Raw genomic sequence first — 67,423 nt, forward strand, 5'->3', positions numbered from 1 at the left:
GGAGGGGAAAAGAAAATACAGGAAGACAATACTTGTTTCATATTCATGTTGTAATTAGGGTTTTTGTGCAGTTACCACGGCTGTGCCTCTTGGCCTGACCTGACCTTACTTGCTGTATATTTCCACCTGGATATCCTACACACATCTCAAAGTTCAACATGCAAATCAAAATTACCTTCCTTTACAATTCAGCCCCTTCCAGAGTTCCTTAATTGCTGGCTTTATCTTCCTAATGGCTCAATTTTAAATTAAATCTTTTTCTTATGCTTCATTCAGTTTCTCAATTCTGAATTCTACGTCCAGAACATCTCCCAAATAAGTCCATGCTTCTGTATAACCTCCAATAATGTCCTTTAGGCTTTTTTTTAAAGTACTGAATCCTCAAGCGGCTTTGGTGTCTCAAGATCTCCGTTTCCAAACTATACTCCATCTTTTCACGTTTTGTTTTAGAATCTTACTACCTTGTTCATAAACCTCTGATGACTATCATGCTTATAAAGTTGAAACTCTTATTAAACATGGACTTTAAAGCCCTTCATGTTATTACCCCAATACACCATTCAAGACTGAATCTTCTGACTCTAGTCCACATCTTTTCATGTAACACTGCTAAAACTTTTACCTGTGACAGTTATTTAGCTTTTCTTTGCATGTCATACTATTTTAAGGCCCCATGCAATACTCCTTCCAGAGGGTCTGGTTACCAAGGAGATGATCCCTACTCTTTCACTAGAGTTAGTAACCACCTGTTGGAAAACATTGACTTGTTTTTACCTCCTAAAGACATTCGGTAGGGTGTAGGGTGAAGGGAAGGCAGCTTGTATTTTAGTTATGGTGGCCATTTCTTTCTCACCCACCTATGTTGTTAACTTTTCGTTTTGCCAGTTATCCTTGTACAGTTGACCCCTGAGCAATTCATAGGTTAGGTGCACCTTGCAGTTGAAAGAAGCATGCATATAAATTATAGTCTGACTCTGTTATCTGTGACTCCTCCATATCCAAGGTTCCACATCCTGGGATTCAGCCAACTGCAGATTATGTAGTAGTTAATATTTTAAAAATACATGTGTATAAAGTGGACCTGCTCAGTTTGAACCTGTGATGTCCAAGGGTTAGCTATCTCCTGAACATAACTTCACACTTAATCTCCCACATTCTGTAGACATGCTGCTCAAAATGACACAAAAGAACAGGTTATTTCAAACAAAGGAGAGTAGTGGTTGAAGTTTTTATCCAAGACAAGGACTCTATATTAGTTTGTTAGGAATTTTATTATATGAAGAAATGTGCATATGCACATAAATGAGCCATTTGATGGAATCATAGACAAGATTTGGGAGACTTCAGAACTCATGTAGGCCAATTAGTGGTAATATTTACAACATACTATTTTTAAAAGCTAAACTTGGTGACTTAACAATTGAGGGAATTTTTAACTATGGGCTTAACTCTTAAAATCAATTTCCCATCTGTAAGGAAGACCTCTGCATTTGTGTAAGCAGCAATGAAGACTCATACAAAAATGCCAGTATCAAGTAGAAGTTCTTTGCAGCTTCCTTTCTAGAACTGATTGCTTAATGGAGAAAGTGTCTGTTGCTGTCGTGTTCGACTCTTTGCAACCCCATGGACTGTAGCCCATCAGACTACAGCTCCATGGGATTTCCCAGGCAAGAATACTGGATAGGTTGCCATTATCTTCTCCAGGGGATCCTCCCAACTCAGGGATTGAACCCTGGTCTCTTGCACTGCAGGCAGATTCTTTACCATCTGAGCTACCACAGGAGCTCAGTGAAACGGTTAGTCGCTCAGTTGTATCCAGTTCCGACCCTGTGGACTCAACTCAAAATTAATCCACCGCCTCAATCACAAAACCAGCTTCCCCCACAAAACACTTGCCTTGCATTTTTTTGGTAATCTCAAACCAATGAATATTCATGTTTCTCCCCAGCACTGCTTCTGGAGGAACCAGGAATAAATAGGGTAGAGGTTGGTGGTTTTGAGCTATGACAGCCCTGTTCCTCCCCAGACATTGAACTGCTTTTGAGAACATGCTGGGAGCTGAGGCATCAGAGGGGTCTAGTTTATCCACTACATTCATAGTTCCTCATAATCCTCATTTCCCTGTCTTGGGTGGATATCCACTGTGCCCTCCTTACCAGGTCCATGCTGGGCCCTGGTGCTGAGGGGCAGAAGCACTGGGATGGGCCTGGGTTTTGTTCCTTCTCAACACCAAAATTGAGTCAGGGCTTTTAATGAAGGCAGGTGAAGACAGAACAAATACTAGGGGTTTTTAGCTAGTTTAAAAACCACGTACTAGGCAAAAGAAATACAAGTGGTTTTAAGTACAGCATAACTGGATCCCATTCATTTCCCACAATTGTACTAGTTTTATAATTTGTGAAGGAACGGGGTATAGAAACCTGAAAGCTGGTTAAGAGTAAAATGTAAACTACTTGATAATACATTCAGATCTTCAAATTTGTAAACTACACTAAAGTTTGTATTTTAACTTAAAAACCACCTTTAAGTTTGAAAAGAATGGCTCCCATCAATCTTTTAATATTGTAATTTGGTCTTTTATTGTTTTTCCCTTTCTCATTCTGCAGGGACACAAATTACTTAGCACCAAGATTAATGCAAATAAAAGCAGCTTTCTATGTTGTCACCACATCAGTGGTATGAGCTGAATAAACTCAGTATCAAATTGTACAAATTTACCTAAAGACATTTCAGTATGAGATTCTAAACTGCATATATGTTTTATAGGGGAAGTGCCACTGAATAGAACAATTTTTTTCCACTCACATACACATTTTACCCCTTTGCAATTTTAAACTAGGCCATTAGTTAAAATTAGTAGTTTACTTTATACCCCCACAAAACAAATTACAGGAACATTGGGAGGAAATGTTTCAAGCTCCAATAGGGGAAACATAGTACTAGGAGGTAGAGACTTGGCAAGTGATTAGGATAGGAGGGCAGGAACCCTCATGAATAGGATTCATGTCCTTATAAAAGGGAGCCCAGAAAGCACCCCCACCCCTGTGCCATGTGCGTACACAGCTAAAGGTCGCCTGCTACAAACTTTATGAGGGCTCTTGGGCATGCTTAACGTGCTCACTCCAGTCCTGTCCCGATTCTTTGCAACCCTATGGACTGTAGCTCACCAGGCTCCTCTATCCATGTGATTATCCAGGGAAGAATACTGGAGTGGGTTGCCATGCCCTCCTCTAGGGGATCTTCCTGACCCTGGGATTGGAATCTCCATCTCCTGCATTGGCAGGCACACTCTTTACCACTACCGTCCCCTGGGAAGCCCTAGACACCAAATCTGCTGACGCCTTGATCTTAAGACCTCCCAGCCTACAGAACTGAGAAATTTTGTTTATAAGCTACCCAATCTCTAGAATTTTGTTATAGTAGTCTGAAGGGGCTAAGACTGCTAAATAACTTTTACTGCAAAACCAAAACTATTCGACTTAAACTTGTTAACACCTTCTCACTAAATATATCTGTAGTCTGTTTCAACCACTTTTCAAACTATAAAATTTATTTATAATTTCCTTATATCACCCCTTAAAAAATTTAGCCATCTTCTTTACCAGTGTATTAACACTCCTCTTGGCTAAAAGAAAAAAAGTCTTCACAAGTTGAAAGTGCACCTGTATCTTAGTTTCTCTAAATGCTTTTTAAAAATCTAGCTATATATACCTGTATGTAAATTAAGTGTAACTTTCTCTAAATTCATAAGAACAAGGCATCAGTGCCAAAGAAAAATGGCTGGACGGGTTTACAAGTTGTACATTCTTAAGAGATTTTGTGGTGGCAGTAAGAAGTCATCATGCCACTGCTTATTGAGTCAATAGGATTCTAAAGTTAGGTCCTCCCTTGTGTGAACCAAAGGATCCAAGAAATTGAGAACATGCCTCATTTTCTCCCCTTAGGATGGTAGCACCTTTCTCATCTATACTGTTTTATAAAATCATATATAACCTTTTAACAACTTTACATTTTCACACGTCTAAATACTGACCAGTTACTCATTACCACTTTTTCTTTTGTACTGTATGAGATAACCTTGGCTTTGTATAATGAAAAGGGAAAATCATGTTCTAGAATTTCTTATTGGAATAGACCTTATACACTATTGAGTAGAAGTTTGAATTTTAAAGTAAAAAACACATATGCTACAATAACTTCAAGCAAGCTTCAGATTCCAAAATCTCCATCTATTATTTTAACGTTATATTTGCTTTGATTCAAGTATCCCATTTAGTATCAATATACTGATTTTGAAAACCAGTATACTGAAAATTTGAAAACCAAACAAGTGCCATTTTCCTTCATTGTAAATGTGGTAAGTCAAATGGTACTTTACAAAAACAGTTGGGAAATAAAAACATTCTAAGCTATAAACTAAATCAGCTACACTTTTGCCCACAACCATTTCCATTCATAAGATGGGGAATTCCTCCCCTTAGAGGTAGTAGTGTTTTAGACTCTGCAAATTTCAAGAGGACATACAATTAGTATAAACATTTAGCCAGTGAAATGGAAAGTTAAAATCCATCTCCTAGTTACACATTCAAACATGAAAAACAATCACACACAAAGAGTCAAGACTTAAAAGGGGGGGGCCAAATTATTATTATTGTTTTAAAATTTGATTACAACCGATTTTGTTGGCATTAAAAATTTAAATTTGAATGGATATAAACCAAAAAACCAGAAATTAAGTTTGGTAAAAATGGGGATAGAAGTTTTCCAGTAATTACAGATTAGAAGGCAGAAATCAATTTAGAGAAACATAGACAAACCCTATGTTTACAATGATTGTGCCACAGATTTAACTTCAGTAGTGCATTAGTAAACTGTTCACATTGAGATCTTCACCTTGAGATTCAACAGCTGTTTCTTGAAAAAAAAACCTCAGTACCTTGTGCAAATAAATCGGTCTTATATGTGCCTTAGCACACTTAAAATTTCTCCACTGTATATATACAAAACACCTACCATTTGGGCAGGGCAAAATACATACTTTCATAACAAAACTATAATGTACCTCTCAAATATGAACAATATACACATAATACATGGTATACAGTATTTACAAAATATAAAATATAATACAAGCTGTTTGTAATTTTTTAAACTCATCTTCTGCCCTTGTATGTTACAAGGCAATTTTCCGTTTCTGTACCACTTCTTTTCAAGGAGTCCAGGGATTTTGGAAAAACTATGTTTTACATACATACTGAGATCTAAGTCTGAACTTTTAGGAGAGTTTTTAAGTGTACTGCCATCAACTCCCTATTTTGGTTGGAATTCTCGATGGTGGTTCCCATCCAGTGACTAGGAGGCTTTGGAAGAACACTAGGAGATGGTGGATCACTAAACTTTGCCCCAGCATAATTCTCCTTTTGGCTCACTTCAGTTAGAAATGATGATTTCTTCAAATGCTTATTTTTAATATTCTCAGTATTTTTAAAAGGCTTTTTTTCCTGCTTCTGAATTATATCAGATGAAACAGAATCCTGCCAAAAGTTATTTTCATTTCGTTTTGCAGAGGTGATCTTGGTTAGTGGTAAGTTATATTTGTTTTTCTGTCTGTTTATCTTTGGTTGTTCACACAAGGGTATACCATGAACAAGCTGGCCGTGGGGAATGGCAATTTTCTCCGATTTTCCCATCTTTGATTTTAAAACCTACAAAGACAAGGAACATAATAAAAGTGAATACAGTCTCATGATAAAAAAAGCAGTCATGAACCTCACCATATATCTAATATTTATTTTTTTTAAAAGTTCTGGACTTTCATTCACTGCCTTGATTAAATGTGCTTGCTGCACTTAAGCACTGATGTCCAAATATGCACACATCTAATTTTACCAGGAAAATAGTTAAATCACTGTTATCAGTGCAGTGTATGACCTGATTCTAAAACGTAAGGTAAAAGGCCCAAGGTAACCAAGTTCATCTTTCCGGGAAGAAGATAATGAGCTCTCTTCCAAACAAGTATGCCAACCTCTTCCTAACAAAAGTCAGTGTTTTTACAGTAGGAGTTTTCCAAGAGAAATTTTCAAATGCTTTGGCAGATTAGAAAGAAAAACTATGTTAACAGATACACTATCTACACCTCCTAAGACCGGTACTTTATAAAATATTTAAGAATAAAAATGTGAGGAGTGAGGAAATGTTTTGACAGTGGTTACTAAGTATATACATTAAAAATGATCTCCCAGCTTCTGAAAATAAAATTTCAGAAATTTAAATACTAAAAAAACTCTATCATCCTTTCCACTTTTATACATAATGGTAAAGGCGATTTCTGCCTGCCCCCTACTTTCTGTTTTAACAATTGCTTCAAGAACTTTATTGCCTTAATTCTAATCACTTTACTAACTCAAGTGATCCTTACTGGAAGGGATGAGAGGATGGAAAGGACAAGATAATCTATTAGATCACTGTCCTTTCAACCCTTGTAATGCCGTAGTGAAGGACACAAATAGAAAGCCAGAGCACAGGGTAACATAACCAAGTCAAACGTGGTAACTGCAACAGAGAGCGCCCAGGTTTGAATATAGTTCTAGAAAAGGTAATCTTACTAAGAAACAAGTATAAAAACTCGTTTTTACATTATCACTAATGCTTCAGAAGAGCCATGGAAATGTAAGACGCTCAGTCGTGTCCCACTCTTTGTGACCCCACGGCCTGTAGCCGGACAGGCTCCTCTGTCCATGAGATTTCCCAGGCAAGAATACTGGAGTGAGTTGCCAGTCCCTTCTCCAGGGGGATCTTCCCGACCCAAGGACTGAACCCGAGTCTCTTGCACTACAGGCAGATTCTTTACCGTCTGAGCCACCAGGGAAGCCCATGAAATTGAAACAAGAACCTATACAAAATTTTGAGGACTCATGGCGGACAAATTTAATTTTTGCAAGGGCACAGCTAGATAAGCTGCAAGTCTCTTAAACATTCTTTCAACAAATGGCAGTAGCTTATTTTCATTATTATGAAAATCTTTGAAATTAAAGGGAAAATGTCTTATTGCGATGTAAACGTTACCTTAGCGACTTAATACCATCTAAGTTTTAATCAGTTTTATCCTAGTCCTTTAACAGCAACTGGGCATCATAACGTCAACTGATAACTTTTCTTTCGAAAATTTCATCCTTCTGGGCACAACACCACGTTCCATTAAGGAAGCCTGGCACAGGATACATAGTGGGGATGGTTAAACCGTAAATTCCGTTCACCTGATAAACAAAATTATCGCTTCAAAGAGACAACCCAACTCTACCGTCGCTCCTGCCAACTTCCAAAGTTTAAAAGTACAGCTAAGTAGGTCGGCCCGGCAAGGAGCTGCGCCCCAGTTGGACCGGCGCCCCACACCAGGCACCTCACAACTCAACAAAAGGCCAACGTAAGCGAGCGGCTGGCAGCCCACTGAGAACCCCACATAGGGAGGCGAGAGGCCGTAAGCGCGTCCCGACCGGTTTTGGCGCTACCAGCGGTAGGGAAGCCGCCGGCTGGCCCGCAACCCGGCCCTCCATCGCCGGCCGCTCGCCTCCTTCATGGGCGCCCGAGCGCTCTGCACGTAGCGCGCGCTGACGTCAGCTTCCCGCGGGCTGCTTCCCTCCCCCGCCCCCCGCGCGCCCGGAACGCCGAAACCCCCTGGAACGCCGCCAGCCTTCTAAATCCGGGCTGTTGCTGGGGCGCAGCGGCTTCTCTCATTGGCCGGCTCCCCGGAGCCAATCAGCGGTGCCAGCGCAGGCCTTCCCCCCTCCCCCCAGCAAGAAGGGAGCCGGCGTCACGGAAACTTCCCTCCCGAGTAAACAGCCGCCCCTCGCCCCGGCCCCCGCCCCCCTCCCCGACCCCTCGACGCAGGGCCCCAAACCTCGGGGCCCGGCTGTGGCCGTATAGAGGCTGGAACGCCAACGGTTCCCCCTCCATCCCCCTCGCGGCCCTTACCTCTCTTCTGAACGAGGGTTGGCCGGGCGCCGCAGGCGGCAGCGGGCCAAGTAAAGGGCTCGCTTCCTCAGTTCGGGTGGCGGTCGTAGGAGCTGGGACCCAGGCGGCGGCCTGGGCCTGGTCCGGGACTTGCTGCGCTCCGCCAAGGCCCGTCGCGGGACTCCGCCCGCCCTCCAGGCTCGGCCGGTGCTGCTGGTACTGGTGGAAGCGGCTGGGGAGCTGCCCCGACGGGCTGGTCCGCACCTTCTTCTTTCGTCGCTTCTTTGGTGCCGCCCGAGGGGTGCCCCCCGCCGCGGCGAGGCTGCAGTTGGGAAGAGGTGCCGGGGCGCGAGGCTGGGGGGTCAGACAGGGACCGTCTCCCCCTAAGAAGTGAGGGAGGAAGAGAGTGGGAGGTAGCGCCCGGGGGTCCGGGATCCGGGGTAAAGGCGGCGGAGCAGTGGTAACCATCGGGAGGGCGCCGAAGTAACCGCGGGTGGAAAAGCCCATGGACGCAAGGCGGCCGCCTAGAACAAGCGGCTCCCGCTGTGGGACAGAAACGACGGTCATAGCGCTAAGCGGAAAAGTGGCTCTGCAGGAGTAGAAGGAGCTAGTGAGGCCACAGATCACAGGGCGGCGGCGGTGGCGGCTGCTGCTGCTAAGAGAGCCGGAGTGAATCGCGGACCATGGCTCGGGCGGTGGCGGCGCAGCAACAAATATCTTCAGCCTCCGCTCTGAGTGTTGTTATCCGAAGCTCCGCCCTGTGCCCGCCCACCTTCCTGAGAAAGCCCAATAAGAATGCGACAGAGCAGGTCACGCCCATCAGGCTCCGCCTCCACCGCCTGGAAGAGACACACACAAACAACCCGCTGCTGCAGCCAGGCACAAAGAGCGCGCACTGCGCAGGCGCTGCCAACGGGTTCTTTCGGGAAGAGTCGGTCCCGCGAACAATGAAGTTCCGTTTCAGCCCCACCTGCCCCACCCCCCCATCCTGACTCCTCCTTACTTATCCTTGCACTTTGCCCTGAAGGCATTGATCAGATAGCCAGATCTAGGCTGATTTGGGCGTTGGGGTTAGGGGCGGGAGCCAGGGGAAAGAATCGGAAAGCTTCAAGACCACTGACGCCTACTCCCCAGCCACTGACCTTGGGGAAGTATTTATTTCAAGCCCAACATAATAGCATTATTATTGTGTGTGTTTTTTTTTTTTTAATTATTTTAAGATTTCAGAGTACGTTGTAAGAGTTTCATTCTTCACAGTCGGAAAACCAGCCCACATTTATATTACATTTGATGAAGTGTGGCTCACGTTTTTTCATTAACCTGAGTGAGAAACGCTGCTCATTAGCCATGGTAATCGGAATAAAAATTAAGAGAGTGACTCCATGAAACTGACTTCTTAATATATAAAAAGTTCTCCATAATCCGTAATTGCGCATTGGAAATGTTACCGCTTTCCATACGGTGGGACTTTGGATCGCTAAACAGTGCTTGGTACTGAGAAGGAAGCAGAGGAGGAGAGCTGTGTCTCAAAGGGAGAAAGTGAAACATTTCTGCAACACACTGCATTTTACTTGCTCTGTGTTGATAGAAATTCGTCATCTCCCCGTACTGCGCTCACACACACAAAGAATTGTGGCTATTTATCTAGTACTTTTGTACCATGACCTGTTTTTTACATAAATTATCTCGTTTGAACCTCGAAAGAACTCTAAGGAATAGGTACTATATTTTATCGCTAGTTTACAGGAGAGAACATAGGCTTGAAAGTGAAAGTGAAGTCGCTCAGCGTCCGACTCTTTGCGACCCTAGGGACTGTAGCCCACCAGTCTTCTCCATCCAGGCAAGAATACTAGAAAGCGTTTCCCTTTTTTTCGCCAAGGGATCTTCCCGACCCAGGGATCGAACACAGGTCTCTTGCCTTGCAGGCAGACTCTTTACCCTCTGAGCCATCAGGGAATCCTAAAAACAGGCTTAGAGAGACAAAAAGTACTTGTCAAATGCCATACAATAAGCAAGTTAACAGAATTTGAACTCCAGGTCAGGCAAGACTAAAATTTTAACACCATCGTACTGCTTGCAACACTAGATTATAGGTTATTAGAATACCGCAATAATCTTTTAACTTCTTTGTATCTTACCACCCTTTAACCAGTATTCTTCAGCTTTGTGTGCTTGAGAAGTATTTTGTGATTGATAGCAGAGTTGAACAGAGGCAATAGCCAGAATGATGCTTCCCAAAAACTTTATATAAACTTTGTGAATGCTACATTTCATCATTTTTCATTGCTGGATTTCACGGGGTTTTTTTTGCTGGATTTTACTCATTTTTGTGCTTCCAACACTTACTACGTAGTAAGTGTTCATGATCATGGGATGAATAGGAATCATATACTTCCAGTCCTGTAAAAGATCTTGTTGTTTAGTCACTAAATTGTGTCCAACTCTTTTAGCGACCTCATGGACTGTAGCCTATCAGGCTTCTCTGTCCATGGGATTTTCTAGGCAAGAATACTGGAGTGGGTTGCCACTTCCTTCTCCAAGGGATCTTTTCCATCCACGGGTGGAACCCATGTCTCTTGCATTGGCAGGCGGATTCTTTACCACTGAGCCATCTGGGAATCCCTGTAAAAGATTTTGTTGTCAAAGATCTTAGAGAGCCTTTAATTGAAGTTCTCAGGTCTCTAAACTGAAGTTGGGTTTAAGATCCAAGTAAAAAATATAGCCTAGCAAGAGCTGGTGGAAAAGAGCCGGCAAAGATTGTAGAATGAGCTAATTGTTCTTTTGTTTTTGTAAGAGTTTCTACTTTTTCAAAGCACTTTTTCATCTATTATCATTTATTTCTTCACTCCTTTAAAGAAGATATTCTACTTGTAATGTAGATGTAAGTGATACATAAAGTCTCTAAAGATGAAGTGAGTGCTGAAGAGTTGATGCTTTTGAACTGTGGTTTTGGAGATCAAGGAGATCAAACCAGTCAATACTAAAGGAGATCAGTCCTGAATATTCATTGCAAGGACTGATGCTGAAGCTGAAGCTCCAGTAGTTTGGCCACCTGATGCAAAGATGCTGACTCATTGAAAGAGACCCTGATGCTGGGAAAGATTGAAGGCAGGAGGAAAAGGAGATGACGACAGAGGATGAGATAGTTGGAGGGCATCAAGGACTCGATGGACACGAGTGTGAGCAAGCTCCAGGAGTTGTTGATGAACAGGGAAGCCTGGCATGCTGCAGTTCATGGGGCTGAAAAGAGTCGAACAAGACTGAGCAACTGAACTGAAAGATAAAGTAACTTGCCTCAGGGCCACATGTCCTGAGGTGTGTTGTTGTTCTGTCTTGTCTGACTCTTTTCGACACAATGGACTGCAGCACCCAAGCCTTCCTGTGCACTCTAGAATATTGGCACATTTTTTAGACTTTTAGACTCGCACATTAATTCAGTTCAGTTCAATTCAGTCGCTCAGTCGTGTCCGACTCCTTGCGACCCCATGAATCACAGCACGCCAGGCCTCCCTGTCCATCACCAACTCCCGGAGTTCACTCAGACTCACGTCCCTCAAGTCAGTGGTGCCATCCAGCCATCTCATCCTACGTCGTCCCCTTCTCCTCCTGCCCCCAATCCCTCCCAGCATCAGAGTCTTTTCCAATGAGTCAACTCTTCGCATGAGGTGGCCAAAGTACTGGAGTTTCAGCTTTAGCATCATTCCTTCCAAAGAAATCCCAGGGCTGATCTCCTTCAGAATGGACTGGTTGGATCTCCTTGCAGTCCAAGGGACTCTCAAGAGTCTTCTCCAATACCACAGTTCAAAAGCATAAACCCTTCGGCGCTCAGCCCTCTTCACAGTCCAACTCTCGCATCCATACATGACCACTGGAAAAACCATAGCCTTGACTAGATGGACCTTTGTTGGCAAAGTAGTGTCTCTGCTTTTGAATATGCTATCTAGGTTGGTCATAACTTTCCTTCCAAGGAGTAAGCGTCTTTTAATTTCATGGCTGCAGTCACCATGTGCAGTGATTTTGGAGCCCCAAAAAATAAAGTCTGACACTGTTTCCACTGTTTCCCCATCTATTTCCCATGAAGTGATGTCATGATCTTTGTTTTCTGAATGTTGAGCTTTAAGCCAACTTTTTCACTCTCCACTTTCACTTTCATCAAGAGGCTTTTTAGTTCCTCTTCACTTTCTGCCATAAGGGGGGTGTCATCTGCATATCTGAGGTTATTGATATTTCTCCTGGCAATCTTGATTCCAGCTTGTGCTTCTTCCAGCCCAGTGTTTCTCATAATGTACTCTGCATATAAGTTAAATAAGCGGGGTGACAATATATAGCCTTGACGTACTCCTTTTCCTATTTGGAACCAGTCTGTTGTTCCATGTCCAGTTCTAACTGTTGCTTCCTGATCTGCATATAGGTTTCTCAAGAGGCAGGTCAGGTGGTCTGGTATTCCCATCTCTTAAAAGAATTTTCCACAGTTTTTTGTGATCCACACAGTCAAAGGCTTTGGCATAGTCAATAAAGCAGAAATAGATGTTTTTCTGGAACTCTCTTGCTTTTTCGATGATCCAGCAGATGTTGGCAATTTGATCTCTGGTTCCTGTGCCTTTTCTAAAACCAGCTTGAACATCTGGAAGTTCACGGTTCACGTATTGCTAAAGCCTGGCTTGGAGAATTTTGAGCATTACTTTACTAGCATGTGAGATGAGTGCAATTGTGTGGTAGTTTGAGCATTCTTTGGCATTGCCTTTCTTTGGGATTGGAATGAAAACTGACCTTTTCCAGTCCTGTGGCCACTGCTGAGTTTTCCAAATTTGCTGGCATATTGAGTGCAACACTTTCACAGCATCATCTTCCAGGATTTGAAAGAGCTCAACTGGAATTCCATCACCTCCACTAGCTTTGTTCATAGTGATGCTTTCTAAGGCCCACTTGACTTCATATTCCAGGATGTCTGGCTCTAGGTGAATGATCACACCATCGTGATTATCTTGGTTGTGAAGATCTTTTTTGTACAGTTCTTCTATGTATTCCTGCCACCTCTTCTTAATATCTTCTGCTTCTGTTAGGTCCATACCATTTCGGTCCTTTATCAAGCCCATCTTTGCATGAAATGTTCCCTTGGTATCTCTAATTTTCTTGAAGAGATCTCTAGTCTTTCCCGTTCTGTTGTTTTCCTATATTTCTTTGCATTGATCTCTGAGGAAGGCGTTCTTATCTCTCCTTGCTATTCTTTGGAACTCTGCATTCAGATGCTTATATTTTTCCTTTTCTCCTTTGCTTTTCGCTTCTCTTCTTTTCACAGCTATTTGTAAGGCCTCCTCAGACAGCCATTTTGCTTGTTTGCATTTCTTTTCCTTGGGGATGGTCTTGATCCCTGTCTCCTGTACAATGTCACGAACCTCCGTCCATAGTTCATCAGGCACTCTATCAGATCTAGTCCGTTAAATCTATTTCTCACTTCCACTGTATAATCATAAGGGATTTGATTTAGGTCATACCTGAATGGTCTAGTGGTTTTTCCTACTTTCTACATTAATTAGACTTACTGATGTATTTTTCTGTTAGTAAACAGTGTTCTTGAGTATTACAGAACAGTTTTAAACATCAAAACAATTTGAAGAGAAAGGTAGAGGATCACAGAAAAGCAGCAGTTAGGACAAGCATTTTGTAGTTTTTCAAGGTTTGAGAAAATTACCTCTTAAAAAAAAAGAACACTGAATTCATTGTTGTGTTTCTTCATTGCAAGAATTCACTCAGATTACCTAAAGTAATGAATTATCTGTTGTAATGATATGAACACAGTCATAAGAGAGATAAGAAAGTGTGAAGTCACTCAGTCGTGGTCCAACTCTGAGGCCCCATGGACTGTAGCCCACCAGGCTCCTCCATCCATGGAATTTTCCAGGCAAGAGTACTGGAGTGAGTTGCCATTTCCTTCTCCAGGGGATCTTCCTGACTGACCACATATCAGGCCTCATAGGATCCTAGGAAACCTTTATACCCAGAACTCATGGGAAGAAGAGGAATTACGGTATAGTGCCTAAAAGATCTGGAATGAAGAAACTCAAAATTTCTTCAGCATCCAGTGCAACCCTAGATAACTGGGTTTATTTTGTGACTCCTAAACAGAAGATGTTTGCTTGGTCTAATGTTCTGTCATCTTCATGATTTAACTACTCTGTGCTTTTGCATATTTCTTCCTCTACTATCACTGCCAGTTAACACACCATTTATCTGAAGTTCAAATTCCAGAGGGAAGCTGATTGGTCCAGTTCGGATTGGTTCTTACTGGACGATTGGATGATTCATCACCATCATCCTGGTTCAACAGAACTTTCTTACTAGATCAGATCTCCTCTGGGCCACTGCTGCCAAGAATGATGAGCCAGGATGGCGAGGCACTTTCTAAGGAACCATTTAGGACCAGTTTAGGAACTATGGGCATGACAAGCATTGATAGGCTCGGCCAACCCAGTATATTGCATAACCTATTTTCCAGGCACTACACATCCCTCTGTTTGGATGTATAATTTCCAGAAATTCAAGGGAAGTGAGAGAACTTATGGAAACTCTGGAAATCTCTGAGTTTTCTGAGAAAGTTGGATTTCTAGCAACATTGTCCCATCATGCTTGCTGAAGCGACAATTGGCTAGAGCCGAATAGAGGCTGCCCTTTAAAAAGGCTGCCTGACTTTGATACTGGGAGAAAATAATAGCAATGAAACAACTGACTAAGAATTAATCTCCAAATTATACAAGCAGCTCATGCAGCTCAATACCAGAAAAACAAACTACCCAATCAAAAAGTGGGCCAAAGAACTAAACAGACATTTCTTCAAAGAAGACATACATATGGCTAATAAACACATGAAAAGATGCTCAACATCAATCATTATTAGAGAAATGCAAATCAAAACCATAATGTGGTATCATCTCATGCTGGTCAGAATGGCCACCATCAAAAAGTCTACGAACAATAAATGCTAGAGAGGATGTGGAGAAAAGGGAACCCTCTTACACTGTTGATGGGAATACAAATCGATACAGCCACTATGGAGAACAGTGTGGAGATTCCTTAAAAAACTGCAAATAGAACTGCCATATGACCCAGCAATCCCACTGCTGGGCATACACACCGAAGGAAACCAGAATTGAAAGAGACACATGTACCCCAATGTTTATTGCAGCATTGTTTATGATAGCTAGGACATGGAAGCAACTTAGATGTCCATTGGCAGATAAGAAAGTGTGGTACATATACACAATGGAATATTACTCAGCTATAAAAAGGAATGAGTTTGACTCCATTCTAATGAGGCAGATTAAACTGGAGCCTATTATACAGAGTGAAGTAAGTCAGAAAGAGAAACACCATTACAGTATATTAATGCACATATATGGAATTTAGAAAGACATTAACAACAATCCTATATGCAAGGCAGCAAAAGAGACACAGATGTAAAGAACAGACTTTTGGACTATGTGGGAGAAGGCGAGGGTGGGAGGATTTGAGAGAATAGCATTGAAACAAGTATATTACCATATGTAAAGTAGATGACCAGTACAAGTTCGATGCATGAAGCAGGGCACTCAAAGCCAATGCTCTGGGACAGCCCAGGGGGATAAGGTGTGGAGGGAGGTTGGGGGGAGTTCAGGATCGGGGGACACGTGTGCACCCATGGCTGATTCATGTCAATGTATGGCAGAAGCCATCACAATATTGTAAAGTAATTATCCTCCAATTAAAACAAATAAATTTAGCAAAAAAAAAAAAAAAAAAAACCCAGAGGCTCTATAACAACCTAGAGGGGTGGGTTAGGGAGGGAGATGAGAGGAAGGCTCAAGAGGGAGGGGACATACGTACTCCTATGTCTGATTCATGTTGATGTTTGGCAGAAACCAACGAAGTTCTGTAAAGCGATTATCCTTCAATTAAAAAAATAAAAGCCTGCTTGTTCTCATCCTGAGCATTTCACTCCTTTACTTCCCTGACTCTTTAGGCAAAAAAGCTTGATGTTCCTCTAAAAACAGATTGGAGGCAGTGAGGCAAATGGCAATGACTTACCTGTGAGGCACCTGAGGACTTGGACTAAGATAGTTCAAAGGAAATGGAAAGGTAGACATGGAAATAAAAGCCTGAGACCTGGTGACTGAGTGCGGAGACCAGACATGGTGGAGAGGATGAGGAAGAGGAGAGGTAAGGAGAAGGGAGAGTGGACAGGATGCTCCCTGACTTTCTAATCTGGTTGATTTGGAGAGAAATAGTAGCTTGACAGGACTGTGAAAATCCAGAGGAGCAATTTGAGGAGAAAATATGATCGTTTGGGTTTAGTAAGGTTTTATTTTTTATGTTCTTCCTTTTAAAGCCAAATGAAATAAAATTTTTGTTTTGTTTCTCATAAACAAAAGAACCCAAAATAATTAAGGTGGTTTTTTTTTTTTTTAATTTGCCTATGAACCCCTTATAGAAAAAGTGTTCTTACTTTTGTTCGTAAAAACATGAAAATCCACTTTTCAAATCAAGCTGGTGATCTTTGCTTATTTCATTTGACATTTCCAGAAAATACTTAAGCTACTTCCAGAAAACTTAAAATAAATTAAGGAAAATGAATAGAAATACACCCTGTCAAATTGCCTTTATTTTTCAGGTCCCCGAACAGTCAATTCAATCTTATCCTAGTCAGCTAAAATTCCATGAAAAAAATTGCATATCTCATTTCTATGAAATAGTGCAATGCCTCAATTTTTACTGTATTTGAACTTAGGGTGAGATCAGTTCAGTTAGTTCAGCCACTCAGTCGTGTCCGACTCTTTGTGACCCCATGAACCACAGCACGCCAGGCCTCTCTGTCCATCACCAACTCCCAGAGTCCACCCAAACTCATGTCCATTGAGTTGGTGATGCCATCCAACCATCTCATCCTCTGTCGTCCCCTTCTCCTCCTGCCCTCAATCTTTCCTAGTATCAGGGTCTTTTCCAATGAATGAGTTCTTCGCATCAGGTGGCCAAAGTATTGGAGTTTCAGCTTCAAAATCAGTCCTACCAATGAACACCCAGGACTGATCTCCTTTAGGATGGACTGGTTGGATCTCCTTGCAGGCCAAGGGACTCTCAAGAGTCTTCTCCAACACCACAGTTCAAAAGCATCAATTCTTTGGTGCTCAGCTTTCTTTATAGTCCAACTCTCACATCCATACATGACCACTGGAAAAACCATAGCCTTGACTAGACAGACCTTGTTGGCAAAGTAATGTCTCTGCTTTTCAATATGCTGTCTAGGTTGGTCATAACTTTCCTTCTAAGGAGTAAGCGTCTTTTAATTTTATGGCTGCAATCACCATCTGCAGTGATTTTGGAGCCCCAAAAAATAAAGTCTGACACTGTTTCCACTGTTTCCCCATCTATTTGCCATGAAGTGATGGGACCGGATGCCATGATCTTAGTTTTCTGAATGTTGAGCTTTAAGCCAACTTTTTCACTCTCCACTTTCACTTTCATCAAGAGGCTCTTTAGTTCTTCTTCACTTTCTGCCATAAGGGTGGTGTCATCTGCATATCTGAGGTTATTGATATTTCTCCCAGCAATCTTGATTCCCTTAGGGTGAGATAATAAAATAGAATTTCAGACTCAAAGCCTCTTTCAACTATGTGATGGTAAAAGGTTCCAAAATGAATCTTTGTTTTAGAGAAATGCTCTTGATTTTCAGGTCTAAGTTGGATCGTGTAGAGTTTTTTTTTTTTTTTTTTGTAGTTTGTAACCCTAGAGCACAGAAAAGAAAAATGAAGTTTGGCCAATTATTTTTCTATTAATTTTTCCTAAGAAAGAAGATTTTCCATGTCCTTACCATATCCAAAAAGATTTAAGATTTGTCCAAAGCAACCAAACCAGAATTGCCTGAGTTATCTTTACTGTGTCCTTATTCCATGCTTGGAAATTTAAGATTTGTATAAGAAAATGAAACTGACCATCCCTGAGTTATATCTTTTTTTTTTTCTTTTTACATTGATGAACACAGAGAGGAAGACCAAAACAATGTTTGAATTGCAGAGCCAAAGAAAAGCACAGAGAAACTCAGAATGAAGCTGTGATATTGATATTTTACCAAGTTTTCTCTGAGATATTGATTATGACTTGCAGCCAAGTATGACTCATTGCTATAATCTAAAATGATGTCATCAGCCTTTTGAATTTCAGGAGAGAGATGAGAGTGATCTTTCGGCAAAATTAGTAAGTTAAGCATATTACAGTTATTCTGCATGTATACAAGTGCATATGTGATTAGCTTAAATACTGACAGCAAAGATTCTTTAAGAGATATCCCAGCCAGATCATCTCATAAAGATGTTCACTAGCCAGTAATTCATGCCATGTACACTGAGTTTACCGTCCGCTTCTTTTGCTATACCCTGTGCGAAGAGTTGACTCATTGGAAAAGACTCTGATGCTGGGAGGGATTGGGGGCAGGAGGAGAAGGGGACGACAGAGGATGAGATGGCTGGATGGCATCACTGACTCGATGGACATGAGTCTGAGTGAACTCCGGGAGTTGGTGATGGACAGGGAGGCCTGGCGTGCTGCGATTCATGGGGTCGCAAAGAGTCGGACACAACTGAGCGACTGACCTGACCTGATCCGAAAGTGCAAGCAGTCAGGCAAGGATCACCAGAGAAACAAACGAGCGGGAATAAAAGGAACTTGCAGGACATAGAAAACTTAGAAGAAATTTTAAAAATTATTTTTGGTTGTGCTGGGTCTTTGTTATTGTGCATGGGCTTCTCTAGTTGAGATATTCAGTTGCTTTGTGCAGGCTTCTCATCATGGTGGCACCTCTTGTTGCAGAGCATGGATTCTAGAGCGTGGGCTTCGGTAGTTGTGGCTGCTCCTTGGCATGCGGAATCTGCCAGGACCAGGGATGGAAGTCATCATTCCATTGTCTTCTGGCTTCAAGCTGATATTTCAGATACTATTCTGATCTCAATATTTTGTATAGGACCTGTTTTTCCCTGCCTGATGATATTAAGAGGTGGGGCTTTTGGGGGTGGGGGGTGATACAGTCATGTACTTGGAGCTCTCATGAATGGGATTAGTGCCCTTGTAACAGTTTGCTTCCTTCTCTCTGCTCTCTACCAGGTAAGGATACGAAATGGCAACCCACTACAGTACTCTTGCCTTGAAAATCCCATGGATGGAGGAGCCATGGACGGATGCTACAGTCCATGAGGTCGCAAAGAGTCGGACACGACTGAGCCACTTCACTTTCATAACTCAGAAGAGGGCTTTCCCTAGAACCCATGGAGGCCGGCACCCTGATATGAAACTTCCTGCCTCCAGAACTGTTAGAAAGAAACTTCCGTTATTTATAACCACCTGTTAGTCAGTCCTGTCCAGCTTTTTGCAACCCCATGGACTGTAGCTTACCAGGCTCCTCTGTCCGTGGGATTCTCCAGACAAGAATACTGGAGCGGATTGCCATTCCTTTCTCCAGAGGATCTTCCTAACCCAGGGATCGAACCCAGGCCTCCTGCATTGCAGGCAGATTTTTTACCATTTGAGCTACAGGGAAGTCCTTGTCTACAGTACTTTGTTACCGCAGCCTGAACTAAGATACCTCCCAAACTATCATTCAAGCATAAAGGCACAATAAAAGATCTTCAAATACAGAATGACTTGTGAAATTTCTCCCATGCATTTTTTTCTTCAGGAAGCTACTAGAAGAGGTGCTCATTGAAGAGAATAAACCAACAAAGAGGAAGTCATGGAAACTAGGAAACATGAGAGCCCACACCAGAGAGGAGTAGAAGGAATTTTCAGGATCAGGGTGAGAGGTGAGCTCAGGGCAAATACTGTGGCCTGGAAGGCAAGACACTCAGCCTGCAGCAGGAAGGTGGATGGCGCTGGGGGGAGGGGAGGAGTTCTAAGAAAAAGGTGCAATTGATAGAGTCCTCAGTATGTTTGAAGGAATTGAGAAGAGAGGTACACTTTTGGCAGAGAGCTTGGGGACTAATAAATGCTAGGTAAATGGGCTTCCCTGGTGGGTCAGTGGTAAAGAATCCGCCGCCAGTGCAGTAGACTCAGGTTCGATCCCCAGGTTGGGAAGATCCCCTGGAGAAGCAAATGGCAATGCACTCCAGTATTCTTGCCTGGAGAATTCCATAGACAGAGGAGCCTGGTGGGCTACAGTCCATGGGGTCCCAGAAAGCGTCAGACATGACTTAGTGCCCGAATAGCAACAACAAATGGAAAATGAAACAAGGAAAATAAAGTCAAGGGAGGAGCAAGGCAATGATTAAGAGAAAAAGCCCAAGCAAGAGACTATATTCATAGTAAAACTGGTTACATATAAATACCTGTTAAAAAGAAACAACAAGCCCTGAAGTCACTGTGGTAAATCACACCAAGACTTAATACCTAACCTAATGCAGTTTTAACCTCTCCCAGAAGCTTTAAAAACCATTGAGTGTGAAATTTCCTGGTAGGACTAGTGAGGTAATCCGCCTAAGATCTCCACCACCCCCACCCTGTCCCCGCCTTCCTCTCAGGGAGGGTGATGTTCTTGAAATAATCCACTCTTGTAATTTTCTTGTCCCACCCTCTTTCTGCTATAGAAACCTTCCATTTTACACAAACTCCTCTGGAGCACCTCAGGAGTCATTTAATAAAGCCAGTCAGGGACTTCGCTGGCAGTCCAGCTGAAACTCCCTTCCAATGCAGGGGTTGCAGATTCCATCCCTGGTTGGGGAGCTAAGATTCCACATGCCTCCAGGCCAAAACACCAAAACGTAAAACAGAAGCAACACTATAACAAATTCAATCGAGACTTTAAAAATTAGCATCATCAAAAAATCTTTTAAAAATAATAATAAAGCCAATTAGAACTTTAGATTTACTCAATCTACTTTTGTTTTATAACATGACAAATATTAATAGAATTCCAACTTAAGATTTAACCATATTAAGATGGGGAAGGAGAGTATATGTACACATGTATTTGTTGTTGTTCATTCGACAGGTCATGTCCGACTCTTCACACACTAGGCTTCCCTGTCCTTCACTATCTCCCAGAGTTTGCTCAAATTCATGTCCATTGAGTCCATGATGCTATCTATCTCATGCTCTGCCACCCTCTTCTCCATTTGCCTTCAATTTTTCCCAGCATCAGGATCTTTTCCAATGAGTTGACTCTTTTCAGCAGGTGGCCAAAGTATTGGAGCTTCAGCTTCAGCATCATTCCTTCCAATGAATATTCAGGGTTTTTTTCTTTTTCTTTTTTAACGCATAAGTGTAAGTATATGTGTATTGATGGGATCTAGGTGATAACAGAGTGAAAACCTCATCATAGTAGAAAGTCATCAGTTTATATTCAGCCAAAAAATAAATATATTATTGTTGTTGTTTAGTCACTAAGTTATGTCCAACTCTTTTGTGACCCCATGAACTGTAGCCTGCCAGGTTCCTCTGTCCATGAGATTTCCTCGGCAAAAATACTGGAAAGGATTGCCATTTCCTTCTCTAGGGGATCTCCCTGACCCAGGGATCAAACTCGAGTGTCCTGCATTGGCAGGCAGATTTTTTGCAACTGAGCCACCAGAAAAGCCCCCCAAATATATCATTATTGGCGTTTTACTTTAAAATATGAAGGTTGACACTAAAAGAACCATAAGAAGATTAGAAGTTTGCCAGAAAGGAGAAGGCGTGGACAGGAAGCAAGGGTGGGTAGAGGGAGTTTGATTTATGACACCACACTTATTTTTCTTTTTAAAGAAAGAGCATGATTTTTTTTAAAGTAGACCTACAGGACTTCATCTTTCTGTGTCATATCTTTTTGCCTTTTCATACTGTTCATGGGGTTCCAGATGTTCAAGCTAGATTTAGAAAAGGCAGAGGAACCAGAGATCAAATTGCCAACATCCGTTGGCTCATAGAAAAAGCAACAGAATCCCAGAAAAACATCTACTTCTGCTTTATTTATTACGCCAAAGCCTTTGACTGTCTAGATCACAACAAACTGTGAAAATTTCTTCAAGAGATGGGAATACCAGACCACCTTACCTGCCTCCTGAGAAATTTGTATGTAGGTCAAGAAGCAACAGTTAGAACTGGACATGGAACAACAGACTGGTTCCAAATTAGGAAAGGAGTATGTCAAGGCTGTATATTGTCACTCTGCTTATTATATGCAGAGTACATCATGTGAAATGCCAGGCTGGATGAAGCATAAGCTAGAATCAAGATTGCCAGGAGAAATATCAATAACTTCAGATATGCAGATGACACACCATTATGGCAGAAAGTGAAGAGGAACTAAAAAGCCTCTTAATGAAAGTGAAAGAGGAGAGTGAAAAAGCTAGCTTAAAACTCAACATTCAAAAAGTGAAGATCATGGCATCTGGTCCCCATCACTTCATGGCAAATAGATGGGGAAAAAATGGAAACCATGATGGACTTTATTTTCTTGGGCTCCAAAATCACTGCAGATGTGCCTGCAGCCATGAAATTAAAAGACGCTTATTCCTTGGAAGAAAAGCTATGACTAACCTAGAGAGCATATTAAAAAGCAGAGACATTACTTTGCCGGCAAAGATCTGTCTAGTCAAAGCTATGGTTTTCCCAGTAATCATCTATGGATAAGAGAGTTGTACTATAAAGAAAGCTGAGTGCCGAAGAATTGATGCTTTTGAACTGTGGTGTTGGAGAAGACTCCTGAGAATCCCTTGGACTGCAAGGAGATCAAACTGGTCAATCCTAAAGGATATCAACCCTGAGTATTCATTGGATGGACTGATGCTAAAGCTGAAGCTCCAATACTTTGGCTACCTGATGCTAAGAACTGACTCATTGGAAAAGACCCAGATGCTGGGAAAGATTGAAGGCAGGAGTAGAAGGGACAGAGAGTGAGATGGTTGGATGGCATCACCGATTCGATGGACATTAGTTTGAGCAAGCTCCGGGAGTTGTTGATGAACAGGGAAGCCTGGTGTGGTGCAGTCCATGGGGTTGCAAAGAATCAGACACGACTGAGTGACTGATTTGAACTGAACAGGACTTCAACCTTAAAGCAAAGGCAGAGAGATGATAGTACACAGGGCAAGCATGGGTGGGGAAGAAAATAATCCAGAGAAACTGGGAATTTCGATGGAGGTCATACTGAGAGGGGCACTCAGGGCCCTGCTGAAGAGCTCTGGTGTTGTGGGTACCTCAAGAATGTGGGAAAGTATTTATGTCATGTGCTGGGGAGTGTATTTTGGCAGAGTCAGAGAATGCCAAGACATCCAAAGTTGAAAGGCAAGGAGGCTAATTAGAAGCTATCGTTGCTGCCAAAATCTTGGCTTCCTCTGCCCACCGGAAAGAAAATATGGAGACAGAGTTTGGAGAAAATCTAAAGTTGGCTTTAATCCTCAAGCCAGCAGAGGAGAAAAGTAGGCTCATGCCTCAAGAATTGTGTCTCCCCTCCATGGGGAATCAAGGGGATCCTATAGTTGGGGCTTGCTTGCAGTCAGGGGTTGGAAATAAAGAGGAAAGATGTAAGGATACTGTATTCTTCTTTCTTTTTGCATTGTTTCAAAACACTCAATAGGCTGGCATCAGGTAGCGCAGTCATTTGGGTCTAACAGTTGGTCTCAATAGTAGGGCCCATTGTTTTTTGTGGATTGCACTGCGATTTGTAGAACAAGGGAAAAACAAACTATAATGGGTGGTTTGTAGAGAAAGTGCTGTAAAGTTAAGCATCAGGATGTGACTAGCATAAAATTAAAAGATAATGGATACATAATGTGGTTCATGCAGAGTTAGAGGGCAATAGGTCTGTGATGTAGTTTTAGTTATCAATGCAGACTGTAGATCAGGAACAGTTAAATCAAAGAAGGACCAAAAGGCAAAGAGAAAAAGAAAACTTTTTCATGTTTCACTGCAACACTACTTTTAATTTATTTTTAATTTTTTATTTTTAGATTTCCAAATGCGATGATTAATTGTATGTGTTAATGTGGCTGGACCACAGTTCTCCAGTATGTGGTCAAACACTGTTCTGGATGTTTCCATGAGGATATTTTTGGATGAGATTGACTTTAAAAAAAAAAAATTTATTTATGTTTGGCTGCGTCCGGTCTAAGTTGCGGCTCTTGGGGTCTTCATTGTGTCGAGCGGGATCTTTCACTGTGGCGCACAGGCTCTCTAGGGTCTCGTGGCTCAGTAGCTGTGGCATAAATATGCATAGTAGCCTTATTTATAATAGTCACAACAACCCAAATGCTTGCCAATTAATGGGTATCTGTTGAATAATAAACAGATCACTAAGATGTGGTATATTCAAACCATAGAGTATTATTTGGCCATAAAAAGGAAAGAAATACTGGTACATGCTGTAGCATGGATGAACCTTGAAAACATGTTCAGTGAAGGAAGCCAGACACAAGAACTGTATGATTTGATTCCATTTATATGAAATGTCCAGTAAAAGAAAATGTATAGAAAACAGAAGTAAGGTTAGTAGCTGACAAGAGCTGGAGGGGATGAGAAATGGGGAGTGACTGCTAATGAGTATGGGGTTTCTTTTTGGAAAAGAAACAGTTTTTATTTTTATAAAAATGTTTTAAAATTAGATATTGATGATGGTTGCATAATTCTGTAAATATTCTAAAATTCACTGAATTGTAAACTTTTAAACTGTAAATTTTATGGCATTCAAATTTATCTCAGTAAAGTTGTTATATTAAAAAACAAAAAACTCAATCCTTGCTTATACTTATTCACTGAGCTAATAGGTTAAGAAGTTCTTAGACACAAACATCTTCTATTTCCATGTGGGTGTGGCTCTTGCCTCTAGTTGCATCCGCACACAACCACTCACACACGTGCGCATGTGCATACACACATAAGGAGACAGCCTTCCAAGCAGAGCTGGACCACATGCGGCAGGCGGTCCCAGGGAGCTGGCTAGGACCACTGGCAGCTGCTGCCTGTGCCTGCCCTCTGTAAAGCAGACAAGCAAGATACACAGTGAAGGTGTAGGTGGTGGTGCTGGCCCAAGGCGGATGGTTTATAAACCGTCGTTACCTAAAGCCTTCCCACCCGTGGTAGCAAGGCCACGCCAATGTGCTGAGAATTCACTGGTCTCAGAGCTCAACTTGGTTGTCAGCTATCTTTCTATCAGTTCCCCCAATAAATAGGAACCAGGCTGTAAAAATGTAATTACGTTATTGTTAATTTATAACACCAACTCCTCCCCCTCTGAGAACCAGTTCTTTCCACACACACCCAGCAGGTTGGGCTTTATTGTTTGTTTCCTTCTTTCAGCCCAGGCACTGAGTCATCTTTGTTCATAAATGTGCTTGCACTTCCTAACCTCGTCTCGCTAAGATGGGTAGTGTGTTTTCTTTCCCTCACCCACTTCCTAGGATGGCTAGTCCACTCCCCTCTTCCCTCAGCACCTTCCCTCAGAAACGTATGTTTTATCTATCTTTCCTGTTCCAGACTGCCAGCTGTCATATATGATTAAAGAACTGGGCAATCGTTAAGTGGAGAAATGGGAGGCAGCGAAGGTGAGAAATGGGAGTTCTGTTCTTCTAGCAGGATCTGGAGTTTCTGGAGGGCTGGAACTCTGTGGGGCTTCCCAGGTGGCTCAGTGGTAAAGAATCCGCCTGTCCATACAGGAGACGCAGATTCGATCTCAGGTCTGGGAGGATCCCTTGGAGAAGGAAATGGCAACCCACTCCAGTATTCTTGCCAGGAGAATCCCATGGACAGATCTGTCTGGTGAGCTACAGTCCACAGGGTCACAAAGAGTCGTACACGACTTAGCGACTGACCACCAACAACAAGGAGCTTTGTGACAGAGAGGGTCATTATTGCTGCAGCAACTGTCTATTTATTAAGTTTAAATAGCTACTTTACTATCACTATTATTATTATTTTGCCCATGCCCCGAGGCATGCAGGATCTTAGTTCTCTGTCCTGGGACTGAACCCATGTGCCATGCAGTGGAAGTTGAGTCTTAACCACTGAACCACCAAGAATGTCCCACAAGTGTCTCTTTAGGACAGCAGTTTTCAGAATGAGGTCAGAAACCACCAGAGTCCCCAAGAACTGACTGAACAGAGGAGCAGATATAAGAATTCAGCTGCCTTTATCAAACCAGACACAAGAGACTTGGAAAAAAGTAAATGTCACTCCTCTTGGTAACTTTTGTTTTGGAAAATACAGCTATGCTTTATACACATTACTATATACAAAATAGATAACCAACAAGGACCTATTGAATAGGACAAGGAAACATAGTCAATATTTTGTAGTAATTTATAAGAGAAAAGAATCTGAAAAAGAATATATATATTAATATATAAATAAATCACTTGTCCTGTATACCTGATACTAACATGATATTGTAAATCAACTATGCTTCAATTAAAAAAAGAAAATATCATTGTTTTAAAAATATTTATGCTAACGTAATATTTTGTTCATTTTCAATAAACTAATAAATATCAAAATTTTTGTTTTAATTTTAATAGAAGAAATATTGATATAGCCCATGTAAAGAGAGTTCCTTAGAGTCCTCAACAATTTTTTGAAGTGTAAACAGGTTCTGAGATTCAAAAGTTTGAGAACTGCTGCTCTAGGACCACTCTTGGCCCCCACGTGCGCTCCTTCTTGCTCTTCCTGAGGGACCTCACTAAGACCGACCACTATCAACTACCACCTCCAAGCTGGTGACTGCTCTGGCCAGCATGCAAGCGGCTGTGTACCACTCTGCAAGGACCTGGAGAGAAGGGAAGGAGGATTGCCCCGAGAGTGGAAATGGATAAATCCAAACACAGAGGATGTGACTGACCACTCAATCATTCAACAAATACTTATTGAGCACCTACCCGGGGCCATGTGCTATTTTAGATGTTGCAGTTACAGTAGCAAGCAAAACGGAAAATCCCTGTATGTTCTGTAATAGGGAGAACATGAAAGAATATAATGGGAAATGAAGTGATACGTAGTGATGAAAGTGAAGTCACTCAGTCGTGGCCAACTCTTTGCGACCCTGTGGACTGTAGCCTACCAAGCTCCTCCGTTCATGGGATTCTCCAGGCAAGAATACTGGAGTGGGTTGCCATTTCCTTCTCCAAGGGATCTTCCTGACCCAGGGATCGAACATGTCTCCCGCATTGGAGGCAGACGCTTTAACCTCTGAGCCACCAGGGAAACCCCTGGTATACATAACGATAATACTAGAAATTATTTGTAAGAGCTTGACCTTATGAATTTTGGGAATAATCCCAAATTCCAGGTTTCTTTCCCTATACGATTTCCAAAGGTGATATTCAGACAACAGACAGTGATAAGTGACAAAGATTGTGTGTGTGGGGTGTATGTGTTTTTTTTTTATTCCATAAATAATGTTTCCCCAGGAGCCATTCTGCTACTATGGTTCTGGGAAGTAGGTGTTTACAGATTTCACCTTGGTAAGGAGGCAGATGTGATGCAAGAGAAGTTCCTGCCAGTCACAGGAATGGGGGGGAAGGAGGAGAGCGAAAAGAGGAGACTTTAGGATTGACAGCTCAAGGACAAGGCCAGACAAGCATTCTTGCAACACACGGTAACAATCCAGAGAAGCGTCACCATGAGGTCACCTAAGCACCACCCTCTAGACACTGTCTCCAGGAGGAACAGAAAAAAAGTGAGAGAAACAGCTTTGGCAGAGAGTTGTCACCTTGGGATAACACTGTCTCACATTAGAAAACTGAGATACTTTCATTGAAAATTTGAAGCCCCATCTTCAACATTTTCTTTGCATGTCTGAGATGACCTGTCATCAAATTTCAATCTGAATGCATTAACCATTTATTGTTGCTGGGCTTGTATGTGAAACCCTGGGGCAGGGTACTCCAGTGATAATGACTCAATCAGACCCCTCCTTTTTTTAATCCTAAACCCAAGTGTTATGACCAGTTGGTCACATGGGAGACAGGAGATTGAAGCGAAGAGATGCCAGAAGAAAAGACAACAGGATGGATAGGTCTTTTCTTCAGAAGGAAATGCTTTCCGTCTTCTCTGCCACTTCGGCCACCTGGAAAGAAACAGCTGAGATCGATCTGACCTCCTACTACTGAAACATACACCCAGAAAGAGAAGAGAGGGTTAAGAGAAAAACAAGGTGTGTGTGTGTTGGGGGTGGAGGGGGGTAGGGTGAAGGGTGTCTCCTTCTATGCTGACCCTCAGAAAAGATAAAGAAGAAAGAAAGAGAGCCCCATTCACTTGTGGCCCAATTCATAACCCATCAACTTGGGGTCTCCTCTATGGAGTCAGAATAAAAGCAAGGCCCAAGGAAGAGCCTGAGTAGACACTTCTCATGCCCAAAATATAGCATCCCTGAAACTTAGGCATTTTCCTTTTTTAAGGCTGAGCTGTGTGGCATGTGGGATCTTAGTTCCCAGACTAGGAATCAAACCTGTTCTCCCTGCGCTGAGAGCACAGTCTTAACCACTGGACCTCCAAGGATGTCCTGAGTTGTGTGTGTTGGCTCAGTCCTGCCCAACTCTTTTGCGATCCCTTGGACTACAGCCTGCCAGGCTCCTCTGTCTATGGGATTTCCCAGGCAAGAATACTGGAGTGAGTTGCCATTTCCTTCTCTAGGGGATCTTGCTGACCCAGGGATAAAACCCATGGCTCCTGCATCTCCTGAATTGGCAGGTGGGTTCTTTACCACTGTGCTACCTGGGTCCTGAGCTAGGCATTTTAAATAGGCCTATTGACTGAGGCTCAAGGACAAAAATCAAAGTTGCAAGCTATGGAAGGAGTAAAGTCAGAGTCTGAACTTGACTTGCAGGTTCCAGTGAACCATGCTGCTGCCCTTCTAAGCTCCCCCATCCCCTACAATTAGAACCTAATTGGTTAGCATAGGTAGTCTTTATTATATCTTGCAGTCCTGTGTCCTTCCCCACCCTGGGATATTAGGTGAAATGACCAGACCTATAGTCATTACTCATTCATCCGGCTAATGTTTACTGAGACTGAGGCTTTCTTCAGTTCTGAGCCCTGAAATCGCTTCTGTTATCTGGTGTCCTGAAATGTGGTATGAAGCTTCCCAGGTGATTAGTGGTAAGGAATCTGCCTGCCAATGCAGGAGACGCAGGAGACAAGGGTTTAATCCCTGGATTGAGTAGATACCCTGGAGTAGGAAATGGGTGCCCACTCCAGTATTACTGCCTGGAAAATTCCATGGACAGAGGAACCTGGTGGGCCACAGTCCATGGACTGGCAAAGAGTCAGATACAACTGAGCACTCACATGAGTGCGTGCGCACACACACACACACACAAAGTGGAATGAATCCAGCCATAGGAACAGAGCAGATTGAAAAATCAGGAAGTGGAGGATGAGAGGAGAAAGAAGACTGACAGTTAGCAGCCCTAAGGAGTAGCCAGTCCTGGCTGTGAGCAGAACAGGGACCACACTGTGGACATGAAATGAGATCATGGTGATGAGGGCCCCCTTTGCTGTGTGGTTTCTCCTTGACCATTTGCTATGCGGATAGAATCTCGACCTATGGATCAGTTCAGTTGCTCAGTCGTGTCCGACTCTTTGTGACCCCATGGACTGCAGCACACCAGGCCTCCCTGTCCATCACCAACTCCTGGAGCTTGCTCAGACTCATGTACATTGAGTCGGTGATTCCATCCAACCATCTCATCCTCTGACCTATGGATAGATAGTACTTTAAAAAAAATTTTATTTGGGGGGAGTTCCCCTATGGCCTAGTGGTTAAGATTTGGGGCTTTCCCTGCCATGGCCTGGGTTCACTCACTGGTAGGGAAACTCTGCCTGGCAGGGCCAAAAAATACACACACACACATAAAAGAATTTGTTATTTTTTTAATAATTTGTGGTATGTGGGATCTTTTTTTAAAAAAAAATTTCATATAATTTTATTTATTTTTGGCTGTGCTGGGTCTTTGTTGCTCCTTGGACTTTTCTGTAGTTGCAGTGTGTGGGCTTCTCATTGCAGTGGTTTCTCTTGTTGCAGCTCCCGGGTTCTACAGCACAGGCTCAACATACTCCTTGGCATGTGGGGTCTTCCCAGATCAGGGATCAAACCGGTGTCTCCGGCATTGGCATTGGTAGGCAGATTCTTTACCATTGAACTACCAGGGAAGCCCAGTGTGTGGCATCTTTAGGTACTGCATATGAACTCTTAGCTGTGGCATGTGGGGTCTAGTTCCCTGACCAGGGACCGAACCTGGGTCCCTTGCATTGGGAGTGTGGAGTCTTAGCCACTGGACCACCAGGGAAGTCCCTGTACAAAAATTTTTTGAAAGCTGATTGGCAGCTCCTAATGTTTCCCAAACGTCCAAACCATTCGAGTCATCTTCCAAATCTCTTTGAGGTACCTACACAAAATGATCCAGATACCAGCTGTTAAAAGACAAACTGAGACGTGTTAAAGATTTTAAGAGTTTATTGGAGCAGAAATCAATTGGAATCAGGCAGCAACAAAATAGAAGTATTTAGTAGTGCTTTCCACCAATAAGAGCTAGGGGAAAGACTTATAGAGAAAAGGTAGATTCAAAGCAAGGAAATTATTTGATTGGCTACAGCTTACACTCCTGCCTTATATGGGAAAGCTTGCTTGGCTGTTTGTGACTGGTAGTCCTGAGGTTTGGCTTTCTTAACCTTGAGGTATTTATAGGTTCCAGTCTGGGTTTGCTTAGGCCTCTAAGGCTGGTGGCCCAGTGGTAAAGAATTGGCCTGCTAACGTAGGAGACACAAGAGACGCGGGTTAGATCCCTGAGTCGGGGAGATCCCCTGGAGTAGGAAATGACAACCCACTCCAGTATTCTTGTGTGGAGAATTCCATGGACAGAGGAGCCTGGTGGGCTACAGTCCATGGGGTGGAAAAGTGTCAGACACGACTGAGCACAGCATATCACTAAGGCATTTGGCCGCACCAGGTCTTAGCTGCAGCACACGGGGTTGTCTTTCTTCCTTGTGGCATATTTAGTTTGTAGCCTGTGAACTCTTAACTGTGGCATCTAGTTCCCTGACCAGGGATCGATCCCTGGCTCTGCATTGGGAGGGTGGAGTCTCAGCTACTTGACCACCAGTGAAGTCCCTTATTTATTTACCATTCTTTTTAAAAATTTATCTTATTGAAGTATAATTGACTTGGGGCTTCCCAGGTGGCTCAGTGGGTAAAGGATCTGCCTGAAATGCAGGAGACATAGGAGACACGGGTTCAATTCCTTGGTCGGGAAGATGCCCTGGAGGAGGGCATGGTTCCCCACTCCAGTATTCTTGCCTGGAGAATCCGCATGGACAGAGGAGCCTGGTGGGCTACAGTCCACAGGGTCACAAAGAGCTGGACACGACTGAAGCATACATGCATTTAGTTGACATACAGTGCTGTGTTAATTTCTGCTGATTCAGATATATATATATATATATTCTTTTCCACTATGGTTTATTAGAGGATATTTAATACAGTTCCTGTGCTACACAGTAGGACCATGTTGTTTATCTTCTCTATGTAAGTTTGTATCTGCTAGCCCCAAACTCTCAATCCCTCCTTCCCCCATCCATGGCAAACTTTAAATCCCAGACCATTTTTAAACCATTTAACTTTTGTTAATGTGTGTTCAGGAAATATTAACCTAAATAAAATGTAGTTTGTATAAAAAGAAGCAAAAAACCTGTCCTAAAAAAAAAAGAAAAAAACAGCAACAAAAAACCCTGTCCTTTAAAGTTAAACAATGTTATGCCTAATTTTTAGACCATTTAGAAGGCTGCAGAGCATGGTGATAAAACAGCAGAGGCCCTTATGTTAGACCATGTTGGTGAAGCCCCAGTGACTGCATTTACCAGCTCCGTGACTTTAGAAGAGTTATTTGACTCCTCTCTGCCTTGTTTTTCTTATATGTAAAGTGGGAATTTTACATATTCAGAATTGAGAAGTAAGTGAGCTCGTTACTATCCAGTAGATAACAAATGATATTCAGTAGACGTCAGTTTCATCATTATTAGTTTTTCAGTTTCTTTCTCTCTTCTGTCCTCCATTTGCACAGTTAAAGCCATTTACTTCTTTCTTTTAAAAAATACCTATCTTGATTATAGAATTAATATATATTAGTAAAAGATTCAGAGGATATATAAAAAGATAAAAAAGAGGAAATAGAAATTACCCACTAATCCCAAACCTAAAAGATATAACTGCTTTGAAAATGACCCTCAAGAAATCTATTACTAGCATTTCTGAGAAGTGTTTGAAACTTCCATTCTTTGGTTTTACGGAAAGAAAAATCTCCTTTCTAAGGTACTATCTCTCTTCCCTAGACTGCCTCAGTACAACTCGGTACACTAGTAGATGAACTTTTATTCACCATTTACAGCTTTCTTTGCCAAAAGAAATCAATGCATGATCCTTAATATCCACTCAGTTTCCCTCTGACAGGCTCAGAGGAATCCATCATTGTATTTTCCCATCTCCATGTCATCTGAGGAATAGGGACAGTGAGAGCTTGACAGGGCTCCTGGCCCCTGTGTTTAACTTGGGGACACTAAAGCCCTGGATGAACATGTGACATGCTGGAGGGCCTCGGTGGGGCTGGAATCAGAAGCTGGAGCACCTGATATGCCCTCCCTCCCCCCACACGGTGCAGCTGTGCAAGGCTGGACTCAGGAAGTCTGCCCTCATTGTGGGTGGTTTCCCACGACTGAAACCACCAGGTCTGTGTGGGAGAAGCTGTTTTTAAAAAATAATGCGCAATCTCTGAACCCGGAAGAAGAGAGCTTGGGAGGAGAGATCTGATAGAGGCTGGTGGGCCCTCCTTCTCAGAAAAGGCAGGAAGAGGCCCTGAGGCTGAGGCAGGACATTTGCTAGAAAACACAGCGTTACTAAGTAACAGGGTAAAACCCACAGAACCACAGAGAGGAGTACACATGTTGAAACTGGGTGGCGTGTTCAAAGCTAGATTGGGTAATGCATCTTTGAAGGAAACTCTAGTTTTATTTTATTTTTTTTTAATTTTTAGGAAGAAAACGTACAAGGTCATCGTATTTGAAAATCTTATTAAGTAGGTGCTTCTTCCTCTAAAGTGAATATTGAAGGTCTAGATTTCCATCAGGCATAAATCCTTTTAGAAAGATTTTCAGCACTGATTATTTCAATATGAATAAAAGTGAAATATTCAGGATCGTGTACAGAAAATTAAACGAGACATTTCCTCTGTGATTTCTATTCAGTCTTTTTAAAGAAAAGGCCACAACACTTTAGTAGTGTGTTTATATTTAGGTAGTCAAAATTAACTAAGAGCATGCAAAGTGTTTGTCTTCCAGTAAACCTTCTGTATCTATTTATTTATTAACTTAAAATTTCTTTATTTATTTGGCTGTGTTGAGTCTTAGTTGTGGCATTCAGGATCTTTGCTGCATCATGCAGATCTTTCATTGTGCTGTGGGTTGAAAGATGTGACATAAACTAGTTAGAACCTACTAGACCCAAGATGGTGAAAGATTTATTTCCAGTGGAACTTGGGCCTTCTTATTATATGCTCATTGCAGTACATCAGCTAAATGACTCAGCAACAAGGGCCATGACAGTTTTGAAGCCAATCATAAAAGGCCAAAAAGGGGGCGGTGGCCCAATTCCTGGAAATCCTCTCCCCTTCCCCAGATAACTGGAATAATCCTCCCACTCATTAGCCTATGAAATTACACAGCCCATAAAAACTAACCATGCCATATTTTGGGATCTCTCACCTTCCAAGATGGCTCACACTCTGTTTATGGAGTGTGACTCTCTCTCAATACATCAATTTCTCGCCTATCACTTTGCCTTTTGCTGAATTCCTTCTGCACTGAAACATAAAGAACATTAGTTTCATTAAGTCCTGAGACCAGGTGTGCAATTTCTGCTGGGAGATTGTGGGCTCAAGTCTCCTCCTAAGCCAGAAGTTGTGAGTTCAAGTCCCAATCTTAAGTGTGCAGTCTTAGCATGAGAGAAAGGGAGAGATCAAGGTGAATCCAAATGTTTGGACTCAGCAACTGATAAGCCAATCACTGCAATGGAGAAAACTACAAGAGGCACACGTCTGGGGGGTTGGGAATTGGGTATTCTGTTTTGGATATATACATTTAATAGGCCTGAGAAACATACACTGGCAATTTTCAAGCAGGCAATTGAATATGAATCTGGAGGTCAAAGGAGAGATCTGGCTGGAGATGTATATTTAGGAGTCACCAGCATGCAATGGCACCCCACTCCAGTACTCTTGCCTGGAAAATCCTATGGACAGAGGAGCCTGGTAGGCTACAGTCCGTGGGGTCACTAAGAGTCGGGCATGACTGAGTGACTTCCCTTTCACTTTTCACTTTCATGCATTGGAGAAGGAAATGGCAACCCACCCTAGTGTTCTTGCCTGGAGAATCCCAGGGACAGAGGAGCCTAGTGGGCTGCCGTCTATGGGGTCTCACAGAGTCGGACACAACTGAAGCAATTTAACAGCAGCAGCAGCAGCATACTAATAGTATTTAAAGTTACAAGCTGCTTAAGATCATCTGGGGGTACAGAAAGAGAACAGGAGTGTCTGAGTACTCAGCCCTGAGACACTACATCCACAGAGGAGGAATTAGCAGAGAAGACAGGCCAGCCAGTGAGACAGAGTGGCAGTAAGAGCGAGTGCTATCTTGGAAGCCAAGGGAAGAAAGTGTTTTGGGGAACAGAGGAAGACCAGCTGTGGAAACACTGGTTTGACTGTCGAAATTAACAACATGGACCTCACAGGGGATCATGACAAAAACAATGAAAAGATGATTAGAGGAGATTCCAAAGAGAATGGGAAGAGACAGATTGGAGACAGCATGCACTGACAATGTACATTTTCAAGTTTTGTTAAAAGGGAAGCAGATAGATAGGGTAGCAGCCAGTAAAGTGAAAGTGTTAGTTGCTCAGTTGTGTCTGACCCTTTGCGACCCCATGGACCATAGCCTGTCAAGCTCCTCTGTCCATGGAATTCTCCAGGCAAGAATACTGGAGTGGGTTGCTATTCCCTTCTCCAGGGAATCTTCCCGATTCAGGGATCAAACCCTGGTCTCCTGCACTGCAGGTGGATTCTTTACCATCTGAGCAACCAGAAGGGGGATTAAAGTGAAACTGAGAGGTAAATACTGTTGTGTGCTAAGATGAGGATATTTTAAGACATATTCATAGACTGAGGAGAATGATCTAGTACAGAGGAAAATTTGAGTATGCAAGGGAGAGAGGAATAATTTCTGAAGCCATATCTTTGAGTAGGTTAGAGAATAGTGGGTCTAGCACCCAAGTGGAGGCAATGATATTGAACAGGGAGCTTGGATAGTTTATCTATGACTACATGTGATAGAGTAGAGGATAAGGCAGATGTGATAATCGGAGCTCCTAGAAGGCTTTTTTCTGGTTGCTTCTCTTTTCTTAAGGAAATGGGAGGTAAGGTCATCCATGTGAGGTTTAGGAGAGAAAGGAAGGTGTGAAACAGCTGCCTTGGAGAGTGGAAGAGTGAACGATGGGGGACAATGGGATAGGGCTGCCAGGTAGCACTAAGGGGACACCTGAGGTTAGTGGTCATAATTTAACGTGAACCACTCCACACGGTTGGTTGTTCTCCTCCAGCCACATTCAGCTGCATTGGTGCAAAGGTTGAGCTGATGGACAGTTGGTTTTGCCATGGGTTAGACTTTTACCAGGCAAGTTTGCTGAAGGGAGAGGTGTAGGGAGTAATGAATCATGGATGGAAGATAGTTCAGAACAGACATGATAGTGTTATGGACAGTGGAATAGTTTGAGGATTAATGGATTATGGATCCCAGACAAAAAAAGAATTACTGAAGTCAGAGCTGCAAAGACTGGAGGCAGTGGTCAGAGAGTGGTTTGCTTAAGATGATTTTGAAGGCAGCTCCTGGAAGAGCTGACTATAGAACCTTAGAATTCAGAAGCTCCACAGACCAAGTGTTCAGTTTCAGAGTACAAGGTGTTCATAACTAAAATTTTGGTATGTGCTGTAGGAATAGTTTGTGAAGAGAGGGGAAAAGGAGACAGTAATGAAGATGCCTTTGACAGAAGGAAATGGATTATCATTTTAAGCATAAAGGAAATAAAGCCAGAATCAAGGTCACAGAGGTCCATGCGGGAAAGGGGAAAACTGGAAAGAGATTTGTCCCACACTTCAAGGTCATAGTGATTGATGTAGGCAGGTGAAGGGAATTGAAATCAATGTTAAAGCAAAAATAGAAATATGTGACACTGTTGATCCACGAGGGCACTTCGCACAGTTGTTGTCAAGAATTGTTGAGATGCTTGATTTCAAAGCACTTACTGATGACGTCAAGAGCTGTTTGGTCACTGGTTGCCATGCGTGATAATGAGGCCAACTGGAAGGCCTCATTAGTCCCCTCCCTTCTCAGTGGTCATTTACTTCAGGGAAGATCAAGTAACAGTGAAACCACAGGATGAGTCGGAACAATAAACCACGTTATCTGGACACACTGTCTTCAAACACAGGCATCTGAGAGGATGGGCAGGAGACCTCTGGCCACTCAAAGAAAACTCGATAAAAGTTTAGTCAGTAACTTAGGTGGCAGACCTTTCTGTGGCTTATCATTTACTCTTGAAAATTATCATCTATTGAAAGATTCAAATAAAAATAAGCTCAAAAACAAATTCTTGGGCGTTACCTGGGAGGTCCAGTGGTTAGGACATAGCGTTTCCACTGCTCTGGTCAGGGATCTTACCCACAAGCCATCTGGTGGCCAAAAAACCCAAAGAATTCTTAATGTGGTGATGATCACACAACTCTGTAAAAATATTAAAAGTTATTGAATTGTATACTTAAAATGGGTAAATTTCATGAAATATAAAATTACACCTAAAAAACCTTAAAAATCTGAATTCATATTTATTAAATATTATAACAACGTATTTGAAAATTTAATTCAGGGTTGAGCTCAAAGTCATACTGACTGTTGATTTATTATTAAATAAAGCAGCCAACCAGGGTATAGCCCTAAAAAAAGGAAAATCCACTGGAAAAGAATTAGGTCACTTACTATGTGTTTCTAGTACTAGTTAATACAAACCAGCAGTGAAACTGTAACATCGCCCAGGATAATAACCAAAGTTTGTGTGAGGCTCCAGAAAATTCCTTCCTTGCAACACTTCTTGGCTAGCTTGCTCTTGCTCTTCCTGGTAACGTCCAGACCATGCTGTCCCTGGGCTGGACTTCTCCTTAACCTTTCTTTGCTTGTCCCTTGGATGTATTTTGCTGCCTGGACTATAATTATTTTTTATACTGAAGCTCGTAGTTAACTAGAAGACACTAGTAGATTTTGCTGACAGGAAAAAGGCCAAGTAGGAACTTGCATGTAAATCAGCCTGCTAGCTAGTCATCATTCTCACCAATAAAACGACGTATCTGGAACGTGACCAATGAAACTCCATAACTGGAATGAGTGTCTGGCCTGGTTCCCGTGGACTTGGAAAGCCCGTAGTTCATACCCAAGTGTACAGAGGAGGGGCCGCTGCCTCATGATCTCTTCACAGCTGTTATTTTGAAATAATTATTCATGGCAGTGAGCTGTCACTGAATATTCCAGGCGTATGCCTGTGTTACGAAACAACATTTGATGTTTACCGCCACGGTGAAATGCTTAGAACACCAAGCAGTGGTAGGCGAACTGAAAGTCTCCAGTCAGGAGGGCTCCTTTTGGGAATAATTAAAATGAGCCGAGTCCTGCCTCTTTGCTTTTCCTCTCATGATTCTCCCTGATCTGCTGCCCAGTTCATCTGCCCACACTTGTTCCCCAAGCCTTCCTGGAGTGCCAGCTCGAAGACAGTCTTTCCTAAGTTCTCACCCAGGTTCTTCCCCTTTAAGCATCTGTATGATTTAGGGAAGTTCTTTTACCTTCTTCGGAAAATGGGACAATATTTCGCAAGGTAGTGGTTTGGCACTAGATGCTCAATAAAAATTAATACCTTTCCTGACTGTTTTAGGAGAGTAAAAATTATATCACATTCCTCTGAATGGAATGTACTTCACAAGTCAGTGCTTTATTTTAAGCTCCCTTGTACTTTTGCTCACTATTTCATGGACACTATATATCTTATACCCACAGTAAGCCTCAACCCTCCCAGGGAGATAGAAAACCTTTTACTCTTTTCTGAAGTCCTCTTGGAATGTCTACTTAGTCACAGAGCAAGAACATGCAGGTTTGGACTAGGCTGTGGTTGGTGGGCAGTTTACTTTGGTGACGTCACTGTTTTCAGTTCAGTTAGGTGGTGGTAGTAAGATCAGACCAGGTGGCTAGGATGTAGGGACCCTGTGATTGGGCTGTTGGACATGAGTCACTGGCAGACCACCGAGGAGGGTAATCTCTTGGCAGCATAGGAGTACAGTTTCTCAGAAAGTAGAAAGCTCTCAATGACTTTTACTAATCAAAATAGAAGGCTTTTCATACCATCTGATATGTGAAACTTCTACTGTTCTCAGTTTGTGCTCAGTTGCTCAGTCCTGTCCAACTCTTTGTGACCCCAAGGACTATAGCACGCCAGGCTCCTCTGTCCATGGGATTCTCCAGGCAAGAATACTGGAGAGGGTTGCCACTTCCTCCTCCAACGGATCTTCCCAACCCAGGGATGGAACCCCAGTCTCTTGTGTCTCCTGAACTGGCAGGTGGATTCTTTACCACTGCACCACCTGGGAAGCTCCTTCTTAATTTAATGACAACCAGTAGCCATGCCAGAATCTTGAGACATGCTTAAATCTGCCCTCTTTACCTCCCTCACACCCATACGGATATTGTCAGCAAAATCCAGTTGATTCTACCTCTTCCATGACTCTTCTGATCGGTCTTCCTATCCTCCCAGGCTTCAGTGTAGGCTCCCATCAGCTCTTACCTGGATCTTTAGAATAACTTTGTTACTAAATTCACCCCTCTGTAATTTTCTTCCAAAATGCTGCCACCAGTGATCTTTCTCAAACAGGCATCAAATCAGGTTACCTTCCTTTGTAAAATCTTTTAAGGATTTGCCACTATTGACAGAGAAAATATTCCACACTCGCTCTCCCATCACCTTGACTCTCTGTCTCCCTTATAATCTTTATTCTCCATCATTCTTCCCTTCACATCCTCACCCCAGTTACAACTTGCAGGTGCTGTGCTCTTTCAGGCTTCTTGGCCTTTAATGTTTTCTTGTCCTGAAATGCCCTCTCTTTCATTTCTTTGACAGCATCATGCTTTGGAGCAGAGGCTCTGGGCAGACACCTTCATTTGATCCTGACTCCTCTGCTTGCCAGCTGAGATGTTGGGCAAGTTATTTTAAAATACTTTATATTATTTTATACAGTAAAGGGACTTCACAGATGTTAAGGATCTTGAGCTGGGTAAGTATCCTGGTTTATCCAGATGGGTCTGAAGTAATCACAAGGGGCCTTATAAGAGGAAGACAGGATGGTCAGAGAGATGAGAAGGCAGTGTGATGATGGGAGCAGAGACTGCAGTGAGGCAGCCGTAAGCCAAAGGTTGCTGGCAGCCTTGAAAAGCTGGGAGAAATGAGGAACAGATTTTCCTCCAGAGCCTCCAGAAAGAACCAGCCCTGTCACACACATTGATTTTTAACCTTTAGGACTCATTTCTGATTTCTGATCTCCAGAACTGTAAGAGAATACAGTGGTGTTGAATTAAGCCACTAAGAGTGTGTTAAATTGCTACAGCATTAACAGGAGATGGAGTGAATTCCATAACATTTACATATCTATAGCTATATATAATTTTAAATTCATATGTTTCCCCATTAGGCTGATTAGGTGTGTTTATTAGGGTCTGATGATTTTTTTTTTCTTCTTTGTGATGAATGTGAACAAATCCTTACTTCGAATTGTGTTTATTTCAGGAGGGTGAAGCCTTGGGTACCAAACTCTACAGTTTGGTACTTACCCAGCTCAAGATCCTTAACTTAACATCTGTGAAGTCCCTTTACTATATAAAATAATACAAAGTATTTTAAAATAATTTGCCCATCATCTCAGCTGGCAAGCAGAGGAGTCAGGATTCAAATGAAGGTACCAAATGAAGAACAGACAGAGACAAAACCCAGTTCAATAAGGGCTTGTCTGCCAAGGAAAAGTCAAGGTGCTCTTGCTTCTTATTAATATTTTAAAAACACCCCCTAGTACCCTGTCTGCATGCCTAGCACTGTGCTTGGCACATTCTTAAACTCATATAAATATCTGATGAAGGAAAGGTTATGGTATCAAGTGTGTTTTTGTTTTGACTGGATTCAGTTCACGCCAGAATGGAGGCACAAGTTGTGAACTCTCCAATAAGGTTCTATCTCTGGCAAGCACAGGTCTGTGAGACATGTCAGAGAAATGACTGAAAACAGGTCTGGGGATTGTTGTAGAAAAAGAGAGGTGACTATAATCAAAGGCGTGCCTGGTCCTGGAATATTTTACATGATAAATATTTCATAAGATTTTGGTCTCTCTAGTATAAGATAGAGCTAGGAAAAAACCCAGAGAAGGATGTTAAAGATGATCAAAGTAGAAGGAATTAGGTAGGTATAGTAGTAAAAATAAAAAAGATTCTATTTGAAAAAAAAATTAAAAGTCTTAAATTCACAAAGAATAATCAGATTACTTTCTCAAATCTGAAAAAAAAAAAGAAATAGGAAACATTTCATAAGCTTGAAAATCCTTCCACTAAAAATAAAAGGGAAATACCTCTCTATATAACACGCATGAAAATATAGAATTCATTACTCCGAAAGGCTGTGCCTACCAGAAATGTAAATACTGCAGACAGAGCTGAATTAGGGGTCAAGCCAGACAGCAGTGGCCTGAACTACCTCTAAGAGGCACAAATCATTGCTGAATACATTAGATTGTGGTGTCTGTGTTAATTCAGGTTTTCCAAATACAGCTTTTTACAATTTTACACTTGTAAATCGCCTGTCTCTGTTAAAATAAACAATGCCCTTGAGTGGAATTTAAAAAGTAAAACAAGAAAAATCTTACCATTTGGATTCATGTCTTTTGAAATGCTTTTGAATTACACCTATAAGTAGCCTCATCAACTAAACTTTTGGATTGAATAGAATGAATGGCCTTAGTGCTATTTACCGTAAGGGAATGATTTATATTCTCATACACATTTTAATCTTTTTAATATAACTTACACAAAGTTATCTGGTGCAAAAAGTCACAAAAGGAAACTATAGAGAGAATAAGGACCACAGAAAAGGGAGAATCATTGTACAGATTGTTGTGAGGTCATTTAACATATGATTTTAGTATAAGGTAGGGATCTGATTTTATTTTCCAAATGACTAGACAATTGTCTCAATACTATTTATTAAATACTTTATCTTTTCTCTTCCCTGGTGGCTCAGATGGTAAAGAATTTGCCTGCAATGCCGGAGACCCATTCGATCAGGTCAGGAAGATTCCCTGGAGAAGGGAACGGCAACCCACTGCAGTATTCTTGCCTGGAGAATCCCATGGACACAGGAGCCTGGCGGGCTACAGTTCATGGGGTCACAGAGAGTCGGACATGACTGATCGACTAACACTTTCACTTTATCTTCTCTCTAATGTTTTAAACACCATTTTGTTGTATACTAAATTCCCATATCATTGGCAGTTCTTCAGGTTCTATGTTGAAGTGAATTTGAAACCAATGGGAGGAGGAAGTCCATGACAAGAACAGGATTGGCTCCTAAACCGTCAGGCCACGGGAGTTTCCAGCAAGGCAAGGATGGGGACTCCTAATGCTAGCACTGTACTTTTTTATATCAGGCAAATAAATTGGCAGCTAAATACTCTACATTCTATTAGTATGAATTGATTGAACACTGATTAGTCCATTTCAAGTTTTTTCTTTCTAAAATCTATAAAACAATATTACTAAGTCTTTGGTGCAGAAAATAAGGTTGGGCTATTTATTCTCCAGCTCCCTTCCTGTGATACCCCTTCAGACTGCTGGTGTCACAGCTCCTCTGTCTTGGATTCTGGTAACCTCCCTCTCCTCCTGCTCTTTTGGAACTTTACTGCTGTTAGCCCTGGGTCCTTGCAGGATCCCTATATCTCTCCCACATTTTCAAAATAGGCTGGTGATATGCTGGTAGATAGCTGGGGCTGAGGGGTGTGGGAGAGACTTAACTTGTAGCACCTGCCACTTGCTCTGGTGTAAATATTCCTGTCATGGCCCATCTCAAGCTACCAGTGTGAACTCACTGAACACAGAGTTGGGAGGCAATGCTAAGAGGTGGCTTTTATAAACTGTTATGAGCCAGCTCCAGCACAGTACTCACTGAGATGGTCCTCTTATAAATGAATTCTTTCTAAATTATCCTAATTAGAGTGTGCCATCTGATTCCTATTGGGCCCCAAACTGATTCCAATACCATCCTGGACCATTGAATATTTAATCAGAGAGAAAAGAGCTCTCTTTTCTATAGCATTTCATCTGGGAGGATGTCAAACTAGAGCTTCAGAAGCTGAGAGCAAAGGCAACCAAGAGGAAGGCAGAGCTAAGAGACGGAGGTAGACAAATCCCGGCCATATCATCTCAGCCCTGGATTCTGCTGTGTGAGGCCTTTACCAAGCCCACAGAAGCAGAACCCAGAACCAAGGTCACCTCAAAAGCTGACACAGCCCCTTTGTAACCTTGCCAAAAGGACCCCTGATCATCACAAGCAGGCTTCCTGACCCATATTAGGCAAATATGTCCACCTCCGTAGTCATCCTATAGTGCCCTAACCAACCACCTAACGCCAACCTTCTAGCAGGAATTTTCTTCATCTTGAAGTTCTAAAAATTGGCTACTAACCCATGAAAAGTGTCAACTTTTCCTGGCCTGTCAGGAGGTCAGCCTGCCTGTGCTTGCAGTGCCCACTTTATCTCTGCTCTTTGTTCTTAATAAATTCGCTCCCTTCTGAAATGCTCTGTGTCTGGAAATTCTTTTCCAACTCATTCTCAGATTGCCTCAACAGATAATGGCCATACTTATTAAAACTAATTTATTTATTTGACTGCACCATGTCTTAGTTGTGGGATCTAGTTCCATGACCAGGGATCTAATCCAGGCCCCCTGCATTGGGAGGGGGAGTCTCAGCCCCTGGACCACCAGGAAAGTCCCGATACAGCCACACTTGAAGTGAACTGTGCCCTGGCCTTTTCAGGACCATGAGCTAGTAAATTTTCAGGACCATGAACTAATAAGTTCTCTCTCTCTCCCCCTCTCTTTTTCTATTGATTTCTTTATTTTTGCTTAAGCCAGTTTCTCTTGGAATTTTACCACTTGCACATGGAAGATAGCTAAGAAATATACAATAGCACGGTGTGGTTTGGCCTTTGCTGCCTGTAAGCCTCCTCCCCTGGCTTTCTGTACTCCAGCTTCAGTGGTTTTCTTTCAGTCACTTAGAAGCCCCTTTGCTCTTCTGCTGCAATTGCTTTGCAGGTACCATTGCCCCTGCCTGGAACAGTCTTCCACCCTCTTTGCCCATTTAGCTCCTACTCATCTTTCAGATCCCTGACTGGTGTCATTCTGGTAGTTTGCTTCAACGTGGGTCCTGATGAATTATACCTTCTGATATTCATGTCCTTTTGTAGGCTCTTCCCCCTTGACTCTGGCTTGGTGCTGTGACTGCTGTAAACAACAGAATTCAGCACCAAATGGGGCTGTGCCAGTCCCGAGGCTAACTCTTAAGAAAAGCTGGAAACTTCTACTTTTGTGCTCTTGGAAGACTTGGGCAATTATAACAAAGGTCTGATTCCCCTGCTGGAGAGACCAAATGGAGAGGCTTCTCCTGAGAACCCTAGCTGTGTCCCAGCCTACGTGCCAGCTGCATGCAGCTGCGTGAGTGACCCCTGAAAAGACCAGCAGGGCAACGAACTAGCTCCACCCAAATCAGGAAGTTATGAGCAAGTAGAATAAAAGGCTCCTCTTCTTCAAGATGGTTGCTTTTAGTCATTACATTTTGGGGTAGCTAGTTGTGTAGCAACGGATAACTGAGTCATCTGGAGAAAATGCCTCCAAAAAAGGAAAAGAAAATTTCTCCAACTTTCCTAGACCAAGTCAATCCCCAGTTAGACATTATCAGAGTACCATGCACATGGCTTTCATGATACTCAGCATATTTTGTAGTGATGCATTTACAAGAATGACTTTTTTTTGGTGTTCCTTCCCTTTGATAATTTCAGGATTATTGACCACCCCATCCCCGACCCTGGGGAAGGAACAAGCAATCTGCTGCAGTTTTCTTGCCTTGGAAATTCCATGGACAGAGGAGCCTGGTGGGTTACAGTCCATGGGGTCTCAAAGAGTTGGACATGACTGAGTGACTAACCAACAACAAAGGATTATTTACCCAACTTCAAGACATCAGTCCTTGTAATCATGGACAACCACCTCAGTCTGCCCCATCCCAGGGCCTGGTTCTCTGCTTTTATTTGTGCTGAATCTGCCACTGATCCTCTGAATGTAGGTTCAGTAGAAGTTTTTACATATAAGTTTAGCACAGCAAAGATTCCATATTCCTCTCCTCCACTCCATTCATGATTCTACTCTCAAGCGTTACCCACTATTAATTGGGAAACTAGATTAAAAAAGACTCATGGTTTACAGGTTTACAGTATTCAGATTTACACAGCAGTTTCTTCCAAATTATACTCAGGGGTATAAATCAGGGACTAACATCGGCACACTCACCAAGTACAGAGCCTTCCAATTCTAAAGGATTTTGCTGGTGAGTCATTAAGTTAAAAAAAGAAATTCATATCAGTAATAAATCTCTGGAGAAGTACTCTATGTTCTTTTGAAAATTGATTGTTTCTAGGTGGCTACTTCAACTAACATTATCCAAAAGATAGAGTTCTGTTAGAATATAGAATAATGCTTTCTGAGAAGTTGTTTCTATTTTTATTGTTTAAAGTTGAGACCTGGGTTCAATCCCTGGGTTGGGAAGATCCCCTGGAGAAGGCAAAGGCTACCTGCTCCAGTGTTCTGGCCTGGAAAATTCCATGGACTGTATAGTCCATGGTTATAAAGAGTAGGACTCGACTGAGCTTCTAAAATAGAAAAAAAGAAAAGAAAGTTGAGACAGGAGATTTATCATGGAATATACTTCCAAAGGACCAGAACTTGCAGTAAATTTACTCTGTTATTTTCATATTTAAAAAAGTGTTATAGATCATAAACCTCTGCCAGATTGGACATCTGGGTTTCTGTGTTTGTGGGGAAAGGGCATAAGAAGGCCTAAACGTTAAGCAGCTTAGAACTGACTCTCCTGGAATTACAAAGTTTCAGCCATGGTGACTGAAGGTATATGCTGCTGCTGCTGCTGCTGCTGCTAAGTCGCTTCTGTCATGTCCAGGATTCCCCTAACCCATCCTCTCGCTCAAGTGCTCCATCAGCCTCCACAGATCTCATGACAAAGACCGTGCTGCCATCTTCTCTCTTTTGCTGTTGACTTTGCTCTAGTTCAGGCCTGTGGAATTTTGTGGTGGCCTCATAAGTGGTTTTCCTGCCTTCGGTCTCTTCACTCTGTGAGTGCGGGCTAAGTCAGTTCAGTCATGTCAGACTCTTTGTGACCCTGTGGACTGTAGCCTGCCAGACTCCTCTGTCCATGGGATTCTCCAGGCAAGAATACTGGAGTGGGTTGCCATGTCCTCCTCCAGGGCATCTTCCCAACTAGGGACTGAACCCACATCTCTTATGTCTCCTACACTGGCAGGTGAGTTCTTCACCACTAGCACCGCCTTCACTCCCTCCACCTCTGAATCCATTTCTGGGTTCACCCCACTGCTGGGGTGATTGGCCACTCCCTTTCATAAAACCCTTCAAGGACTCACCATTCTCTGCTGCTAAGGTCCTTAACTCATGGTCCACAGATATTAAGCAGATAAGGGGCCAGGAACCCTTGGAAGATGTGCAGACAACTGACATGACTATGTCCATTCCTTGGGAGAGCATATATAGCCCTCGTAACAGTCTTGAAAAGGTCTGTGACTCCACAAGAGGGAAGAACCACTGGCCTACAGGAGACAAGCAAATTCCTTGACAAGTAATGTGATTGTTGGAAGGGTGATGGAGGTGATGAAAAGATGCTCTAAATACCACAGGCAAAAGGTATGATTTCCAATCTGGTAAATGTTGTGCTTAACAAAACTTGGGTGGGAGGAGAGATAAAGCAGGAGTTTGGGATTAACATATACACACTGCCATATATAAAATAGATAACCAACAAGGACCTACTGTATAGTAAAGGGAACTCTACTCAATATTTTGTAATAGTATATAAGGGAAAAGAATCTGAAAAAGAATATATTTATATGAATCACTGTGCTATATGCCTGAAACTAATATGACATTATAAATCAACTATACTTCAATTAAAAAAATAAAAACAACAACAACAAAAAAAGCAAGACTTGGCAGCATCCTCCCCAAAGGAAAGCCAAAGCTTTCCTTGTCCTCAAGTTCCCATAAACACACCCTAAAATGATGCTGCCATGGTCTTCCCAGGTGGCACTGGTGGTAAAGAACCTGCCTGCCAATGCAGGACACATAAGATCCTCTGGAGGAGGGCATGGCAACCAACCTAGAGAATCCTCTGGATAGAGGAGCCTGGAGGGCTGCAGTCCATGGGATTGCAAAGAGTCTGGCATGACTGAAGTGACTTAGCACGTTTGCATACTGATGCGGCCACTGGGCCAGCATCCTTTTTGAGGAGAGACCATCCCAATCCCTTTCAGGATGGCCAGCTGGTCTCAGAAGCTGATAGCTCTTCTGTGTTCCTGCCAGCCTCCTTCTGCAAACTATGAATTAACTTTCTCATGGTAGGAAGCACCCTGCCCTGGGGAGGATATGCACTTCTGCCTTTTCTCAGGTTGTAATATAGATGGTGTGTAGCAGGCTCAGTACATTCCTAAGCAACCACAGTGGGCCCAGGTGGAATCCTAGAACAATTTCCAGTGACATCTGAATCTGACTTTCCCAAATGGGATAGGGCTTCAGGTTACTGGAAGCTTTATCTCCCACAGGACACACAAGGCCCTTCTTAAACTGGCTACTGCTCCAGGTCTGACACGGGCCCTGTGTTCCAAACATACTAAAATATTCGAATCTTTCTGAACCAGCTGTGCACATTCATGACTCTGCCTTTGACATAACATCAGTCATTATCAACATCATCTCCAACTAAAACTCTGTGAGGTTGGTCATATTATCCGTAGTTTAAAATGAGGGCCCTGAGGGACTTCCTGGCAATCCATTGGTTAAGACTCTGTGCTTCAAATGCAGGGAATGCAGGTTTGATCCTTGGTCAGAGAACTAAGGGGGCTTTCCAGGTGGCCATAGTGGTAAAGAATCCATCTGCCAATGCAGGAGACTTGAGATGAGGGTTCGATCCCTGGGTTGGGAACATCCCCTGGAGGAGGGCATGGCAGCCAACTCCAGTATTCTTGCCTGGAGAATTCCCATGGACAGAGGAGCCTGGTGGGCTACAGTCTATAGGGTGACAGAATCCAACACGATTGAATCAACCTAGCACGCATGGAGAACTAAGAGCCTGCATGCTGTGACGCCAAAAAAATAAAATGAGGCTGGTAAGAGTTCATTTCTTTGCCCAAATCTAACAAAAAAAGTGAGTGTGACCTAGAATTGCCTCTGGTGAATTACTTTTCCTGACAGCATCAGCTTGCCTTACTTCCTTGTAAAGCCTGCTCTGACTACTCCAGATATTAGGCATCCATTCCTTTATGTTTCCACTAAATCTTCAAACATTTTTCACCATAACAGTAACATATATTTATTATAGAAAGTTGTGAGAGCTAAAAATTATTCCTCAATAGTACATCTATCCCTGGTGGCTCAGATGGTAAAGAATCTGCCTGCAATGCGGGAGACCTGGGTTCCATCCCTGGGTTGGGAAGATCCTCTGGAGAAGGGCATGGCAACCCACGCCAGTATTCTTGCCTGGAGAATCCCGTGGACAGAGGAGCCTGGTGGGGTACAATCCATAGGGTCTCAAAGAGTCGGACACGACTGAGTGACTAACACCTATCCAAATACAATCATGGTTATTTTTTTAAAAACTATTTTTATCCTATTTTAAGTACTTTCATAACTATACTTGTAGATTTTAAAATATTGCTTATTTTATGATTATGTGATATGATATTTTATGATTAGTGATTATGTGATGCATACATAATCACTATGTGTGCATCACTGGGTAGTCTACTTTTGGTGGGGGCGCTGGTAGTATTAGTGTAAACGCTTCCCTGTATTATTACACAGTTTCACAATACCTTTGCTTTTTCGGTTAGAATACTTTTGGATCCAAGTTAACAACTATCTCAGAATGTCCTGAACAATAAGGAATGCATCCTAATCACTGCTGTAACAAGAGCCACAGAAGTAGGGCAGGCTTCAGGCAGGCTATAATTTGAGTTTCTACTCTATTTTTCTGTAGTTCTCTCCTATCTGCAGTTGCTCCACACTCCCGCCATGGGCTGACATTGTCCTCAGGGCCCCCTCACATCAAAGCTGAGATAGCCTCTTCCTGGCTTGTGAAGGGGTGAAATGCTACCCTGATGATGGAATAAATTCCACTTTTAGGTCTGACTGGGTCAAACTTCAAAGCACTTGTAGATCATGTGCTTTTCCCTGGACATAGAATAGTTGCTGGGGGAATCTAACTCTAATCTTAAGCCTGGGTTCTTGAGCCAATTACTGGCCACCCACTGAATGGACGGCCACTGTGTTTATTAGGAATCTGCCTTCGGATTCTGGGATAAAGTCTGGGATAAAGCTTCTCTTGAGTCACCTGACTGCATGTATGAGGCAGGAACACCCAAAGAAAAACTGGGGCTTCTGTTAGAAAGGAACAAGGAGGGACGGACTATTACTCTTTTATTTTTATGTTTGCTAATTTGATAGGGGAGAGTTCCTCATTGCTGTTTTACCCTCCTGTCTGTCGTCTATCCCCTTCATGCCCACATGTGGCACTGCCACATGAGATGGTGGTGGTTTCCTTGCTAGTCTCTGGACTTCTTATGGAGTATGAGCTTCTTAAGGGTAAGGAATCTGTAATAGTAATACTTGCTCACTCAATATTTAGCAGATGTATAAATGTCAGTTGAATAAATGATTAAAGGAAAGAATGAATGAATGAATGCAGTGCAGAATGCATACTATGGCAGTCAGGCTTAAGATAACGTAATGACAGTCGCTCAGTCGTGTCTGACTCTTTGTGACCCCATGGACTGCAGTACACCAGACTTCCCTGGCCATCACCAACTCCCGAAGCCTGCTCAAACTCATGTCCATCAAGTCAGTGATGCCATCCAACCATCTCATCCTCTGTTGTCCCCTTCTCCTGCCTTCAGTCTTTCCCAGCATCAGGGTCTTTTCAAATGAGTCAGTTCTTCGCATCAGGTGGCCAAAGTATTGGAGTTTCAGCTTCAGTATCAGTCCTTCCAGTGAATATTAAGGACTGTCCTTTAGGATTGACTGGTTTGATCTTCTTGCAGTCCAGGGGACTCTCAAGAGTCTTCTCCAATACCACAGTTCAAAAGCATCAATTCTGCACTCAGCTTTCTTTATGGTCCAACTCTCACATCTATACATAATTATTGGAAAAACCATAGCTTTGACTAGACAGACCTTTGCCAGCAAAGTAATATTTCTGCTTTTAATATGCTGTCTTGGTTGGTCATAACTTCTCTTCCAAGGAGAAAGTATCTTTTAATTTCACGGCTGCGGTCACCACGTGCGGTGATTTTGGAGCCTAAGAAAATAGTCTTTCACTGTTTCCATTGTTTCCCCATCTATTTGCCATAAAGTAATGGGGCCAGATGCCATGATCTTCGTTTTTCGAATGTTGAGTTTTAAGCCAGTCTTTTCACTCTCCTTTATTTTCATCAAGAGCCTTTTTAGTTCCTCTTCACTTTCTGCCATAAGTGTGGTGTCATCTGTATATCTGAGGTTACTGATATTTCTCCTGGCAATCTTGATTCCAGCTTGCGTTTCATCTAGCCTTGCATTTCACATGATGTGCTCTGCATATAATAAGCAGGGTGACAATATACAGCCTTGACATACTCCTTTCCCAATTTGGAACCAGTCCATTGTTCCATGTCCGGTTCTAACTGTTGCTTCTTGACCTGCATACAGGTTTCTCAGGAGGCAGGTAAGATGGTCTAGTATTCCCATCTCTTGAAGAATTTTACACAGTTTGTTGTGATCCACATAGTCAAGGCTTTGGCGTAGTCATTAAAGCAGAAGTAGGTGTTTTTCTGGAAATCTCTTGCTTTTTCTATAATCCAACAGATGTTGGCAATTTGATCTCTGGTTCCTTTGCCTTTTCTAAATCCAGCTTGAACATCTGGAATGTCTCAGTTCACATACCATTGAAGCCTGGCTTGGAGAATTTTGAGCATTACTTTGCCACTGTAGTCCATCCACTAGGCTCTTCTGTCCATGGCATTCTCCAGGCAAGATTACTGGAGTGGTTTGCCATGCCCTCCTCCAGGGGATTTTCTCAACCCAGGGATGGAACTCAGGTCTCCTGCATTGTAGGCAGATTCTTGACCATCTGAGTCACCAGGGAAGCCCGAGAATGCTGGAGTGGGTGGCCTATTGCTTCTTCAGGGGATCTTCCCAACCCAGGAATTGAACTGGGATCGCCTGCACTGCAGGCAGATTCTTTACCAGCTGAGCTATCCGGGAAGCCCATGATTAAGATACAGAATGGTTTTATAATGAAGAAGAGAGACAGGGATTCCTTGTTTGTTTTTTTTTTTTTTCACCTAGCATTTAAGAAAGTCTTATTCTGCGCTACCTGCTGAGGTATACCACAGGGAGCAAGACAGATGATGGTTCTGCCTTCATGGAGCTTAGATGCTGATGCAAAAACATGGAGGGAAGGATGGGGTTGGTTTTACAAAGAGAACCTCAGGGAGCTATGGAGCTGAAGGCTGCTCTGGGCTTTGTTAAATTTGGAGCTGCTTCCCTTCTCTTTTCAGAATCAAGTCTGGCTCTGTCTAACAAGACAGGCAACTCAGGGCCTCCCACAGTAGAAAGCAAGCCACGGTTTTCACGGGTTCTCTGTTCCTGGTCACTCCGGTTTGTCACTGTTGTTATAAAGGCACTGCTTCAGATCTCTGGCTGAAAAGCAAGCAAGCATGGTTTTCAAACCCAAACAGGCTTTTAATCAGGAATTTTTAGGTGTTACACACACTCCTACATAATGAGGAAGGGGAATGCCTTGCCTAAGGACAACTTACGAAGGTCACAGCCTGCCTTCTTTGAGAAGGAAATTCAGTGATTCTTGAGGGCTTCAGAGAAATTCCGGCCCTGGGAGGTGCTTTCCCTCAGTTCCTCCAGAACAGGAACCCCACCTACTTTGGGAGAGGAGGGATTACTTCTGCTTCATTTCAACAGAAATGACATTTGTGTTGAAATCCAAACGGTGAGCATGACGTTTCCAAAACAAGGAGAGGGTTGGAGGGGTGGGCAGCATCCAGGCAAGGAAACAGAATGGAGGCTTTGGGGCCTCGGCAAGATCAACCCCAGGGCATTCTGGGAGCTGAAAGTTTCCTGTGTTTGGTGTGCAGAGTGAAAAGAGGGCTGTATGTGACACTGCAGGGTAGGCAAGTGTAAGATCTTCTGTAGCCTTGCAACAGTGTGGTGAATTTAGGACTCAGGCTAGGTCAGAAATTAATAGGTCAAGGAGGGACTTCCCTGGCTGTCCAGTGGTTAGGACTCAGTGGTTTCACTGCCGTGGGCCTGGTTTCTATTCCTGGTCAGGGAACTAAGATTCTGCAAGCCACATGGTGTGGTCAAATTATAATAATTATTATAATAATAATAAATACAATTTAAAATTTTTTAATTAAAAAATAAAACTAAAGTCAAGGAATCACTGGGCTAGTGTGGAAGGCTATCACCGGAAGACTTTATATGTATAATTCTTTTGCCTTTAAGGTTTCATTATGTAATTAATTGTTGTTGCAAAATAGATTAAAATTTAATTTTTATGCCATATTAGAAGATTGGCTTTTTAATCCAACATTTCATTATAAAAGTTTTCAAACAAGGAGAAAAATGGAAAGAATTGCCTATATTTCTTAGCTTTACTTTGTCACATATCTATCCATCTAGCCATTCCTCTCACCATCCATCAATCCACCTAATTTTTTGATGCATATTAAAGCAGGTAGAGACATCAGTCAAGTTCATCCCTGGACACTTCAGTATGCATACCATTTTCTAGAGTTTAATATTTGTTCATGGTTCTTTATATACAAACATCTTAAGTATTCCATTTGATGGTGTTGATAAACATGTATATGAAAATTTGAAGTTTCAAAAAAGGTACAACTTTTACCAAAATTATCATATACTGTTCAAGGCTTTTATAGTATATATGAAGTGGCATAATATCAATTCAAGATAGATTTTGATAAATTAAGGATGTATATTGTAATCTCTAGTCATCACTTTAAAAATATTACCTAAAGGGGAATTCCTGGGCAGTCCAGTAGTTAGGACTTGGTACTTTCACTGTCAAGGGTACAGGTTTGATCCCTGGTTGGGGAGCTAAGATCATGCAAGCTATGCGGCCAAAAAAACAAAAAGCTAAAAAGCCAATAGAGGGGATAAGCTAGTACACAAAAATAAACAACAATAACACACACACATACATACAAAACCCAAACCAAAAAACCTCAACCCAAAAGAAGACCAAATTCAAAACAAATAGCAAAACAGGAGACTGAAATCTGCCTATAACGTGTGCATGCATATGTGCTAAGATGCTTCAGTCATGTCTGGCTCTGTGTGACCCTATGGACTGTAGCCCACCAGGCTCCTCTGTCCATGGCATTCTCCAGGCAAGAATACTGGAGTGGGTTGCCATGCCCTCCTCCAGAGGATCTTCCCAACCCAGGGATCAAACCCATGTCTCTTATGTCTCATGCATTGGAAGATGGGTTCTTTACCAGTACTGCCACCTGGGAAGCCCCACCTATAACATAAATACATCAACTTTGAAGGACTGAACTTTCCAATTAAAAGATAAAGATTGTCAGCCTGGATAAAAAGCAGGGCCCAACTATATTCTGTTTATAGGAGATACACTTAAATACAGAGACATACATAGATTTGTATTTTTAACCTTCTTTAATTTCTAACCTCTTTAATTTTTAAGCTGTTTCTCTATAGCATGCAAACACTAAGCATCAGAAAGCTAGTATTTCTGTATTTCCACATATCAGGCGAACTAAATTTAAAGACAAAGAGTATTTTCAGGAACCAAGAATGATACTGTAACAATAAAAGGTCAATCAATCAAGAAAACATAACAGATCAAACTGTGTGATCACTTACCAGCAGAGCATCAAAGTATACAAAAGCAAAAATTGACAAGACAAATTGATCTGCCGTCATACTTGGAGGTTCTAATACTTCTCTTTCAGTATGTGATAGAATTAATAGACAAAAATATCAGTGAGGATATACGAAATTTGAACAGCATTCTTACCAACTTGACCTAACTGACATATTTAGATGATCCAAAAATTGCAGAGTATACATTCTTTACAAGTGCATATCAGATATTCACCAAGATACTTTTTATGCTACCGGGCCATATGTGAAATTTAAAAAGAAATACTATTTATGAAAGCAGCACAACAAAATACTTAAGAATGAACAAATTTAACAAAAAATGTGCAAACATCTATACTGAAAAATACAAGTATTATAGAGAGAAATTAAAATCTAAATAGAGTAGAAATTGGGAACTGCTCATGATTAGAAGCCTTCATATTATCAAGATGTCAATCATTCATAAACTGATCTAGAGTAAAAACCATCCAAATCAGAATCATGGCAGGGTCATTTAAAAAGAAATTTACAAGCTGATTTGTAAATTTTTTGTGAAATTTCAAAGGACAGAGAAAATGAGCTTTAAAGAGGATAAAGTATGAGAACTTTGTCAAACTTGTCAAATTGTCAGAATTTCCTGATTTCAAGAATTACTAAAAAGTTACAGTCATCAAGACAGATTGATGTTGGTGTAAATAGATCAATGGAACAGAATAGAATCCAGAAGTAGACTGACATTTTTACAGTTGATTGGTTTTCAAAAAAGGTGTCAAAGGAATCCAGTGGGAAAAATGACAATCATGTTAATAACACATGTGACTGGAAGAACTAGATAATGTATGAAAAAAACTGTCATTGTATATAATCACATTCGTAGTATGTATGTGTGACAAATTACAATTTTGAGCCTGTGTTATCCATGTCCTGGGAAATAAATTATGCATCTGTACTGCTATATTAGCTTTCTCAAGCCACATGAGTATTATTTATTATGAAAAACTTGTTAAGGGGCTGCAATAACATTGAAGACACAAGGGCATAGTTTAGAAAATAGTTTCTAATTCATTAAATAATGCTTTACTTCCTGGATGATATCATAAAAATGGCCTTCTGTTTTTACAGCAAATTTAATCCCTCCCTGTATGTTCGTAGTAGCAGGAGAAATTTCCAATTTCACTCATGACCAATGATATATATTTGTGAAACTCCTAGCTGGATGGAGGGGCAAAGGCTATATCTCTGCAAAAATGAAATCTCATAAGCCAATAGCTGAAGACTTCTTTTAGATACTGGAAGAGTCACATCCTTCATGTACATGGGAGGTGGCATTATTATTGTGACTAACAGAGGTTAATCAAAAGGAGAAGTTCCTGCCCTAACAAGCTGGAATGTAAATGTGATTGTGGGTGCTAAGTCGCTTCAGTTGTGTTTGACTCTTTGCTACCCTACGGACTGTAGCCCACCAGGCTCCTCTGTCCATGAGATTCTCCAGGCAAGAATACTGGAGTGGGTTGTCATGCCCTCCTCCAGGAATCTTCTCAAGCCAGGGATGGAACTAACGTTTCAAATCTGCTGCATTGGTAGGCGCATTCTTTACCACTAGCGCCACCTGCGAAGCATGTAAATGTGATTAAGTTTTGAAAATTTTTTCTTTTCCTACACTTTAAGAGGGGTTTCTTGAGGACAAAAGATGGGGCTTCTCTATGATTATCACACTCACATTCATCAGGCTGTGTAATTAAATAAGGCCTGATACTCTTCAGGGAATTCCTCCAAAAGGGCCCATTGATTCTAGAGAATCAAGCTGTAGCTGGAGTAACTGCACACTTAACTTTATTTTAATAATCCAGGAAAGTCTCCCAGAGCTGGGGTCAAAATTGCTCTCACTATGGAAGGTATGTTCTTTCTCCCATACAGTGCTAGACACGCACCATAAACTCTCCCTCTTTTTTTCTTTCTTTTCTTCTATCTCTATAGTGTTTTCTCTTTTTATAGTCTGTGCAGGCAATGGCACTTCCATTACTACAATGTCACCTGAAATGTTCAGGTGACAGGAGGGTTGATCAGATTACATTTCTGTTTAGTTAAATAACAGGCCTGCAGATACATTTAGAACACTGTTCCTGCAGTTATTTTCTCAACTTACCCATGAATGGCATGCATCATCTTTTAGGAAGGATTACTCTTGCAAGTGGGTCATAGCAATCATTTTGTTTTTATTCTTAGTTTGATATTTCTGGAGCATGTACCAAAGGTCAGGCTAAGTGCTTTCCTTACATTATCTAGTATAACCCTTATGACACCTTTTCAAATAGATACTTTTATTTCCTAATTTTATGATTAACTTACTTTATTATTATTATTTTTTATGATTAACTTACTTTAGGACAGAGAGTTGGGTGGTGACAGAATTGGACCTCAAACACAGATCTGAGCCCAGAAGAACAAGCTCTTATAAACTTCTTCCAGTGCTCAGAGGATCACATAATTCTGATCTTACCTCAAATCCCAGATACCTGTCCATAACTCCCTGTGTTTTTACTATCAACCAGTTTCCTAGTTTGGGTAGAAAAACTGCACTAGGCTGCATGGGGTGAAATAAAGCAAAACATAAGAAATCGTCTTGCCTTTGGAGAACTTCTAATCTAGCTGAGCTCCAGTTAAGCAGTTGTTTTCCATTTAAGATGCACATGAGAATCATCTGCAAAACTTTAACAGATACTGATACAGAAATTCTGATTTAACTGATGTAGGGGGAGGTCTGAGCATCAGGATTCTAAAAACTCCTTAGGTGATTGGAAGGTGCAGCCAAGGTTGACAACCACCTAGTTTGAACAACAACAACAAAAAAAACCACCCATAAAATAACATCAAAACCACTACAATGTACAACATGATATATTCTTAAATGTATTTATTCCTTACCTTATTCCACAAAGGATATGACATGGCTAAACAAATTATTCGGTACAGAACAAATCCCACTGAAGGGCGCAGAGTTCCAGGTGCCTGTTAAATAGGCTGTCAAAGGGGCCAGGACACATGAGGTCAGCAGAGAAATAATTTAGGTACAGTTTTATTTCTTTGGTTTGCAAGGCAGCAGTGGCAGGTTTTAGGTGAAGTAGTCCTTAGAAAACACTGATTGGTCCAGGTACTGTTTCTAGGTGGTTGATTGGTCCAATAACAGTTTCCAGGAAGTTGATTGCTCTGGAAGCTGTTTCCACGCTGTCAGGCCAGTAGATTGCCTTGTCTCCAAGGGTTACTCAATCTACAAAGTGATAACAGGCCTCAGAAGCTTGGGTGAAATGATAATTTTTTTTCTCATTACAGAGGCTTGTTGAAAAAAATGCCAGTATCTGAGGGATGACTCATAGGCACAGTGTACATTTCATTGCTCCAACTTCCTTAAGGGCTATGAATTGCTCACAAAGCACTAGCTTCCTAAATTACTTGTTTCACAAGTCGTGGAGTGGCCAGAGCTGTTTCACGAAAAATTTCCAGCTATTAAAAGGGCAACATTAAACTATTCAGTGCAGTTCAGTATTTGGAATATTTCCTATCTTTTCTTTCTCCTTCTCAATTGTTGTTGAGAAGTTAATATCGGTAGGGAAAAACAGGTAGCCTATAAAATGATGATGTAATAACAAAGCTAAGAAAAAGGGTAAAGTCTCTGTGCTTCTATAGTTTTAATATTGAATCATTTTTATTTTTGCATATTTTTATTCTAACCTAAGGTCAATATTATTTGAATGATAACATGTAAAATTTAAGGCCTGACTATCTAATCATATTTTTTTAAATGAAGCTATCAGTTTCTTTATTTTAGAGTGGTTTACCAAGTTCCTCAAAAGTATGATGTCATAACATGCTTTATGAGTAAATTTTGTAGTTTTAGTTTTAGATTCAGTGAATATTTTTGAGTGGCATTCACACACAGGCTGGACAGTTATTTTACATAATTATCTTATTTTTAAAATAACAATAATAAGCATTGATGGAAGGCCACATGTAGCAGGCTGGGAAGAAAACAGACAAAAATTTTCTTACTCTGGGAGGAAAAGATAGGCAATTACAACGCTGACTGACACAAAATGCTCCCGTGCTCCACATGGTTACACATATTAACTCATTTCATTTCTCTTAACAATCCCGGGAAGTAGGTACTATCAGCAATTCCACTGTATAGGAGAGGGAAATGGTGCACAGAGAGGTTAACTTGCTGAAGTTCACAAATTAGTGAGCGTTGAGCTGGGATTTATGGTGCCACATGCTCCGTGCTTAAGTGCTAGCTTCTGTCTCTCTGTAATTAGCTTATTTATACTTATTCTACTGATGTAAGGTAGCACAAGTTTTCCTCTTTCTTTCTGAAGTATTTTCAATTTTTACTTCAAATATTTACTACTTCTCTATAAAGGTATTAAATTAGTGCTTTAGAGAACACTGTCCAATGACAGGATGCTTACTGTAGGCCTGGTACTTTACTGACTCGATGAAAATAAAGTGAAATGTTTTGTTTGGTGTATTTGCAAAAATTTTCCTTCAAAATAAAATGGCAGATCTAGAAAAGATCTGTAGCCTCAAACTAGGAAATGAGTTAATGAGGTAGGTTCCAACTTTCTCTGCACATTGGAATCACCTGAAGATATTTTTAGAATATACTGATACCTGGGTCTCACATCCAGCGATTCTGGTTCAGTTGGTCTGGGGTGAGTTCAGGCATCAGTACTTTGCGAATACGGTAAAATGGCAACGTGAGAGAATGTGTAAAAGCCAGACATTTAAAATCATCATCATTGTTGAAAAGCAGGAATTTGAAACAGATTGACCTGGATTAAATCACACATCTGCCACTCATTAGCTGTGTGATTACAGGCAAGTTTCTGTAGGGGAGGAAAAAATTCTCCATTCTCTTAGGGGCCACAACTGGGCCTAAGAATTAAACTGACATAAGACATAGTAATAGAGGGAAAAGTGTACACGTTTTAATCAAATTTTACAAGAGAAGGACAACCCAAAGAAGAGATCACAGCAAGAAGCTTTTGTAGCTTTTAGAAAAGAAATGATAACAAAGGGGCTGGGGCTCTGTTACCAAAAATGATAACAGAGCGTCGTGGGGAAGTGACCAGGAGACCCATGAGGGGAATTCGTGGAAGAGAAGGGCTATTTCAGTATGTTTGTACAGAGTGATTGTACATTTCAGTATCGACTCCCCATCTCTGGGGACAAGGATGTTCTCTTCCTGGTACAGTGAGGGCAACTTCCTCCTGGGAAACTTTGTTCTTTTTTTAGGTAGAAAAGGGAAGGTCAGAGAACCTTTCAGAGAGGAACTGTTTCTCAAATTCCTTCAGCTCAAAATGACCATCATACCAAAGCAATATATTTTGGGGTGGCGTATCCTGAACGCCTTCATGTCTGTATCTCTCTACACCTTTCTTTCCTCATCTGTCAAGTGGGGAGAATCATCCACCTCTCAGGGCAGTTGTAAGAATTCAAGAGCATATACATTACCATCATTTTCACAGACCTGGCGCAAAGCGTGGGTCTCATCAGTAGTACCTCTTAGCTGTTCATGCATTAATTCACTTGGCAAATAATTGCCGAGCATCTACCATGTTCCCCCTGGAGAGGGAAATGGCAACCCACTCCAGTAATCTTGCCTGGAGAATTCCATGGACAGAGGAGCCTGGCAGGCTACAGTCCATGTAGCTGCAAAGAATCAGGCATGACTGAGCAACTAGCATTCACCATGTTCCAGGCGCTGGCGAGGCAGCATTGAGAAGAATGAACGAGAGGCTAGTCCTCCGAGCACTACTTGGGATTGTTTTTAGCATTAATCACATGTCCTTAATCTCATGGTCCTTATACTCCTCTACCCTGTACTAGGTCATCTGAACTTGGGGTCCCATCCTTACCTGTTCTCAGAGACCTTCCTCCGTCAGCGGTCCCCTCTTCTCTTTATTGGCTCTTTACCGTATTCATTTGTTTGTTGAATCTTCGTTCAGCAAGCAAATGGCTTGTGGAATCCTAGTTCCCCAACCAGGGATTTAACTCAGTGGTGAAAGCATGGAGTTCTAACTACTGTACTGCCAGGGAATTCCCTGTCATATTCTTTTAAAGGCAATCACTTTTTCTTTCATGTTAAAAAAAATCTCTGAATCAGGGATTTGGGGCTGCAAGTTACCCAACAGTTCTGCTTTCATCCTTGGTTGGTTTGCTTAGCAGGAAAGTATAGATACTGTCTGGACTCCATGCCTCCGCTTCCCAGGACTGCTCCATCTCTTCTTATTTGCATCCAGAACACTGTGGTCAGGCTCCATCACTCTACAGGTATTATTCTCACCAAGGTCACTCCCTTTTAAAACTGTTCAGTGGCTCTATATTTACCTTCGGATGAAGTTCAAACTGTTTAAAATGGCATGTGGTCCTTTCCAGGCTTCTCTCCCTTTTTTGCCTGCACTCCTCTCCCCTGCCTGCTCTCCCCACCCCCCACAGTGAGTTCCCGCCCCACAGGACTGCTTGGAATTCCCTAGAATAATGGTAAAACCTCTAGGCAGTGATGCTCTGAAGGGGATTTTTGGTCACTTGTGAGTTTGGTGTGCATCTTCTCCCAATCATGTGTTCAGTGATGTCCTGTTGGTTTTCGAGTCAGCCATGGGAGTACTTATATCAAGGAGTATTTATATCAAGGCAAAATCCACAAATTCGGGCCTTCTCACCTACTCCTAGAGAGATGGCTATTAAGTATCTATCATATAGCATTGCTTCTAGGACTGTGTACATATGTTTTCCCCTCTACTCCAGCTTGGCTCAGCTTAAATGTCTCTTTTGAAAGCGTCTCCTGACTCTTCAAGATTGGAATAGATGCCCTTCTTTATGATTCTATGGAAACTTGGGACCCTGTCACCCTGCATTGTGGCATTTATCATACTGATTTTTTCAGTATCCTATATGGATGTGAGAGTTGGACCATAAAGAAGGCAGAGTGCCCAAGAATTGATGTGTCTAACTGTGGTGTTGGAGAAGACTCTTGAGAGTCCCTTGAACAGCAAAGAGATCCAACCAGTCTATCCTACAGGAAATCAACCCTGAATATTCATTGGAAGGACTGATGCTGAAGCTGAAGCTCCAAAACTTTGGCCACCTGATGCAAAGAGCTGACTCACTGGAAAAGACCCTGATGCTGGGAAAGATTGGGGGCAGGAGGAGAAGGGGACGACAGAGGATGAGATGGTTGGATAGCATCACCGACTCGATGGACATGGGTCTGAGGAAACTCCAGGAGATAGTGAAGGAGAGGGAGGCCTGGCGTGCTGCAGTCCATGGGGTCACAAAGAGTCGGCCACGACAGAGCGACTGAACAGCAACAGCAACAACAACAATACTGGCCAAGTGAAGTCTTTGAGGTCAGGGAAGACTTAATAGTGTGGTTCTCCAATCAGCAGCATGATCATCACCAGGGGAACTGGTTAGAAATGCAGACTCTCAGGCCCACCCCAGACCAATTAAATCAGAAACTGCCTTTTAACAAGATCTCCAGGAATTGAGTGCATTTAAATTGAAGGTGCACTGCCTTAAGGACCATCTCATCATTTTCAGATGGAAAAATAAAACATCAAGGGGTTTGTCTTATTCATTGCCATTGTTCTCCACCTTGGATAGTGTTTGGCATGTAGCAAGGTGCAGCACCATATTTTGAAATGAGTCAGTCCATGAATAATTGAAATAATTAATCCCCTCTGTTGAGCTTCCCTGATGGCTCAGATGGTAAAGAACCCACCTGCAGTGCGAGAGACTTGGGTTCAGTCCCTGGGTTAGGAAGATCCTCTGGAGAAGGAGATGGCAACCAACTCCAGTGTTCTTGCCTGGTGAGTTCCATGGACAGAGGAGCCTGGTTGGCTATAGTCCATGGGGTCACGTAGAGTTGGACACGACTGAGCGACTAACAGACACATTAAATAAGAAACTTTTTATGGCCCAAGAATGTGTCTTCATCTTTGCATCTCCTAAATTTTCTCACATTCAGTAGACATTGAATAGGATGAATGAATTAGGCTTGAGTGGACTTTTGCTGGGCCTGATTTCAGATATTCATTCTAGAAAGAGTCATTGACCTTTAAAGTTGTGGGTCTGTAGAAATCAAGCCTGGAGTTTTTAAATAGGTCACCAGAAGCTTCAGCTTTTTCCTAGCCATCTACCTGCCTCAACGTTCTACTCTTATATCCTAGTTTCTTCTAACACAGTGATGCCAAGCTTACCCCACCGTCTTATTTCCTTTTCTTTCACCTACAGCATCAACTCACTCCTTGGTCACAGATTCACACGTACATTGAACATGAGGTAGAGTAGAAGAGCCATGTCGTGCAGTGGAAGGCGCTTGGGGTTTAGTCAGGAGACCCTGGCTGTGTTCCTGCCTCTCACAATCTTTCTGGAGACTTTGTCTCTTCCTCCACAATAGGGAAAATGGTAACTTCCCTATCTAATTCACCACATTTTTGTAGGATCAAATGAGTTAGGTGAAAATGCTTTTATAAATCGTAAAGCACTGCATAGAACAAACGCAAAATCTCTTAGACAAATGGGTCTCAAGTACATGCTATGGTTTACTAACCCCCTAGCACGTGGAGATTAAAGCATGTTCCAGGATGGAGAGAGTATAAAATCTTGAGGTTATTTATTTAGGAAATAGGATGTTTACCTGTGTCCCAGCATATAATTAGGTAGAGATTACGGTTTTGCATTGCAAAGATATAAAACACAGGCTTCAGATCAGATGTCATGCAGGGAATCTGGGGTGACTCCATCTGAGATGCCAGGTATGCTATCAATCAGCAATAAAAACCAAAAATGATAAGGAAATTCTGGCTGATAACTGGAATAACAGTTGCTTTCTTCAGTAGGATCTGCTAGGCTCCAACTAATCTAGACACATAAAATATAGATCAATACCAGGCAATAGAGTTCCTTTCAAATAGCTACCAAATTGCAGATATATGTCTTGCTCATTTCTTACTGTTGGCACATCCCTTGCAGATGTTAGTCATTGCTAAGTCACTTCAAACACAACACAAAGAGTTGTGTCCAACTCTTTGCCACCCTATGGACTGTAGCCCGTCAGGATCCTCTGTCCATGGGATTCTCCAGGCTAGAATATTGAAGTGGGCTGCCATTCCCTTCTCCAGGGGATCTTCCCAATCCATGGATCGAACCCATTTCTCTTATATCTACTTATATCTGTGTTGGCAAGGAGGCTCTTTACCACTAGAGCCACCTGGGAAGCCAACACATTAGTTATTAGCTGCCGGAAATTGGACAACGTGGTCCTCCAGTCAGCAGTGTGATTATCACTGGGGGAGCTGGCTAGAAACACTCTCAGGTCCAGTTCATATCTATGGTATCAGAATCTGCATTTTAACAAGATCTCCAGAGACTGAATACATTTAAATTTAAGGTACACTGACTTAGGGACCATCTCATCGTTTTTCAAATGGAAAAACAGAAATCAGGATTTTAAGGGTGATTTTCTCCCTCCAGCTCTAATAGGCATGGGAGGCAGAGAATGGATAAGAACAAAAAGGTTTCTGTCTCTGCTGGTGGTTCCAGCATCACTCACCACTTCACAGCCTGGTTCTCTAGCTTTTGGCTGTGAGATTTAGGACAAGTTAGTGAACCTCTCTGAGCTTGTCTGCTCATCTATGAAATGTCTGCCTCACAGAACCCTGAGGTTTAACTCAAATCAGAAAATCTCCAAACATTTTGCTCAAGGCACCGTTCACATGAGAAAGCTTATTATTCTCTGATGGAAAGGCAGACAATGTTCTGCATAATTAAACAGTAGAGGTAAGTTTTTTACTGCACACAGAAGCAGATCGTTATTTATATCTCTAAAAATCTTCATGCTTTGACAGTAATGTTTAGAAGACAGTTATTTTTTTCCCTTTTAATTTTTCATATTTTCTAGTAAAAATACTTATATAAGCTGCCCGGCACAGGTGCTCTGCTAGTTACTCTTAATTAATCATCTCGATGGTTAGGCTAATATGTGTTAATATGAATTTGGTGAACCGGGGCCAAATTCACCCTTTGAAAAGGGCACCTACATGTGGAATTAAAGAACCTGACTCACTGACCTACTTTCTTGGCCACCAAAACACGGTGAGGCTGCATTTCCCAGTGTTCGGCTCCATCTAGTGGCCAAATATGGTATAGGCATCAATTTTCAGACACCGGGAAATTATCAGGAATTCTACAGTAGTTTTAACATGAAAAGTGAAAGTGAAAGTGAAGTCGCTCAGTCGTGTCCGACTCTGTGCGACCCCATGGACTGTAGCCCGCCAGGCTCCTCTGTCCTTGAGATTCTCCAGGCAAGGGTACTGGAGTGGGTTGCCATTTCCTTCTCCAGGGGATCTTCCCAACCTAGGAATTGAACCCAGGTCTCCCACATAGCAGGCAGATGCTTTACCCTCTGAGCCACCAGGGGAACATAAACACATCCAAATTCTCACTAATGAGGAGAAATGATCTAATATATACATCTTTAATACTGTTTGTTATATATGAAATAATAGGCCTCAGTTCAGTTCAGTTCAGTCACTCAGTCGTGTCCAGCTCTTTGCGACCCCATAAACTGGAGCATGCCAGGCCTCCCTGTACATCACCAACTCCTGGAGTTTACTCAAACTCATGTCCATCGAGTCGGTGATGCCATCCAACCATCTCATCCTCTGTCATCCCCTTCTCCTCCTGCCTTCAATCTTTCCCAGCATCAGGGTCTTTTCATTTGAGTCAGTTTTTCACATCAGGTGGCCAAAATATTGGAGTTTCAGCTTCAGCATCAGTCCTTCCAATGAATATTTAGGATGGACTGATTGGATCCCCTTGCAGTCCAAGGGACTCCCAAAAGTCTTCTCCAACACCACAGTTCAAAAGCATCAATTCTTTGGTGGTCAGCTTTCTTTATGGTCCAGCTCTCACATCCATACATGACTATGGAAAAATCATACCTTTGACTAGATGGACCTTTTTTGGTAAAGTAATGTGTCTGCTTTTTAATATGCTGTCTAGGTTGGCCATAACTTTTCTTCCAAGGAGCAAACATCTTTTAATTTCATGGCTGCAGTCACCGTCTGCAGTGATTCTGGAGCCCCCCAAAAAAGTCTATCACCGTTTCCACTGTTTCCCCATCTATTTGCCATGAAGTGATGGGACCAGATGCCATGATCTTCGTTTTCTGAATGTTGAGCTTTAAGCCCACTTTTTCACTCTCCTCTTTAACTTTCATCAAGAGGCTCTTTAGTTCTTCTTCGCTTTCTGCCATAAGGGTGGTGTCATCTGCCTATCTGAAGTTATTGATATTTCTCCTGGCAATCTTGATTCCAGCTTGTGCTTCTTCCAGCCCAGTGTTTCTCATGATGTACTCTCCATATAAGTTAAATAAGCAGGGTGACAATATACAGCCTTGATGTACTCCTTTCCCGATTTGGAACCAGTCTGTTGTTCCATGTCCAGTTCTAACTGTTGCTTCCTAACCTACATACAGATTTCTCAAGAGGCAGGTCAGGTGGTCTGGTATTCCCATCTCTTTAAGAATTTTCCACAGTTTGTTCTGATCCACACAGTCAAAGTCTTAGGCATAGTCAAAAAAGCAGAACTAGATGTTTTTCTGGAGCTCTCTTGCTTTTTTGATGATCCAGCGGATGTTGGCAATTTGATCTCTGGTTCCTCTTTTTCTAAAGAGGTGCCTTTTCTAAAACCAGCTTGAACATCTGGAATTTCACGGTTCACATGAAATTTAACGGTTGCTGAAACCTGGCTTGGAGAATTTTAAGCATTACTTTGCTAGCGTGTGAGATGAGTGCAATTGTGTGGTAGTTTGAGCATTCTTGGGCATTGCCTTTCTTTGGGATTGGAATGAAAACTGACCTTTTCCAGTCCTGTAGCCACTGCTGAGTTTTCCAAATTTGCTGGCATAATAATAGGCTTAGGATTCTTATAACTCTTCCATACTAATTAATGCAAGGCGATAATAAGGAAACTGTTGGGAGGGAGAGAACTCTGTATTTTCAGCTCAATTTTCTGTAAACATAAAATAGTTCCAAAAAATAAAGCCAATTGATTAAAAAAAAAATAGGCTTAGGATTCTTGTTGTTAGCTGGAAAGTTGGCAACTTTTTGATTTGGAAAGAAAAACTAGGGTCATTTTTGATGCTTCTGTTGATGAAAAAAATGAATCAAAAATCAATCTAAGAAAGAAATAGAAGATTTTATTCCAGTCAACCTGAAGGTTTATAAGCCGGGAGACAGTTTTTCAAGAAGTTCTGAGGTCAGTTCTCTTTTTAGATGTTAAAGCACGATTATAGATATTTTTGAGACAAAAGGTTCTATATCAAAGTGACATTCTGACAGTTTAAATAGTCTGACAAGGTGAGTAGTGGGTCATCGTGATCTCTTACAGGATTAAGAAAAAAATATCATCTCCTAAGTGGTTACTTCCTGGTGTCGGGAGGTAATTACCTTTTTGTTGTTTTGGTGACTAGGTATTCCTCTGTCTTCTAAGGGGACCCAGTTAAAGTAGAAAGCACATGCAAGATGCACACGCACTATGCACGCTAAAGGGAGGGAGAGTGGCTCCAACGGCAGAGAAAATTTTGTTAAAATTTTCTGGTCTTGCTTTAAAATAATTTTATTTCATCACTTCATTTGTATGATATGTCCATTCTGTCATCAAACCCTAAAATTTTATTTCTCAAGACATTAGCCATTGTCAGAGAGAAAGACATTTTCCTCTACCCTTCTAGGTTCTTCTATTTGATCTAAGAATTAAATTGACATGAAGGTGAAAAGCATTAGTTGCTCAGTTGTGTCTGACTCTTTTGCCACCCCGTGGACTGTAGCCCACAGGTTCCTCTGTCCATGGGATTCCCAGACAAGAATACAGGAGTGGGTTGCCATTCCCTTCTCCAAGGGAACTTCCCAACCCAGGGATCGAACCTGGGTCTCCTGCATTGGTAGGCAGGTTCTATACCACTGAGCCACTAGGGAAGCTCTGATACGAGGAAGATTAATAGGAGACAATCAAAGTTTCATAACACGTCTACCTGGGAGAGACCCAGGAAAACTGAGTAACTCACCAAAATGGCCAAAACCACTAACGAACCTTAATACTATCTTAATACAGTGCCTTGGACCGCGAGATCAAACCAGTCAATCCTAAAGGAAATCAACCCTGAATATTCATTAGAAGGACTGATGCTGAAGCTAAAGCTCCAATATTTTGGTCACCTGATGGGAAGAGCTGACTCATTGGAGAAGACCCTGATGCTGGAAAAGATACAGGGAAGGGGGAGAAGGGGATGACAGAGGAAGAGATGGCTGGATGGCATCACGGACTCAATGGACATGAGTTTGAGCAAGCTCTGGGAGATGAAGGAAGATGAAGATGAAGGAAGCCTGGCGAGCTGCAGTCCATGGGGTCTCGAAGAGTCAGACGTGACTTAGGGACAGAACAACAATAACAACAACAATACCATCTTCAGTTAAAGACAAGAGATGTTTGGGGTAATGGTTTGGGACTTCAGAAGGGAGAAAGACAATTGACATGGAGGTGAAAAAAAAAAGAGAAAGCAAATATTTGGTAAATAAATGCTTGCCTGGGCCATGGAGAAACAACGGGATTCAGAGTGGACCTGATCTCTAGAGAGTTTTCCCTGCACATGTAACCCACAGTCTTTGCAGATATCTCTAGAGATAGCTGTATTTGGGAACAGGTCTTATATCTAAATTCTTCTTTAGGCAGTTAGGGGGAAGGTCTAAGTTTCTTCTTGAGGCCTTCAGGCCTTCATTGTTTTTAGCTTGAAGTAACCTGCCAAAGAGACATTTTTAAGGCAGAGACTTAAATCTCCACAACAAACCTTACCTTTTACTGTGTTTTTTCCTGGTAATCGCCCAAAACTGGCCTCTGGTTTGGTCCGGGTGCAGGTTGGAAAAGAATTTCCAGACATGAGACAGAATGAGAGGGAAATAAAATTTATTAGAATGGGAGACGGTGTTAGTGGCCAGCTCAAGGGAGAACCAATGTT

The 67,423-nt window shown here is 42.0% G+C and overlaps 1 protein-coding gene and 2 long non-coding RNA genes across 4 annotated transcripts; 1 reads left to right on the forward strand and 2 right to left on the reverse strand.

Moving 5' to 3' along the window:
- Positions 1-4,630: 4,630 nt before the first annotated feature.
- Positions 4,631-8,661, reverse strand: PNRC1 (proline rich nuclear receptor coactivator 1). The gene is given in 2 exon segments (NM_001034308.2): positions 4,631-5,705; positions 7,972-8,661. Coding segments are annotated over 2 exon segments (990 nt in total). The 5' UTR covers positions 8,518-8,661; the 3' UTR covers positions 4,631-5,261.
- Positions 8,662-15,723: 7,062 nt separating this feature from the next.
- Positions 15,724-24,644, forward strand: LOC132346115 (uncharacterized). The gene is made up of 4 exons (XR_009495828.1): positions 15,724-16,143; positions 17,963-18,174; positions 19,649-19,772; positions 23,895-24,644. It is a non-coding gene; the product is annotated as an uncharacterized lncRNA (long non-coding RNA).
- A 5,184-nt stretch (positions 24,645-29,828) lies between these two features.
- On the reverse strand, positions 29,829-60,189 carry LOC104969735 (uncharacterized). 2 transcript variants are annotated; one of them, XR_009495830.1, is made up of 4 exons: positions 56,275-60,188; positions 36,276-36,753; positions 33,685-33,782; positions 29,829-33,377 (listed from the first exon to the last, which is right to left on the reverse strand). It is a non-coding gene; the product is annotated as an uncharacterized lncRNA (long non-coding RNA). The 2 variants fall into 2 exon arrangements; XR_009495829.1 differs by having other exon boundaries at positions 33,685-36,753; positions 56,275-60,189.
- Between the last annotated feature and the right edge of the window lie 7,234 nt (positions 60,190-67,423).

This window comes from Bos taurus, chromosome 9 (assembly GCF_002263795.3).
Source record: "Bos taurus isolate L1 Dominette 01449 registration number 42190680 breed Hereford chromosome 9, ARS-UCD2.0, whole genome shotgun sequence".
NCBI lineage: Eukaryota > Metazoa > Chordata > Mammalia > Artiodactyla > Bovidae > Bos > Bos taurus.